The sequence below is a fragment of the Pistacia vera genome, unplaced genomic scaffold (assembly GCF_008641045.1).
Source record: "Pistacia vera cultivar Batoury unplaced genomic scaffold, PisVer_v2 Contig398, whole genome shotgun sequence".
Classification (NCBI taxonomy): domain Eukaryota; kingdom Viridiplantae; phylum Streptophyta; class Magnoliopsida; order Sapindales; family Anacardiaceae; genus Pistacia; species Pistacia vera.
Window position 1 is genome coordinate 296137 of NW_022196221.1, and position 72089 is coordinate 368225.

Here is a 72089-nt window from a genome sequence, read left to right on the forward strand (position 1 = left end):
TTAGCTAATGGGTCTACTACACCGATTATGGGTTGTGGCACTGCTAATCCCACCAAATCTATGTCTCTCTCCTCTGTTGTGTGTCTTCTTCACTTCCCCTTTAATCTTTTATCTGTTAATTAAATTACTACTACGTTTAATTGTGGTGTTTATTTTTTTCCTACTCATTATATCTTTCAAGATCTTGGGACGAAACAAATTATTGGTAGGGGTCGTGTCTCAGGTGACTTGTACATGCTTAATGACATCTCTACTCCAATGCCACCACATGTTGCATGTACCGGTGATTTGTCCTCCTCTCTCTTACATGGTTGTTTTGGTCATCCCCGCTTCCAATCCTAAAGAAGTTATGTCCAATTTATAGTCAATGTCACAACTTAATTGTAAAGCTTGTCAATTTAGGAAACATCATCGAGTGTATTTTAGTCCTAGAAAAAATAAACGAGCTATTGCTTCTTTTGATGTTATACATTCTGACATTTGGGGTCCTTGTCCTATTTTATCTAAATCTAGTTATAAATATTTTGTTACTTTTGGTGGATGATGTTTCATGTGTTACGTGACTATATTTTATGAAAAATCATTCTAAATTATTCTTTATATATTTTGTCTTTTATGTTGAGATACAAAACCAATTTGCTTCATCTATCAAAATTTTGCGAAATGATAATGCCAAAGAATATTTTTATGCTTCTCTCTCTTTTTTTTTTGTCCACCAGGGGTATTATTCATTAGTCGTCTTATATGTATATGCCTCAGCAAAATGGAGTTGCTGAATGAAAAAATCGTCATTTGTTAGAGGTCGCTTGTGTTTTGGGCAGATGTTTCTGCTGCCCATTACTTAATTAATCGTATGCCTTCATCTATTCTGTCTGGCCAAATACCTTACTCCATTCTTTTTCCATTTCAACCTTTGTTCCCTCTTGCTCCCAAAATCTTTGGGTGTACTTGCTTTATTCAAGACGTTCGCCCTCATCTTTCCAAATTAGACCCTAGATCCCTCAAGCACATATTCTTGGGTTACCCATGGTAAAAAAAGAGCTATCGTTGTTTTTCTCCTACTTTGGGTAAGAATATTGTCTTCGCTGATGTGTCATTCTTCGAAACTACTCCGTATGTTAACGATTTCATTCTATCTTCTTCTCTGGTCACTGATGATTTTCTTATTTATACCATTACTCACTATAGTTCTCCACCCCTACTCGTCCTTCTGTCACTCAGATATATTCTCGACGCCCTCCACCACAGCAAGTGGCACCAACACTAGCACCAGTATCAACATCTAAGACACTTGAGACTTGCCCCTATTGCCTGCCTTGCCCCCAGATTCGAATCCTCTTCCTTTTGACCTAGATCTTCCCATTGCTCTACATAAAGGTAAGTGTAAAACCCCCCTCCAATCAGGTATCCTCTGAATATCCCTCAATGAGAATCCCGAGGATACATGTCTGGAGAACGAGTTGTATTTGGAAAAAATCTGTATAAGGATAATAATAATAATATCCAAAACATGCATATAAAATGTCACGCAGGATCCAAACTTATAATTTACAAACTTTAAGAAATTACACAATCAAAACATATTTATAGGGTGGAAGCTTCCAAAGGTATTTCACAAATATTTATCATTTACATTATTTACATCAAGATAAAAACATCGAGATGACAATAAATCATCTCCCCTCACGTGTAGTCCCGCTGTCTCTAGCATCCCTCGCTTCTAGTCTACCTGCAAAGCAATCAACAATGAAAGGGTGAGCGCTAATCGCTCAGTAAGGAATGATCCGTTTCATTCTAAATGTACTATTTGATCTTTATTTAAACATATCTGTTAACACATCACTTATCTTTTACATCTAGGGATACTTCCCCTTTTATTACTAATTCATATGCTTTTCATCATTTTATCCCATGGCTAGATAAACATCAATGTGTACACATACAAATAAGTATGTAAACATAGTACACACACATCACATATCATGACATAACATCTAAAATCATCTAACATGAGTATAAATCATCTCATGATGTAAATAACATCATAACTCATGTAATGCAACTAAATGCATATGAAACATTTAACGTCTAGCCGATCGGACCTTTCTTAGCATCTTAAGCACTTCATATCATCTAGCCTCAAATTTCATCTAGAGCTCATATCATCGGGAGGCGTGCTTACGCGTTATTTAGCATCTAAAGCATATATTCATCTTTCCTCAACCGATATACGAGGATATGCTTACGCGTTTTCCATCATGTCTATATGCATCTCTATCATGTCTATTTGCATCTCTAACATCTTATGGCATGTAAATACATATTTTGGTGAGCTTAATACTTTTAATTCATCTATGGATTATCAACCCATTTACATTACCTCTTGCTCACATACATCATCTTAAAACATGTATTACATTGCATCTTCATGCCATTTCATAACATTAATCATGCATTGACATCATGACCATGTATATCTTTCAAAGATCATCTAACTAATGGGTAAACATTAGTACATGGCATACTTACAATAATACATTAATAATCAATTCATAATCATAAGAATTGATTATGTTAAATCTTAAACTTTAATAACCAGTTTATGCTTCAGGCCATTTTCCATCCTTTTCTCAAACGAATTGGCTCTTGGCATAAACATAAAAGTTATAGGTCTGTGTCTTAGCTTTCTAATGCTTCAAGAATCATCTCATTTCGATTTTTATAACTCAAGTTATGGTCGAAATACTGAAGCAGGGTTAACAAAACCCCTAAGCTCACTAAATCCGAATTTTCATATTAACTATGCCACATCAATTCCTATTGACATTAACCAATAGGTTAACTTATGGATCAAATAAACCTCCCCTTAATAGTCTTTAACATCTTAAAGGAAGTGTAAAATCTCATTCCCATAATCATCCATTATTGCTATAACATTGTAAGCTAATGCAAACAACACATCAACACTTCTAATAGCAACCATTCAACACCATGTGGCCTCCAATACTACAATTTTTGCCACAATCAGTATCCACACTTCATTTTCTTCAATCAAACATAACAACTCATAAAACATAAATAGCAATAACTTCATGTATAATGAATTCAAGGCAATAAGTAGAATAAATGAGTTCAACTACACTTGCCATCAACTAATTCTATGCCTTAAAGCTTTAATTTAAGGTTTCATAAAAATCTACAAACCCTAGCATAAACCCTAAAGTCATGGGAGGTTCTTCCTTACCTTTTTAAAGACTTCCTCCAACAAATCCTTTGCCTTTGACTTCTTTTACACCTTAATCCTACATATATAACATTATACCTCAACATCTACTTCAAATCTTCAAATCACATCAAAACTAAAGTTTTTAATCCTTACCTTAAACCCTTCAAATTGAAGATCCAAGGCTCCTATCTTGTTCTCCTTGAAAAATTATGCAAAACTCCTTGAAAACCTAGAGAAAGAAAGCTTGTTTCATGGAAGATTTGAGAGAAAATGGAAGAAATGTTGAAGAAAGGCTCTCTCCTTTGGCTTGAACGAATTTCATCTCATTTATAGGAAAATATTTCATTTATTTTCCAAAATTATGCAATTGGCCCAATTATTTTAATTGTATAACTCATAAGTCCTTAATTCTTCATATAAGGGCATTTTGGTCATTTCACACTAGACATAATTATTACTTAATTAATGCCATTAAATGCAATGAAGCCTACTCATCCTTGACTTTTTCAATGCTTATCCATAGGCAAAATAACCATTTTGTCCCTAAGCCTCTCTATGGATAATTGATTCATACCGTTCCAAATGAATTGACTATTTTGCCCTTAATTAGATTTTATGCTTTTTAACATAAAATTAACATCTAAAGGACTATTTTGAGTTAGGAACATACCTTTGATATCTTGGGTATTACAGTAAGCGCTCTTGTACGTATCCTATTTCATCTTTTGTTTCTTATAACTCATTGTCTCTATCTTCCGAGTCATTTGTTGCCTCTTTAGATTTTGTGTCTGTTCCCTATTCAGTGTCTGAAGCAGTTGCTCATGATGGATGGCGAAGACCTATGGAAGAAGAGATGTTGGCTCTTGAGCATAATAGTACATGGGATCTCGTTGATTTACCTAGTGACAAAAATGTCATTTGGCGTAAATGGGTTTTCACGAGGAAGGTTAATCTTGATGCATATGTGGCTCGATTGAAAGCTTGGTTGGTTGCTAAGGGTTATGCTCAGACATATGGTATTAATTATTCAGAGACATTTTCTCCTATTGCTAAGATGACCTCTGTTCGGTTATTTATTTCTCTTGTAGCTTCCTATTGTTAACCCTTTCACCAACTTAATGTCAATAATGAATTTCTTTCTGGTGATCTTCTTAAGGAGGTTTACATGGAGCAACCACCAGGGTTTGTTGCTTAAGGGGAGTCTAGAAAGGTATGCAAGCTGAGGAAGTCTTTATATGGTTTGAAACAATCTCCAAGTGCTTGGTTTGAGAGATTTAGTAATATAGTGACTAAATTTGGTTTGCATAGAATTGTTTATGATCATTCTGTCTTCTATAGACAATCTAGTTTTGGTATTCTCTTCCTTGATGTTTATGTTGATGGCATTGTAATCATTAGTAGTGATATTGTTGGTATTCATAATTTGAAAAAAAAAAATTTGGCTTCCAAATTTCTCATGAAAGACTTAGGCTCTTTAAAGTATTTTTTGGGAGTTGAAGTTTCTCGAAGTAGGAGAGGGGTTGTCTTGTCTCAACACAAGTATGTGTTAGATTTGTTGGTTGAAACAGGTCTAACTGGAGCCAAGCCTTGTGATACTTCTATGGTTCCTAAAGTAAAATTGAATGATGAGGATGGAGAGGTGTTTAATGATCCTGAGCAATACAGATAAATAGTTGGGAAGTTGAATTATCTTACAGTAACTGGTCCAGATATTGCTTTCTCAGTGAGTGTGATAAGTCAGTTTATGTCATCTCTTAGGATACCTCATTGGGATGCGATTCTTCATATTTTGAAATATCTCAAAAGGGCTCCTAGACGTGAGATCCTTTATAATAATCATGACCACAATATAGTAAAAGGATTTTCAGATGCAGATTAAGCAAGATTATCTATAGACAGGCGTTCTGTGACTGGATTTTGTATTTTTGTTAGAAAGAATCTTATTTCTTGGAAAAGTAGGAGACAACCTGTTGTAGCTAGATCAAGTACAGAATCTGAGTACCGAGCTATGGCATAAGTAACTTGTGAGCTTATATAGACAAGATATCTCTTTAGATAAGTCGGAATTAGTGATTCAAGGATTATGGACTTGTGGTGTGATAACCAAGAAGCCATACATATAGCCAACAATCTAGTTTCTCATGAGCGGACAAAGCATATAGAAGTCGATTGTCATTTTGTGCGAGAGAAACTTGAACAAAAATTAATTTCCACTAAGCATGTTAGAACAAGGGAACAATTAGCTGATTTCTTTACTAGATCTCTAGTTGGAAAAAAGGTAACTTATATTTGTAACAAGTTGGGCATGATGGACATATATGCTCCAGCTTGAGGAGGAGTGATAGAAGTTATGTGTATAAAGTTAGGGTTATATGCATGAATATAAGTGAAAATATATATAAGGTGTAATATTATTTTATTATTTTATTGAATAAACTACAGTGGAATATTATATCACAAAAACAAACCTAATAAGGGTGAGTGCAACTCTGATACACTAATACGAGTTGTATCAAACTTTGATAACTCAATTTCCTAAGATTGGTAGAGTTTCATCAAACTTTTATAACACAATTTTCTCTAAGTTTGGTAAAGCAAGTTCAGCTATTTCCTTCATAGAGACGCCCAAACTCATTCCAACACGAACTAAAGTCTCAAGTGATCTACCACTGTTTGCTAGGAGGTCCTCATCTATCTTTATTGCATCCTGCATTACACTCAATGGTTAAGCTAAATAGCTCAAAAGTGACAACAAAACTCATTAACAATTGCAAATTTCAGTAGAAATGATAGCATACATTACACCAGAAAATGGTTTTCCTAGTGCATACAAGTCACAAAACTAAAGTACACACCCAAAAATGATTATCATATTTGATGGGAAAATAGATTCAAGCATTTAAAGTGTACATAAAAGAAAATGGTTAATTATATTTTAGCATGTTTTACAAATGCCTCTCTGCCTCCTGAAACTGAAGTTTTAATTTAGAATAAGAAATATTATAGAACTGAGAACAATTTATGAAGTACTAAGTATGTATCTCCAAAATGAGAATAGAAGAAAACCTATACAAGTCATACTTCTACACCAACCAACTGTATGTTTAATACCAACCTTTTCAAAGACGCAAATTACTGTACTTCCACCAAAAGAGAAATATCCAAACTGAAAGTTGAATGAATCAAACACCTGATTAGAACCAAAGACAAACTAGAGACAAGCAATGATTACAACATCAAAATATGAACTTCTAACCTCATCTCCTTTCTTGACAAAATCACCTTCCTTTTTCAAAAAAGTGATACTACCAACCATGGTTGCTCCAATTGCAATGAAAGCTACCTGCAGCCAAACGTCAAGGATGAAAAAGAAATTACAAATAAATTGATCATGTTTCTATTAACTGTAACAAAGGAATATCTAAAAAGGTTAAACATATGTAATTGATACAAAGGACAGCTACTTGATTTTCATAGAAAAAGTAGTGCAAAACATGAGAAATAGTTATCCCTTCGAATCTAGGAAGAAAATTGTTATCATGTGCACACAGCATTAATGGGTATCCAAGAGAAAAGTCTAGGGCGTCAAGGCGGTTGAGACAACAGGATCCTTTATCTCCTTTTTCATTTGTTTTAGTGGTTGACGGCTTAAGTAGAATGATTGATAGAGCTTTGGAAGTTAATCTGTTTTGAGGGTATTTCAGTTTGGAGGGATCAAGTTAGGGTGTCACATTTCCAACTTGCAGATGACACCAGATGACTTACTGTTCTAAAATAGAAGTCTTCTTATGTTTATATCATTAGAAGTAGAAGACTCCTAGTTACTCAAATGTGAATACATTTCCAATTCGTAAAACTTTTGACTTTACAATCATCAAAAGTTTTAGTATTTATCTCTCTAGTAATGGTTGTTAATATTGATGGGAACTGAGAAGGGAAATTATTGAAGTTAGTTGATTATTGATGTAGTTGATGCGTTATCTCTTGCTAATTGTTTTAAAGATTGTGGTACAGGCACACAGGACTTACTTTTTTACTGTATTGCTTTGGTTATGCCTCTCTAAAGGTATGGTCATATCTACATCCTTCAAATCAGATTTGTCTAAGTGTCTCACTACAAGTCAGAGATATTTTTCACGGTAATAAAAACGGGGTTAAAAGGTCAGCATATGGTGATTGAGAGAGGTAAAGATATTTTTAGAATTGTTAATGATAGCAAAATCCTCAAACAAGTAACCTTCAAGACGTGGACATAGGCTGGTTGGTGAACATACAATGATATATTATTTGTGTTTGCTTTCTTGGTCCCTCACTCATCTATTTGTAGTTGTTTATTTTGCAATTTCACACTCACTTTACCATAAACTTGATTTAATTTGCAAAAATTAGTGAAATTGACATAAATAGCATCCTCACTCAATACAAGCATCTCGTGGGTTAGTTTAGCATCTAAAACATGAAGACTATGGGTTTTTCTCCATACTTGTAATGGTTGTGTTCAGTTTGTAAGAATGAACAAGTAAATCAATAAATAATGCAAGTATTACATAAATAACAATCAATGGCATGGATATTAAGGAAAAACTTAGGTCGAAAGGAAAAAAGCCTATGTTTTACCCCTTTGACGACAAACTTTAATGAAGGACATTCAAAACATCATACTGTACCCATGCAATAACTGGCATTATTGATAATTTTACATTTGGGGAGAGGTTTAGAGGAAAATGGACATCTATTATTTCACAAAATGTTTGTGTTCATATATAATTATACCAAATCACTAATGATAGTAAAGCGGGAAATTTAATTATAATACATACTTTCCACTGCAACTCTTACACATGGAAATATGCATTTAAGCTGCTTAAAGACAAAGAAAGGAACTGGCTAAAAAAAGGTTATGTGCCAATGCCTTAGTCTTGCATGCAGTAAAAGCCTTATATCACCAATTATTTTGAAGACAAGCATCTAAATAATCTAAAAAGAGGAAAAAAAAAATCATATAAAAAAATGTCAAATGAGGTTAATGACAAACCTTTCCAAAATGTTTAGTAGAAATGATTGACACAACTCGCTTGTTCTCCGTGAAAACATTACAATACTTGCTATTAACAGCAATGGGATTAACCTAGGCAATAAAAGATGCAGAGATTAAGATAGCATCTCAATATAAATATAAAGAAGCAGATCCAAGGTATATTTTCAATTAAATAAGAAAATATTGTTATTGTTATTTTTGTTAATTTATTACTACTTAAAATATAAGGGTAGTTATGGAATATAAAGTTTTAAACAACCATTAAGACCTTTATATTCAAGTCAAAATTTTAAACTTTATAGATTAAAACATGGATATCCTAAAACAAGTATCAAGTTGGAGAGAAAAAGGGTCTTAAATGTTAAGAAGATTGAGTTTTTGAGTGGAAAAAACAAACATGGCTTTAGTGACATACCGTGTACAGGCATCCAGGTATATCAACTATTCGTTCAATGATTCCAGAGACTGGAAAATGGAAACGATGATAATCCTAGCACAAAAAAGATAGTAAAGTTAGTCTCTGACATTTGAATCAAATCATATTCAATAATAATATGATACAAATTCCTCAAGGGAACTTATACTGTATACCTGTGGTGCCAACCGAAATATCACCAAACTTCCATCAACAAAAGCATCAGAAACAATTTCTTTCCCCAAGAGGCCTTGAATTGAAAATTTTCGACCCTTGAGAAACCAACAACAATCCCCAAAAGAAAAAAAGAAGTATTATTATTACTTTGCATCTGAAACATATAGTGGAAAGTGAGAAAAAGTAAATCTATGATTCAGATGAGTTATGCTCCACTGATCTCTCACGATTTTGGATAACTTTGCTAATCACTAACATTGTTATTCTAAGTCTCTGCCGTAAAGTCAGAACTAAGTTGATTTCATGTTAAATTTGACCCTAAAGCTGACCTTTTTTTTTTTTTTTTTTTTTTTTTTTTTCAAAAGCATAAAAATACCATTTATGGTAATAATTACAAAAGAGTGAACAAGATGTCCACAAAAGTTAAAGATCCATTTGACAGATCACAAAACTATTTACAGTAAAAAATGGCTCAATAAACAGAACTATGAAAACTCAAAATGTGTAAACCAATGCACTAGTGTGCCATTAACCCAAAATTGCTTCCCAATCTAAGAATGAAGAGAAAAGAAGTATCTTGGAAAACTTTAGACACTGATCTGATGCCCTAAGAGAAGAAAGTAAACGACTTCCGTCAAAATATATAATTAGTCTCAACCAGAAAAAATTTCAAACGGTTCTCAGAATATTGTACAATTTAAGACATTTTACTTATATTCTCACTATAAAAGCATTAAGTAATTCCAAATTCATTACCCACTTCCCCATGCAAACTACAGTAATCATAAACCTTGAAATTATAAGAAAAATAGATGGAAAAATAAATGACATGATAAGGAGCACACATTTGGTGCACGCCGTGGTTCTAGTTTATCACTAATGATTAACATAAATCATGAATAGCAAAGATAACAACAATATATTACTTTTGGGAGATGAAAAAAATAAACCGCAGAAGGCCTAGAAATCAAAATAGCCACAATTTTATTACATCAAACTATATAATACAAAAATATTCTACAAATAAGGCAAATAACAAATGATGCTTGTAGCCTCAGTAAAGATTGATGCTGACAATTGTTCTGCAAAAACTGAAGCCCATGACGACAACTGCAACCATTCATTCAGTCTGTCTCATGTGGCAACATCAAAATAGTTCGTTCTTTATAACTTACTACAAAAAGGCAATCTGAAAGAGCTCATATGATCTTGACAAAGGGCATCATTCCCAAAGACTATTAAATTACATCTTCTCTGTTGAGATTGTAGAGTCAAATTCAATCCAGATTTGTATTGGACTAGGACATGGGTTTTCCTAATATGTGTTTATATAGAATTATTTTCTTTTAAAAATACAATTAGGAATAGGAATATAATTGTATTAGGAATTAAAATAAAATTTCTATTAGGATATGGGATTTGAGCCTTATTAGGAATAGTGTCTCATGTATTACCTATAAAAATGGATTAAGTTTGAATGTTAGATATCACAAATTGAACAGAAGGTAAAACCACAATTAAAGAGTGAGAGTCACCAAAGAGGGTTTAGTGAATAAGCCAATTTGTGAGGCTTGAGAGATTTTTGTAATTTTTCTTCTTCTTCATAGTGAAATTCCACAACGGCAAAGTGAACGTAACTCTCATACGGAGAGTGAACCACTATAAATCTTGTGTTTGTGTGTGTGATTATTATTATTATTATTATTATTATTATTGTCCTTTGTTCGCATTATTTTAGCTTTTAGGGATTTAGAATTTGTTAGTATCTAATTAAATCCCCACAACATTCTCCATTTCTAAGAACTTGCTCTACAGATTAACAAATCATCACAGTGTTTACATGAATGAGAAGAGAAAATAAATGTATAGGTGATGGGATGTCATTAAATAGATGTATGGATGATGTGGTATGCTTGTCTAACTCAAGACTTTTCCACTGCCACAAATCATGTAAAGACTCTAATCAGAACTTAGGAGGGACTCAAAAAGAACTTAGAATGGGCTACAGTGCAAATCCGATCAAGGGTAGTCTATATGTTGTCGCAAAAGCACTTTATAATCTGTGATACATGAGTTAAGTTAGATAAAAATATAATTGAATAATTGGTGCACCATACAATGTTGAAAAGAAAAAACGATTTTCTTCTTACAGATACTTAAAGTTCAAGTGGTATACCTTGATCCAAACTCGTAAACTATCTTCTGCTGATTTAAAAGCCATTAGACGACTATCAGCTGCGCATACAGCAACTTCATCATTTTCCAGAGAGGCAATTGGTCTTGCACCTAGCTTTAACTCTCTTATGAAGAAATCATTAAATGTCTGTACACAGAGGAAGTACAAAATGCATTTTGTTATGAGCTGTCACATACCAAGAACTCGTCTAAAATTCTAGTGATGTAAGAAAATATTGCCATTAAAAATCCCACATATAGTAAACAAGAAGAAATAGAAAATTGCAAGTTACTTGTCCAGTATGACTGTGTTCAAGTTAAAGATTAATAACTTATCATACTTAGATAAAGGCCAATCTCAAGTTGTTTGGTAAATGAATTGAACCAAAGAAAATCTTTTTATCAAACAGAGATGATTAAAGTTTGACTCATTTGCATCCTTAGTAATACACTGATACAGAAGAAACCACACTTTTCAATGAGGAAGAGTGTAATAAGTAATGGAATATCAACCGAAAAGCAGTTGACTCGCCAACAAAAAAGAACTATAGAGTGAAAGTTCAAACAAGAATGACAACTAAAGTGTTATGGCAAGCAAGCTAACTCAAGATATCTAAAAACTGAGGCTGGGCCTGTGGTTTAAATGATTTTGCAGAAAAATACAAAAATCAATGTTTATTTAAATGGGTGGTGTTGGGTTCAGAAGAAAACAATTACAGTGGTAACTCCCTTAAGAGATATTGAGAAGAATAATTGTTAAGGAGATGAAGAAAGGCATGGCAGTTTCTCTCCTACAGTGATGCCCAGGGCTTAAAAGTTTCAACTTATTGTTCAGCCCCACAGGAAATATGATTATAACCTTTACCTGCTAAAAAAGCTAACTTATTATAAATCCAAATTCTTCGATTAACCTAACCATGACCATAAAAAGAAATGCAAAACAAAATTTGAAGGGTCACAAGGCCCTGACTTATTCACCACTGCAAAATGACTATGATAACCTTCTACAACAGTTTAAGATTTTATCTATTTGATGGACCCAAAATATCCAGCTGGTACTCACGCAAGACAGGCAAGGGGAAGCAAGGGCAAAAGGGGTAAATCACCCGAGGACAGGTGTCTTGTTAGTTGTTATGATCCGGTGTCAGAATAAAGGGGTAGTGGTACCACAGAGAGGGGATATCTTTGTTTTTGTGCATGAATTGAATCTGGGAGGTGCTGGCCCTCGAAGACCAGCTGGAGCTACTGTTTTATTGTTATTTCTTAAAACTCATTGTTCTTCTTATTTCTCATTTGATTAATATACCATTTCTCACTATTTTGATCTATTGTGCTGGGTTAATGCTTGAGTATTGTTGTTATTACATTGTGGCGAATATTAACTGTCATTGCGCTGGGTTGTTGCGTGTGAGCTGTGAGTAGAGTCTGATAAGGTTCTGGTTTTCATCAAACTATTTTCTGGGTTTCATCAAACTGGTATCAAAGCACACGGTGCTGGGTTATGGTTGGTACTAGAATGGAGGGCAGGATTGAAGGTGTTGAAAAGGAGTTAATGATGGTTCAGAGGGATGTATCCAAGGTGACAGAAACTGTGAATTCGATGAGAGAAATTCTGATGAACATGTAAAATTGGATGAGAAGAAAAGATGAAGAAGATGAAGAACGACGAAGGAACTCATCTGAAGAAATTAACCAAGACAGGGGGGCCGTAATGAACAAGAACCTCGCGGAGGACAGGGAGGCCAAACGGAGGGTCATGACGGGGAAGGATCGAACCAAGGCAGGGAAGGGTGGGGCCACCGGGACTGATGTCGCTAGAAATTGGAACTACCTCTCTTTTCCGGTGGGGATCCTTACGGGTGGATCTTCCGGGTGGAACGTTACTTCTTGATAATCAAATCCACAACGAACACAAGGTTTCGTTAACACCCTTGTGCATGGAAGGAGAAGCACTCCACTGGTACCCGTGGACAGATTCACGAACGGCGGCGATGACTTGGCTAGCCTTTAAAGTGGCGTTGCTGTAGCGTTTTAGCTGAGCGCAGGAGGTCAGTCCATTGGAGATGCTGATGTCGTTACGTCAGAAAGGAACAGTGCTGGAGTTTCGCCGGAGATTCGAAGAAGTTGCGACATTAACTCACGACAAGAGAGAAGAGATACTAACGGCAGCATACCTCAACGAGTTGAAACCAGAGATTCAGGCTGAGATAAAGTTACAGCAACCGGATCTTCTGACCTGACCCGATTCCCTGACCCAGGTTACATTATTGGCCCAACGCGTTGAAGAGAGAAACTGGGCCTCAGAAGAAGCCCAAGCAGGCCTAGCCCGAACAGGAAAATATGGCCACATCAATTATTTACCCAAGCCCAATTCCCACTTACCCAAACCCAATTCTAACTCACTTAAGGCTGACGAGAATGGGAAATCTCAAAATTCAAATTAATTTTATTCATCACCCAGATCTGCCAACCAAACCCATGTGTTTTCCCAAACCTCAACCATCAACCGAAAACTTCCATCTGAGATCTACGCCAACTCTGGGCCAACGTCTTCAAACAACAGTAGAAACAACACCTTCCGGCGAGATTTTCCGTTCAAACAGTTGACTGAAACTGAGATACAAAGGAAGAGAGAACGGGGCTTGTGCTACCGATGTGATGCAAGGTATTCTCCAGGGCATAGATGTGGAGAGAAGCAGTTCCAAGTACTACTTGTTGATGAAGAGGAAAATAAAGAGGAGGAAACAACTAATGACGAAGAAATGGTGGAAGAAGAAGTTCCCCAGGAAGCTGAGTTATCAATCAGTTCAGTGGTTGGAATTCATACGCCTAAAACGATGAAGTTGAGTGGAGAAATTAAAGGTGGGGAGGTTATAATTTTAATTGACAGCGGGGCATCGCATAACTTCATAAACAGGGGCTTGGTGGAGGAACTTCAGATTCCGGTAACAGCAGCTAAAACATTCGGAGTGAGGGTTGGTGATGGCTATAACGTCAGGTGTCAAGGAGAGTGTAAGGGGGTATGTTTGAGCTTTCAGGATGTTGACATAATACAGAATTTTTTCCCATTTGAGATAAGCAGTGCTGATGTTATTTTGGGTACAGCTTGGCTGGAAACGTTGGGTGAAACAACCACATATTGGAAGAAGCTGGTAATGAAGTTTCATTATTCGGGCACCACGGTCACACTTAAGGGAGATCCAGCTTTGTGCAGAACTATGGTGTCACTTAAGGGGATGCTGAAAACGTTACAAACCGAAGAATCGGGATACTACATTGACTTTGGGCATATGCAGATACAGTCAACACAAGAACCAGGCCATTCGGAGTTGATTAAGAGTTTATTACAACAGCATCAAGAATTGTTTGAACCTCCACCTGGGCTGCACCGATCAGGATACATGACCATGCCATCAGACTGAAAGAGGGGAGCCAATCTCCCAATATCAGACCCTACAGGTACCTCTACTATTTAAAGAATGAGATTGAGAGTATTGTCCTAGACATGTTGGTATCCGGAATTATAAAGCCAAGCAAAAGCCCGTTCTCGAGTCCTGTGTTACTGGTGAAGAAAAAGGATGGTGGCTAGCGATTTTGTGTGGACTATAGAGCCTTGAACAGGATTACAGTGCCCGACAAATTCCCAATACCAACGGTTGACGAATTACTCAATGAGTTAGGAGGAGCTTCGGTGTTCACTAAATTGGATCTTAAATCGGGTTACCACCAGATTCGAGTCAAAGAAGAAGACAACTACAAGACCGCTTTTCGCACCCATGAGGGCCACTACGAGTTTCTGGTAATGCCCTTTGGATTATCCAATGCCCTTTCTACCTTTCAAGCTCTCATGAATGATATATTGAAGCCGTATCTGCAGCGATTCCTGCTGATTTTCTTCGACAACATCTTGATTTATAGTCCTAGTATCACAACCCACGAAGGCCACTTGAGTCTCACTTTTCAAACCTTAAAGCAGCATCAGTTGGTAGTGAACCGAAAGAAGTGCACATTCGCCCAATCACAATTGGAATATTTGGGCCACATAATTTCCTCAAAGGGAGTGGCGGTGGACCCAGCGAAGATTGAATGTATTTTGGAATGGCCGACACCTAAGGACATTAAGGCCTTAAAGGGATTTCTCGGATTGACTAGGTATTACCGGAAGTTTGTTAAAGGATACGGTACATTAGCCACCCTCTCACCGCACTACTTTGCAAAAATTCCTTCAGTTGGACCGACTCCCCACAGACTGCATTCAATGAATTAAAAAGGGTAATGACTACGGTATCGGTTCTTGCTATGCCTGATTTTACTAAAACTTTTGTGTTGAAACAGATGCTTCAGGGTTAGGTTTGGGAGCAATTCTGATGCAAGAAGGTCGACCACTAGCCTTCATCAGGCAAGGCCTATCGCTAAGGTCCCAAGCCAAATCCGTTTATGAGCAGGAGCTAATGGCAATTGTTTTCGCAGTCCAGAAGTGGAAACACTGCCTTTTGGGTAGACATGTCATCATCCGAACGGACCAGTGCAGCCTCCGTTACTTAAATGACCAAAGACTACACGGGAAAGAACAACAGAAATGGATAATCAAACTATTGGGACTAGACTATGAGATACAATATAAACCGGGGTTAGAAAATAGAGCCGCAGATGCCTTATCCAGGCGTACTGATGGGGTGGAATGCAATTCTCTCTCTACTTGTTACTTTGGCAGCCGTAAGGAATGGGAAGAGGCTATTCAGCAAGATCCTAAGCTGAACAAAATCTGCCGAGACCTGATTACGGATCCCAAAAGCCATCCACATTCACTTGGTGGGCCACCAGCTTTTCTATGATAACCGATTAGTGTTACCTCGCACCAGCCCGCAAGTTCAACTTCTCCTTCAGAAATTTCAATCGTCTCCCATGGGTGGCCACTCGGGAATTTTTAGGACCTACAAACGGTTGTCTCAGGTTATCTATTGGGAAGGTATGAAGAGTGACATCCAGACCTTTGTTCGCAACTGTGTTACATGCCAACAGAATAAGTATGACAACCTCTAACCAACCAGACTGCTGCAACCATTACCACTACCAACCCAAGTTTGGGAGGAACTTTCTATGGATTTCATCGTCGGCCTACCAAAAACTCAATGGGTCGATACAATACTAGTTGTGGTCGACCGGCTAACCAAGTTTAGCCACTTCATCCGTCTCTAACACCCTTACACGGCACAACAGGTGGCTGATCTTTTCATCCAAAACATTGTTAAACTGCATGGGTTTCCACGAACAATTGTGTCAGATCGGGACCGACTCTTCATGAGCATCTTTCGGGGCGAGATGTTTAGACAATCAGGTACAAAACTACACATGAGCACAGCATATCACCCTCAATCAGATGGCCAGTCAGAAGTGATTAACCGTTGTGTTGAGACCTACCTACGTTGCTTTGCGGGACAACAACCAAAACAGTGGCCTAAGTGGCCAAATTGGGCAGAATACTAGTTTAATACTACTTTCAATCGGTCCTCAGGCATGTCTCCTTTTCGAGCCTTATACGACAGGGACCCACCAGTCCTCCTTAGATATTCCAAGCATGCATCAATGGTGGCAACAGTTGATGAGCAAATGATCGAAAGGAATCACATTTTGGACAAGTTAAAGCTCAATTTATCTCAAGCTCAAGGAGCCATGAAGGCCTATGCGGATGGTAAGAGAAGGGTTGTTCAATTTCAATCAAGTGACTTAGTTTACTTAAGACTCCAACCTTATCATCTTAAATCACTAGCTCGAAGACCCAGCGAAAAACTCAACCCCCGATTTTATGGACCCTATAAAGTGATCGAAAATGTTGGTCATGTGGCTTACCGTTTGCAACTTCCCACTACAGCCTACATCCACAATGTGTTCCACGTTTCCCAACTAAAAAAGGTTACCTCTCAGCCAATCACCTCACTTCCACTTCCTTCCTTTCTTGATGGAGATATGGAACTCCAAGTGGAGCCCGAGCAAGTCTTACGGAGACAAAGGTTGATAAATGGGGACTATGAGGTCTTAATCAAGTGGAAAGGCCTACCGACTTGTGATAATACCTGGGAGCCCTATACAACCATCTGCCACCAATTTCCTTCTTTCCACTTTGAGGACAAGGTGGCACTCCCTGGGGGGGGGGGGGTTGGGGGGGGGGGGGTGGTTAATGATGGACCCAAAATATCACGCAAGACAGGCAAGGGGAAGCAAGGGCAAAAGGGGTAAATCACCCGAGGACAGGTGTCTTGTTAGTTGTTAGGATTCGGTGTCAGAATAAAGGGGTAGTGGTACCACAGAGAGGGGATATCTTTGTTTTTGTGCATGAATTGAATCTGGGAGGTGCTGGCCCTCGAAGACCAGCTGGAGCTACTGTTTTATTGTTATTTCTTAAAACTCATTGTTCTTCTTATTTCTCATTTGATTAATATACCATTTCTCACTATTTTGATCTATTGTGTTGGGTTAATGCTTGAGTATTGTTGTTATTACGTTGTGGTGAATTTTAACTGTCATTGAGTTGGGTTGTTGTGTGTTAGCTGTGAGTAGAGTCTGATAAGGTTCTGGTTTTCATCAAACTATTTTCTGGGTTTCATCACTATTCTAAATAAGAATATAGAGCATTACAAAGCTACTGAAACTTTGGCTTGACAAATAACATGCTAGTATTTTTCTGGACATGAATACCCCCTTTAACCATGCTGTCTTGGTCAGCATAACTAAGAAAAGTCAAATTTGACCAGTCATCTCCTAGAAAAGTGCCCTTCCAGGCCCTCCCAAGTTGGTCACCTTCAAGACAAATATGGAAGCCAAGAGCGATCTCATCTCTCCATCAAGGCCACCTCGGCCTAATTGGATTAGGACTTGCAACGAGATTGCCTCTTAGAGTTACTTACCTCGGCCATAGACATGTCATATGAAAATTTCCCTAAGAAAAAGTCTCGCTCATGATGAGACAAGACAAGCTTATGCACTCAATATGGTCTTCTAGGCCCTAGCCAATTCTCAAAGTGCAAATGGCATTTTCACATAACACAAAAAGGGCACCTCAAGCCAAGGCGAGACTGCTACCATTGCAAGCCTGGTCCACCATATAATACCCTGAGCATGTGTTAGGCTTAGAAAAAATCCATGCCATCAAACAGAAACATGACAACAGTGTTTCTCCATAATTTCACAACCGTTTTTAAGTATCATTGAGAAGTGCCTGTTCCAACTACTACCTTGGTTGCATGTCCACCACATTTCACCATCCACCTGTTGCTAACTGTAGCGCTGATATTGAGGCTTTCATTTAACAAGTAAGAGGTTCCAATCTTCTCCAAGTAAACACCATATATTCATTTCCTCCCTCAACACTTTCAGACTTTTTGCTCTAAACTTCATACATTTCTTTAACTTGGTCATCATAATATTGATTTCTAACTCCTGACCCTCACTGGTGCTTTGCAATAAAGTTGAGACCTGCAAAGCTAAGACTGACCAGACACCCAAGGAAATCTATTCTGATACAAGTCTTAACACTTCCGTTTGGGAAGGCCCATTTTAAAATTCCTGACTCAAGTCAATTTTCCAGTTCATACCATTCAATGTCACCCAAATAAACAAATTTGCTGCTAAGCTTGGGATCAAAATCCTTTTATCAACCAAAGACATTTATGTAGTCATAAAAATAACTTAGTTTCTTTCAATTTCTTGTTCAATCTTTCAATTCGTCCTTACTAGTCCCCCTTTCCCACCTCTCCCTTTTTCTCTCTCATGACAGGATTACAATATATCAAATTGGGTCACAGTATTTCATACATGAAACTAGTATTTTCTTATGGTGATCAATAAAGCATGCAACATGAAATGAAATAAAAAGGAAATCAGGGATGGAGATTTCAATCAGCATTCACAACAACTACAGGCAGTGAACTCTCAAAGAGGAAAGGATAAAGATTGATAATTCAAAGGGATCAGAAACTTTTCATTTCAAATTACACGTGAACTCTTAGTTAACTTATTAAGTAAAAAGGGTTATAGAGTAGTAATTTTGTCAAAAAAAAATAAAAAATAAAAGCATCAATGAAATAACCAAAGAGCAAGTAGATTAGAGTGCCCATAATTATAGAAGTCATAGGTACATAAAATCCGACATTTATGCTTCACAACTACAATAGGCACACTTCCCTTGAAGGGTAGTCCAAAAATTTAACAGTGTCTAATTCATATAAACATTGTTAGATCATAATAGCAGAAAGACCAAGTATGCTACAGAATCAAAAAGAAATTCAGCACTGTGACTTCCTTAAAGTTGCAATTCAAATTAGTTAGGAAGTTGACATACCTTAAAATGTTCCAAAGGGTACTTTACTTCAGCCAAATTAATTTGATCCTGCAAAACCAAAGTAATTATTCTTTTTAATTTACCATTTGATCTAAAAGCTTAAACTCATAGGTAATAACCCAACAATATTGTCTAACCATGCATCCATTTTTATGTCTTACATCATCATCCAGTTTATAACTGTTGAAATTTTGAAAATTCACGTAAACAAATATTGAGTGATAGATAACATTTCAATCAAGTCCAAACAATAATAGCATAGCTTCAATGCTGCATCACCAACAAGAAGCATCATACCTTGAAAAATTCAATAAACTTCGGTATATCTTTAGAAGATTCAACTGAATTCATTTTTTTCCCCTGCTTTTCAGATATGCTCTTTAACAGTTCTTTTGTTCCTGTATCCACATGCCCATTAACCAACTACAAATTATAGCAACAAAGCAAAGACAACTATCTGCAAGATGAAAACAACTAATTACAATCTTTAACTTAATTGTACATCATAACAAGAAGATATATCTAGTAAATATAGGATGGTTTTATATATTTAAAATACTTATCTTCTAAATAGACACAAAATTCATTACTCACAATATCTTCTCTTTTTCTCTTTTTTTTTTTAATTTATTTATTTCTTTTTATCCTAGATGGTATAAGCAAATCTACTAAAAAAGACAAAATAATAAAAATAGTAAGATAATTTTAAATCAGAGAGACATAGGGAACCTTACCTCTCAAAGAACTCTCTCTACACAATAAGTCACGAAAATTCACAAATGCATTGAAAAGAAACCAGAAAGTGAGAGACTACAAATTTTGAGAAATACAAAACTAGCTATGATCTAATCTTAATTAATGTAGGATACAAATCAACTATTAACTGAGGACAAAGATTATAGAAGAACACGGAATGAGAATATATGAAACACACTATCTTTCATTTTTAACATGATCAAAGATTTTCTTTTGCATGTACGGTAGAACAAAAACAAACTTGAATAGGTCAGATATGCCAAACAGCCCATTCAAATAAAATGTTGAATAATCTCAATAGACGTTCACCAAAAAGAAAAAAAGACAGACAGAGAATTACAACATTGACAACATAGCTATCACTGAATTAAGGAGGGAAGAGGAGAAAGACAAAGAGAATGAGTTACAACAATGACAACATAGCTACTAGTTGAATGTGAGAGAAGAGGAGAAACATAAGAAAAGATAGAGAGGGAGAAAGAGAGAGAATGAAACAATGACAATTGATAAAAGAATCCTAGTAAGCAATCTAGACTAGATGCACTAGAGGATCCCCATTTAACACCATAGATTTAATATCATCAGTTATGGGAATAAATAAGGCACAAAGCCAGAAGTTGAATGCATGGAAGGAGAAGAGCAAAGCTAGAAAGAAAAATATAAGAAAAAAAATATTAACAGTTAGAAAAAAAGAAGATAAGAAAAATGGCTTATGGTTTCTATTTCAGAGAAATATCAATGATTGTGTTACAAGAAAAACAGTAAGGGGAAAAAGTAAAAACAGTAGATGGGCCAAAATCTTAATTAAGAAAGAAAAGGTAGACTAATGCTCAGTTTTAATCCCATACAATTCAGGTTCATAATAATATCACATAGCAATAGGATGCAAGGTAGGATAAATAAAAACCTTCATTAACTTTGAGATTGCCCAAGATAATTTAAAAGTTAAGAGGAAAAAAAATGTGCATTGTTGATTCTTAGGATCACTAAGACAATGAGAAAAAAATATATATAATTCAAAGATGTTTATGCTTCAAATAACCAAGAAAATGAATTAAAAAAAAAAAAAAAAAAAAAAAAAAAAAGAAGAAAGTAAATTACTTATTAATTATGAGAAGTAATTCAAAGAATGCCAATGATATAGGAATATGAGTAGAAGACATCAGTCTTTATAAATTCATTATTCGAAGTAATACAAGACTCAGCTTCAAGAGGCTACGAGGAACCTTATTTATACAAGTCAATGGGCCAGAGATGAACTAGGGAATGAAATTAAACTAACCCTAAAGCAGTGATAAAGCAATAAAACAGATAAATATAAAACAAACATTATAAAGATAAACTGCATACATTTGGTCAAATATTCAAAAATCTTGTTGTTTATGTGTCCACAATCATAAATCAAACTCACTCTTCAGCAAAATACTGAGCTAATAAATAAATCATTGAAGTTTAGTGAGAGAGATAGGGGGAGGGGGAGAAACAAAGATTCTCTCAACAAAAGGAAAACATAATGCTTAACTAAAGCAAACCCTTACCTATGTCCAAAAGGCCAAGCCCTACTTTTGATTGATAAATTGCTCTCATTGACAAAACAATCTTTCCATCAATTAATTCTTCTACTAGCCTCTTTGTCCTCCGATCAAATACCTAAACGAATAACATATCAACTTAAAATTATTGTGAATGAAATCTAATTTCTAAATATGAAATATCGCTATCCAATGATATCAACAATGTTGACAGTTTTCTGCCAACAGAAGTATGTATAGGGTAAACTTTATATTTTATCATGAAATTACAAGGATGTGAACTAGTGGTCCACTACGTAAACCAAAAATTCAAATCTAATGAATAATGAAAACCATTCAACAGAAATTTTGGAGATACCTGATCATTTAGTGGGTACCTAATCTATTTTTTTTTATCTATATTATATATCGGTTTAATTGCACTTACCACCCCTGAGATTTTTTAAATTGAACCTTGGATGCTGAGTTCAGGTGTATTATAAAAACCATCCTTGATCTATAGAAATTAACTAAATATCACCCTTATGTTAACTGATGTACAATTTCCAGACGTTTTTATCCTTGAGATATTTGTCTTAGTCTCATCTTTTACCAAATTAAAAAAATTAAAATTAAATCATTTTTATTTGTTTTCAATTTAATTCCTCAACGACATCCAACCTCGACCACCATTTCTGGCAACTTCCCCTAGGGAGGTGTGACAAGCTCTTGATAATGGGTGGAGGGCAAGTGACAGGTTGGTGGTGTGCACAACAAAGTAGATTAGCTGTGGAGATGGGGTGGGGTGGGGTGGGGAGGGGAGCTGCGGGAAAGTGGGTGGGTTAGGGTTTTTTTTTTTTTCTTTTAAAAGACAAAACTGTCCTAGCTAGGGTTACTTAATCTCAAATATTTATTTTCATTTTATAAATTAAGTAAAATGAGAAAGCTGCCCTTTTTCAATGACAGAAAATGTAACATCATTAGCCATAAGGATGGTATTTGCATAATGTTTAAAACATTAGGGGTAGTATTTGTACAATAACCTCAAACTCAACATCTAAGTTTCAGTTTCTGAAATCTAAAGGGTGGTAAGTGCAATTAACCCATTATATCTCACATTGATGATAAAATTTTATGTTTTAAATTACAATAAAATAACAATAATAATAGATATGCAAACTTTGCAGAAAAATTGATGTAGCACAAACTTAATGAAAAAGTAAAAGTAAAAAAGTCAATTCCATCAGAAGTGTACAATTGAATTTTGTTAACATTATAAGAATCCCTAAGGTTTAAACCCTAGGAGATAGGGTGGGGGGGGAACATGTTGAAACAGAACATACCAGAATATGTGAAGCACTTGACCCAGAGTTTAAACCAACATCATAAGATGAAAAATGCCCCCATTCACTTAGCTTAAACATCCACCTGCAAAGTAATTGGAATGTAGATTTTTGACCATGAAATAAAAATATAAGAACCATGCTTAGTGAAATTGTGTATGCTGGAATGTATTCCAAAGGGAAACACTGAAATTGTTTCTCCCTTATTCTTTTACAGGAAATAGTGTAAACTGTATTTAATAATGATTATAAATAAGTGAATTAAAAAGAATTCATTCTGTTTGTAACCATACAGCAACAAGATATTTTTATTTCTTTTTGGAAACTCATACAAATTAATAATCTTAAGTGTGTGGAATGATGAATTTTGTTGGGAAGGTAGCTATAACATGGTTGTTTAAAATTAAAAAAAAAAAAAAAAAAAAAAAAGGTATATTCAGTACAGTTTTATTATAAAGTAAAGATAAAAAGGGTGTGGCGCAAATTATAAATTAACATGAAGGTAGTTTTGATAGTCTAAAGTTATTTAAAGAAATCAAATCAAATCAAAAAAGAGCTTTTCAGAGAATTTTAAATAATAGATGCAAATCAGTATCAAGTTTGCCTAAGCTCTACCTTCAATTACAACTGAACTACCTAAAACAATCAAAAAGAGATTTTAACATTAAGAAAGCTCTTCCACAATAAATATTAAATAACATACATGCACTATCACAGAAATGTGGAAACAAAAGCAGAAAAAGGGTTTTCTGAACTATAATGTTGAGTTACAAACAAAATGTTGTCCAAGGAAAGTATCCCAACCCAACAAATGTTAAAAATGTTCTCACCCATATGAAGCTTGTTTATCTGTCAAGAATCCTCCGGTCATAACTTGGTTTCCAGTTCCTTCATCAAAGCATAGAGTCAAATGAATCATTGTGTTCAGCTTATCAGCAACTTCAAGAACCTCACCACAAACAGGGCAGCAATTCATAAGTGGTTCCCTGCAATATGTAAGGATGGAACACAGATAGAATAGTGATTCTTACATTTAACTGGAATGAAAATAAAAATAAACAAGGGATGTGAACTCTATATACAAGAGGAACACCACAAATTAAGATAAGAAAAAAATTAAGCAGCTTGAGCCTATGATTATCAAGCTCCACCCTTTCACAAGTATGGTTCTTTCTTTCTCGTAAGATCATATGAAATACAATGGCACAAGGATTCAATCTCAATGAATCTTATTGTTGCCAAATGATCCTTCTCAAGGATCTTCAAACATTGTTTCCAGCATCATCCAAAACTAGAGAAAGGGGAAAAACCTAATTTTATATATTCCCACATAATTTGACAATGGATACAGATGTTATGAGAAAGGGCTTATAAAGAAAACTAAGAAGTCTGCTAAAGGTCTACAAACAACAGAAAAATGGACAAAATAAACATGGATTTAATCGAAATTTCTCCCTAACAAGAACTCAAAAAATAAATAAATAAGAGTTATTACGCTTTTTTTCATGCTTGAATCAGGTTGCAACTGCTGGTTTTATAGTGTAACAAATATTAGGTTATATGGACCATATAGACATCAACAAACAAGTCCTCGTGAAAGATAAAATATTGAAAGGGCCAATTGGCCTAAATTGCTGATCTTCAAGAAGTTTAATGTTTGGGAGAATGAATACCTGAATTAGCATCCTAGATATGATTGAAAATATAAAGGACACAAGTATGAAAGTCAAAGGGTCATCAACATCTCTCTATCACACAATAAAAGAAAATGTTTTGCTCAAATCTATTATGAGCATTTATAGAAGGTAAGAATGCAAACATAGGTAACTATGAATAAAGATGATCAATAGATATATGAATTGACCTTTAAGTTGTACCACAACCTGCAAAGTGCTTAGTAAAATGTAACTAAGCCTTAACCCAATCGCCAAGGTCACCTCATGTGAGAGGCAGGGTAAATTGATTGATAAAGAAGGACAAGATGCCTTGAACAGTCTAAAAGATTTAAGTTAGAGGATCTAACATAAGGCATCCACAGAAGAAAAAATGGTTAACCTCACAACTTCCATGCACAACATAACTCAAACATCGCATTCCACCAGGACATTTGCATGATTCCCTATTAACATAAATTTCATAAGCATGACTAGTAACATGAATTCATAATTCAAAAAAGCTGATAAATTAAAAGGATTAATACTTTTCTTGTTGCAGAGCAAGAAGGGCAGCCAACTCATCCATGCTCACAAGACCATCCCCATTCACGTCAGCAGTTTTAAAAAGCTCCTCTTTCTATTAAAAGAAAAAGTTAACTTAAGACTATGTAATACTCTACAAACCAAATTCTGAATGGAGTTATTAGATTAGAGAATTAAGAGCATTCAAATTGATGTTTGAACCATAGTATATCACGGCATTGGAATATATTTTCAAGAATAGGAATTACAAAAAGGATCCCTCCTTACTTTATCTTCTCATGATAATACTAATGAAATTTTCACTAAATACGACTAACATATAGTATACCCCAATTTATGTGATTTTACACGAGATGCAGTGCAGAAACCTATAATCCCAACATTTTTGACAATGCACCCTACAAGCCCAAAAGGTATTCATAGAAACCAGATAGTATAATGAGTGAATATCCGTTATACATTGCAAAACCATATTCAAGGAATGAAAGTGAAAATAAAAAAAAAAAAACAATGTTCAAACCTTGTTAACAGCCACTTGATTGCCAAAAGCACTAATTAAGTCAGAGAACTCCAAGAATGAAAGCTTTCCATCTTCATCATAATCCTATAAAGAGGACATGGGCTCAGATAAGTTAAAAAGTCACAGTAGGGCTGCAGGTGCCACAAAATTTCTAGAATTTTATTCCTTTCTTTTTTTTTTTTTGAAAATTTAAGAGCATTTATTATTATAAAGGTTAATTTTACCTGCCCCATCAGAGATTGATAAGTCCCAAGCATCCCAACAGTTTGAATCTCAAGAAACTTTTAATAATTCTAGGGAGGTATTTTATAGTTTTCAAAATCACTGAAACACTTAAGACTTATCGATTTCTCAAGGGGGATTGATAAATTAACCNAAAAAAAAAAAAAAAAAAAATGTTCAAACCTTGTTAACAGCCACTTGATTGCCAAAAGCACTAATTAAGTCAGAGAACTCCAAGAATGAAAGCTTTCCATCTTCATCATAATCCTATAAAGAGGACATGGGCTCAGATAAGTTAAAAAGTCACAGTAGGGCTGCTGGACTATTAAGAAAGAGCTCAGTCAATGACATTTTGTGACCATGGGAAGTTATTAGGACTCTTAAGAAGACATGAAAATTTATTATGGACACTGAAGAGATATGCTTGTATATAAGGATAAACTTAGACATAATTACCCTTCTAATATTGAGCAATAACATAATCTAAATTTGCATAATTCTATCTCAAGGCAAATTGTTTTGTCAACTATGACTAAAATGCTAATTTAGAGTTCCAATTGACCCTAGTTTGAATTTTAAGAATAATGGGTGTGTAAACTGCAGACCTAGCAACAACAAAGCATGCAATCAATTCTAACAGTCAATCAAATATTTTCTTTTTGTATAGTTTCTGAAATTTTTTGGGTCTCAGGACAGCTTGTCCTTTGTTAGTCAGCTTGTCCATTATTTTGTATCTTCTTTTCACTTAATACAAAACTTTTGCTTTCCTAGCAACAACAATTAAAAAAAAAAAAAGTCAATCAAATATAACATAATTGACTTCTAGCAAATAAATATAATGAAACTTAATTAAATCATAATCTAGAAATTTATCTTAAAGGCCTAATATCAGTGGGTTTGAATGATATGTCATTAGAAAGAAATTACAGTAGTGCTGCAAAAGCAGTACTCAGTCTGCAGGTAATAGATAAGCAATAAGACAGCTTATTAAAATGTTTGAGCCTTCTTGTATATCTATGAAGCAATAGACAGTACTAGATATAAAAGGGAAACTTACACGAAAATGAGCAATAAGTTTCCAGCAAGAAGAGCAAGCAGAAACAAAAGCAATGTAGAAACGAGAAACCAAGGGAAAGAAGATAAGGAAAGAGGCAATCAACCACTTTTCCCATAATAATTGTACTTGTACGAATAACCACGAAAACTAACAAAACTAAGGTGATGTTGCATATGATAATGTTTCTGAAAACAAAGGACTAAAAAAAAAAAAAAAAGGCCATTTGGTCAGTGTTTATGAATGAGTATCCAGATAAAATCCCGAAAACAACACAAAATCCATAAGATAAACAATAAAGCTGTTCTTGATGCTGATCAGTGATACCCTAGATCTAAAGTTACAACAAAAATGTTTTCAGATAGATACCAAACATATTTTCACAAGTTCTAATATTTGAAGAAGCTTATGTATAAAACATCCCATACTTTGGAATTTATCCTAGTTCTTTTGAATAAGAAAGATTGCATTCTAGTCTTAACTTTCATTTCCAGAACATGAATCAAAAAGTCACTAATATTCTACATCATTGCCCACCCTTGCCACATAAGGTTTTTCTTTTCCCCCTGTATAAGAAACAGAACTAAGATAATATTAATAAAAAATTAGCACATCTAGTTAGTGAACTAAAACCCATTATCAGATGAAAGAGAAAATAAAGAAAAAGAAAATTCTAGCTCAACAGAAAATAATCAAGATACTATAGCAGCCCAACCCTTTGTAGAAATTCAAAATTAAATATAGTGCCCTGAAGTTGTTTTGTAATTGAAGTCCACTAAGAAGAAAAAGCGGGACCTGTATCCCAAAGCACAACCACATCATCTATCATAGAATGCTCAAAATTCCCCTTATTCCTTTTATTCCAAATAACTCAAAGCAGTCCAGAAAAAATCCATAAAACTTAAACTTTCTCTCCTCCAAATACACAATGATGTTTAGAAACCATAAATCACAAGACTCCAAAAGCAATTGTACTATCTTTGAAATGCTTGAACCACAAGTTTAAAAGCAAATAAGACGAAAGAGAAATAAATGGCTGAAAGGCTGATAATTACTTATTTTTCATATTATGCAGAGAAAGGCATACACTAGAGCAGCTACTCCATGTGGCGTCAAAAGAATTGACCTTTCCATGAGCCACCAACCACGAAAGAAACATAATTTTGGAGATACTTTAGTCATCATTACCATCACTACAGGTTTCAAATGTTTGCAAGAAGTGTCATCCATAAAACAGTTTAAGAAAGATATACAAGAAAATTAGCTTGATGATTTAAAGTCAAATTTGGGACATATAACCCGACCCTACAAGTGCACAACTTCTAAACTAATCTAAACTATATACACAACCTTATAGTAATTTCTTAACTGCTAACCTAATCATATGACAACAAGATAGAACTTTATAATAATATTGAACCCAACATTTACTCCTAGGTAACCATCTAATCAATAGCAGACAACATAAAAGATTTACTATACTGAGATACAGATGATGATAGTGACGACCATGAGCAGGCAACTAGGAATAAAATATATGAACATTTGAAACATACCACTATAGATAAGATGCGTCTTGCAAAATTTTTCTCTGTTTCAATTGGATCCTGCCAATAGTTTCAAGATGTTAGGAATCATTAATATAGTTTGCATCAACCAACAGAATAATATTTTACACACCTCAACTGAGCATGAAAGAGAAATGTTGCCAACAACTATGTCAGGTGATGACGGATTGAACAGGTCAAATACCTCAAAGTCAGAATCCGAATCCTATAACACAGCGTTATTCATAACAAACATGATTAATAAAGATATAAATAAATACATCAACTAGCAACAATTTTACAAAAAGTAAAGAATCATCAAATGAACACCATCCGTAATCAATAAGATCAGCCAGACATAGCGAGAAGCTAAGTATTTAATGATATTAATGATGCCAAAAGAAACAAGGACAATTTTTATTTTCTTGCAAATAATATTGTATCAAAATGTCAAGTTAAAAATAAAATAAAAGAAGCAACAACTTATAAAGGGTGTGTAGAGTGTTCCAGATAAAAAATAAACAGAGAAATTGAATCCAGACGGGCCCAATTTTAATAGATTTTGATGAGTTGATGGATTGGACTGGATCCAGAACTTCAAAAATCACTCTAGGCTGTTCATTTTGTGAATTTCCCCAATGAAAACCACAAATATCAGATTGAACCAACCACTCCAAGAAACGTATGTTTTCAAATTACAGTAGAAAAAAAATAATAATAATTTAGTATATACTTAATAGCATCAGAAAAAAATAATTTGAATGGATTAGATTAGATTGAATCCCAGTCCTTTTGATATTGAATTTGATCACTTTGGTTTAGATCTTACTTGTAACCAGTTTGGTTTGATTTGGATTGGATTTCAATCCATAATCAGTTAGGTTTAGATTTAAAGTCCTCCAGCAGATTAATACTTGACTACTTTGGTTATTTACAAACTTATTTACAAACTGCACCAGATTCAAACCAATCAAAACTCTTATACAACAGCTGCATCAAAGAGATAGGATGAAAGGGAAAAAAATTATTACTATAGTAAAAATGACGAAAGGTTCAATAAATTATAAAAAATAAAATAAAACAAGAAAGAGCCAGTGTGTGCAAATGTAAATTTGATAACCAGTATATAAGTCCTCAAAAATATTAATTTTACATATCATATGCTCAATTTCTTTATAATGGCCTTCCGTTTAACAATACCTTAAGCAGCAAGTACATTCCATGCAATGCACCTATTGCTTCCAAAAAAACTCACATTTCAAACTCTTAAAACTCCTATTATTAACATCACATACACACACACACACACACGAAGGGGTAACACTTCCATTATCCTACTTCTCTATTGCAGGCACACACATATACAAACATGGGACTTTAATTGTTGTATTAATTAGAACTCCAAGTTTAAGGCAAACAATATTTGGAAAAAGTACTTTGAGATCTGAATAACAAAATCACTCACCCGCGTAAGAAATTCAAGTAGATCAATCTCACAATATCCAATGAGATTGTTCTTTAACACTCTATTAGTCTGCACATTTAGAAAATTTGATGAAGTGATCAGAATGACTTAGAAATTATTTCACAACGATCATAAAATTCCTGCAATTTAATAATGAAGAACAAAAAAATAATTTGAAACATAAACTTTCATCAAAACCATTCAACAATCAATAAATTCAATTTTATTAAGCATTTTATTTGTCGTAGAAATTTGTTTACTCAAAGTTCTTCATGCAATTTTAGATTTCTTATGGATTAATCAATCTCATACTTGAACCAGGTGAACCAAGTTATATTATCTCAGGGATTTAATATTTATAGGTCCAACACATCACCTATCAACTTTTTTACATTTTTATTACAAGAAACAAAAGATTTTATTCATAATAAAAAGAAATAGAAATACAATAGATACAACAGTGAACCAAGTCTCCACATTCAAAGAAACCACTCTTGATTTATTATCAAGAAACTTGAAAAGGAAATACTGATAAGAAAGGAGATACGATTGAGGACCAGATGTCACCTAGAAACAAAAGCCCCCTACATTCGTATCAATCCATACAAAAAAGAAATGAAAAGGGGAAAAAGATTATAATTTTATCTTATAAATCCCTGGTTTTGATATTTATCCAACATCAGTCAGTCACCAATAAAATTTTCTGGTATACTTTCTTATACCAAGAAATATGATTCCTACTCCAATCTCTTTTGCACCAAACAAGACAGGAGAATTTCTAGAAAGCAATGGAATAGTTTTCATATAAGAGAAAGTACATCAGAAAAAGAAAAGACTGACAATTGAACCTCCTAATTTGCCTAACACTCAGATCATTAAATACAAGGGAATGCATAAAAATTAAATATCAAAGCATTCTGGGAAAAACAACTTAAAACTTATTTGATACCTCAAATACTGATATCCTGGCAACGTGAGGCCCTTTTTTTTCCAGAAGAAGTTTCTTTTCCTGTGGATGGTCAAAAAGAAAGGGGTCAAATAATGGTCACAGTTGCAACTAGTAGAAAAATAAGACAAGACATTAAGAAACAAATAAAAATAAGATTCAAAACTCAATAACATGCCTTCTAAAGAGAAAAATAAGTTTCAAAGGAAACATAAAGATTTCCAAACAAATGATATTAGACCAACAAGTATAGTATCGATATAATGACACAAGATTAAAAGCAGTTCCGTAGCTGCTAGTTCGTAAGCTCACAACAGAAGCAGAAGAGCCTAAAGCAAGTTGTTGAGAAATGAATAGTAAAGAATGTTAAAGCTACATACAAAAGGGACTTCATTCAAACGGTACTTACAATACAGTTCTCCAAGAAAGAAATTCAAGTCAGCAAAGTGTCACAAGTAATTATGTTTTGATCATCATGAGGTACCTATGAAAGGTTGCCACATAAATTAACTAGACAAAAGTGATCCAAATTTTTTTATTATATAGCCCATTATAAGATGAGTTTGGTGCAAAGTAGAAGAAAATTAGCAAATGAATTACCCCAACTATGACATCAATGAAATTCAAAAGCATTTTATTAAAACAAAGTTAACATCAATTACGTAGAAAAGGTATAATGGATTTTCTATATGTTTTGCCACTAGCCACTTTTGATACTAAACTTTATCCTAAAAGTTAAATGTTAAGACTCCTATTGCCACTCCTCATGCCCCTTTATTCTTTTTACCAAGAACTTGCACATTTACAAAAGCAATCCATCCCATACACGCCTATCCCAACCTGCCCATCTCAGAGACTCAGACACTCCAGCTCAAATATGACATAAAGCACTCCATCCCGAGCTCCTGGCCCAGGAATCTAAAATTAAACAGTTGCATGCATCACAGCAGGCGCCTCAATTTCTAGAATGTTTGTACAAAATACTTGATTATTAAGTTAAGAATGCTTTGGGCGAAAAAAAGATCTGCCTCAGCCATCTTAAACTTCCTCTAAATTCCTATATCAATAAGTACAAAATTCAATAGCACCATTGTAAGAAAATGCAATTAAGAAACAAATAGCTAATTTTCAAAAAGGAAAAGTTCATGTAATTGATATAGTGACTGGAGTTCTAAAATTGGAAAGCAAAATCAAAGTCGTTAAGGAAAATAATTAGGCGACATGATGAGATAGAGAGAACTCACAGAATTCCAGATGGGTTTATCCGTGCTGCACAAAAAATAAAAAATAAAAATCAACAAAAACCTAATAAAAAAAATAAGCACAAAAATAGAAAGAGGTATTTGAGGATGCAGGTGCGCAACTTATCAGATTTCTCAGTGCGAAACGTCTGCTCTCCAAGAGAAACACATGCAAGCCACTTGTCCTCGAACTTCATTTCAGCCTAATTTATTTAAGAAGAAAAATAAAAATAAGCATCTCCTTCAAAATAAAAATAAAAATATTCAATAGAAATTAATAATTACACCAATGAGAGTGAGGAGAGCAATTCCAGCGAAATCGTCTGCAGTGAACAACTTCTGATGAGATAAAGAAGTGGAGCCATTGTTACGTGGACGACGGAAGTGAAGCTTCTGCTTGAATCGAGACAAGCGCGAGGGCTTTTCATTTGTAGAAGAATCAGAAGAAGAAGAGTCTTTGGAGCTTTCATTCCCCATTCTGTGACGTTCAGAGAACTGAAATTTGCTGAATATGTTTCTGTTTATTATTATATTTATGGGTTTTATCGACTTATAAATGTCTCGATTATATTTGCCTTGTGTTAATCATTGAATTTATAATAAGATAGGTTAATAAATATTCATCAAATAACTTTTTTGTTATTTATTTTTATACTTAAAAAAATTAATAATAAGAAAAATTTTGTTATTTTTATAATAATATAGGTATATTTGTAATTTAATTATACTTAAAAATAATAATTGTTATTAACCAATTTCTTACATTTAAATATGAAAAGAGGATCAGCAAGTATATACGTTGACATTCGTCTTAATCTTTTTTGTTATTTTTCACCTTTAATCCAATATTCCAACGGGCTCCTTCTGTCTGTAGGCTGTGATTGGTGCTAACTATAAAGTGCTCTCTCCACTAAAACTTTGAACTTCTAATTCCTAATTATTTTCAGCTGACCCTTTCATGAGCCATCGGATTAGTTTAATCCAATCCAGCCCTTCAAAGTTGAATAGACAGCAACATTTTGTGTGCCGCCATAACGCGTAAGTTCACGCGTAGCATTTTACTGTACAATCTTAAGATAAAAGAAAGAAGTTCCTTTCCTTTGCCCTTTGGGTTACGGCTCTACTGTCGAATTATTTTTTATTTTCAAATTAGTCCTTAAAATTGACATACATTAATAAATTTGAGTTTAATTAAATGAAATATTGGGTAGAAAAAAACTCCCCCTGTTAAAAACAATTATTTTAAAAGTTTGACTAGACTTTTATTATGCATTAAAAATGTGATTGTACTTTTCTTAATGCATAAAAGACATTTTAAAATGAAAAAGTCATTACAAGTTACCAAAGGTGACATGTGGTACGCTCTTGGAAAAGGTAAGGAAAGAACATCTTGCCTTTTCTGACCTCTCTACCTCCCATACTATTACACTATAAAAGAAAAAGATGGACCAGAGAAAAAGAAGAATGCAAAGAAGGAAATGTGAATGTTCTATAGAACTTTTTTTTTTTTTATCACCTGCTTTACAAAGAGCAAAGGTGTTATTTATATGCACAACTAAGATAAATCTTAGCTTTCTAGGACTTATCGAGTAAGGATAATAAAGTCGTTGAAATCATTTAGGGTGCACTTATTTCAGTAAATGTTATATTACTGAGAATGTTATAATAATTGAAAGATAGATTACTGAGAATGTTATAATAACTGAAAGATAGATTACCTTGAAGATTACTAGAAATGTTTAAGGAAATGTGTTTCGTTAGTTTAGAATAAATTAGTAGGGATGTAATATTGATATGTTTGTTTAAGGAAATGTGTTTGGTTAGTTTAGAATAAATTGGTAGGTATGTAATGTTGATATGTTTGGTTAGGATTGGTAGGTATCTTATATAGATTACTAAATTGTCCTCATTTTTAAATAATGATAAGATATTATTTTTATTATTATTATTATTTAAACCATTTTTTTAACCCCATACGTTTGAAATTTTGCTAAAACACCCCAGCCATATAAAACTTTAGTTTATAACAAAATCACCCCTACCCACCTCAAGTCACTATCGACAGCCAGCCACCACCGTCAGAAGTCGCAGAAATGGCACACGATCAATCGAATCTGGCCAGCTGTGCACCGAAAACGTTTGGCCCTTTCACGGCCAAATCACACATCCATGGCCAGAAACGTCATTACTAATGACCAGTCAGAAAGATGTGGCCGGTCATGCGCTATTTCGTCGCCGTTCGACGGCTGGCCACCCTTGGGTAATTTTTTTAAAGTTTAGGAATATTTATGTCCCAAAAAATTTTTATATAAGGATAAAATAGTCCATAAATATATTTGTAAATTATTTTCAAAATAAAGGTATTTTTGTTAAAAAAATTTATTAATAAGGGGTAAAATTGTAACAAAATTAAGATTACCAAGTAATCTTAAAATACCTGATGTTGTGTGTGATTTTTCTATTAAGCTCGGAGAAGTCAAAGTTCCGCGAGGTTATAGTTTGACTCAACACTTGTCTAACCCAACATAAGCTCGTCGAGATATAGCTCGATCCAGCATAAGCTAGTAGTGACCAATCTCAACAGTTGTTCAAACAAATCACAGATAAGATCAGATCTCAGATATTTCAAAGAGATCAAATCAACAACAATAATGGCAAGATCTTAGCACTCAATCACGAGAATATCGAAGTTGCATTTCAATCTTATTTGTGATTCTTTTAATTTCGCTCTTTCCTTTGTAAATAAACCATTTCCAACAATGGAAAAGGGGTTAGCAAATTGTTCTAGGTATTATATTACTTTCTTATAAGCTTTTGAAGCAAATGGGAAAAACAGTGGACATAGGCTTAAGATTCAAACTTGCTGAACCACTTTAAAAACCTTTTTGTGTTCTTTACATTATTATCATTAGATTCATTGCATAACTGGTTATCTGTAATCACACACACATCAGTTTCGATTCCACCAAGGTTAATCGGATCGCTCTAGTTGGTGTAATTCTTGCATCAACATTTTGGCGCTAGAAGGAATGCCTCCGCCTACTTTCAAAATTTTTGACAAGCAATTTTAATTACCCGATCACCTGAAGTGTCAAATGGCCCATACCAGATCAAAAACTACCACCAGAAACCACGACAATGTGGAAATCGCCAATCAGGAAGTGCAATGGACTGCTCTTCTATGTCGACTGCCAAGGTAACAGGCAGCAAATCAGAAGGGGGTAGGGACTTCGAATCCCTAGAATGGCCAGTTGATGGAGATGATAAGGACAATGGTTGCACAAGCAATGCAATAGGACATGGCTGAGCTAGGAAATCAACAACCAACCCACCAGGATCTCGATCAGCCACGCTTGACGGAGGTTACTCCAACGGGCCACAATGGCTCGGCCAACGACCGATCTGGCTCGACAGTACCAAGGAGCGATCGTAAGCCCCGATACCATAGGGCGCATTCCACTAACGAGCGTGAATCCCCATAGCAAGTTAACCTCGGGAGGTGACCAGGCAAACAGCCTATAAGGGAGAATGAAAACCATGGTTGACAAAAGGAAGCTCGCCCAACTCGACGACACAACCAATGCTAGCGTGCCGGTTTTAACCCATGCCAAAGGCGAGCTCAAACCTCACAAGCTAGCAAGATGAGCCACACGCGCCAATCTAGTAATGACCAATGTTTCAATTTTAACCAACGTCATGAGTAGCACACAGACGAGCATGATAGCACTTATCAACCAAGCCTTCATTATTCCACCTCGCACACTAATGCGCACGATAAAGTAAGCTCAAAAGCAATTAATCTTCGAACTCACCTGCTCAAGGTAAGGTTGAACAGAGCCCACAACCAGAATACTCCTCATAATAAGGATTTAGATCAAGTGCAGAGAATGCTCGACGATCTAAGAGTCTGCTAGAATAATTCGATGAAAGAGATAGTGAGTTCTCCATTCATGAAGGAAGTTCATCAAGCCCCGCTTCCCCAAGGATTTAGGGCACCAGGGAGCAATTTCGATGGAAAAGGGGATCCCAAAGATCACATAGACTTTTTCAACGACCTGATGAAGTTATATCAGGTTTCTGACTTGGCAAAGTGCCGTTGTTTCGAGGTTACTCTAGTAGAGGATGCCAACAGGTGGTACAAAAGGCTCAAGACAAACACAATACACCCTTGGCAACAACTGTCCTCACTGTACTTGCAATAATTCCAAGCGAGGAGATAGTTCACAATGTCACTCAACTATCTAAGCAACATTCATTAGGAAAGAGATGAAACCCTGAACTCGTACCTAACGAGGTTCCAAAACGAACAAGCAAAGGTCGCGGATGCACCTGAGGAATCAATCCAAACTTTGCTAAAAGCAGGAATAAGGTCGTAGACAAAGCCGTGGAAAGAACTTCAAAGCAAAGACCATGTGAGCCTAGCCAAGTTCTATCAAATGGTCGTTTAACTATTAGTGTATGACCTAGGAACCAATCGTGTTGTTGGTTTCAGGGCATTATATCTTGTAAATATTCTTTTAAGAATGGAAGAAAAAGTTTTGATTTCATATGTACGTTTACTACTTCATTTGTATTATTTATAATATGTGAAATGTTAGGATGATACGGATCTTTGGAAGATCAAATCTTTGAAGCATTCCCTATGTAAGTAATGTTAATTAGGCAATAACATTGCATAGTAGACATGCTAAATGTTTCCATTGAATATCATGTGATGGTATTAGTGTGGGTGATTATAAGAGTTATGTCACTAAGGCATTAGCATGGACAAACAGTTAGTGAACTATTGGTCAATGATACATTGTAGGGTCGTACTAGGGTACCATTGATCCTTAGACCTGAGACATCATGGTTGGATTCGACATGGGATGCATATGGTTTATATGGTGTATAAACACGAGACTAGCCATGTCTTGTGTAAGAAGTTGGTTTGGTCATATGTTATTCATGTGCGAGAACAAGTGATGGTCAAGATGGGATCTATTGACTAGAAATGGTTTGGTCCCGAGTTCCTAGACGAATGTCAATAAACATTGGAAAAAGGAAATCTCTGGCTAGAGTATGAAAACTGTCATATGAAAAGAGTTTCATGATGACACGTTCCATTGTATTGATTGACGACTCAATTAAAGATTAAGATAAGGGTTTTGACATACCATGAACCCATTCTTAATTGAGATTAGATAACGGAGGGATTTTACTATACAAAACATACAATCGAAGAAAGGTTCATTAGAGTTTATCTTCATTGTGGCTTAGGGGTTATGGAGCATTGTTAGATGCCTACCATGATCGGTGGGAGTTTGATCACAAAGAGTTATGACAAAACATATTAGAATATGATATTGGGCCCACGGCTAGGTTACAGTGAACCTAAATGGTCACACTGAAAAACAAGTATAAGAAGAGAGGGTAATGCATATCGTTAAAGGTTAACGATGTTTGGACATAAACGTGTGCATCTGGATTAATGTATTGGTGAGAAATGATTATCCATGGAAAGCTACCACTTACCAAGGGTAATAAGGTATTTGGTCATTATTGAATTGGATTCAACAATGGGTTGATATATATACATATATTTATTGGATTGGATTAAATTGAAATTGTTTCAAGGACAAACTAGAATAATGAAATTTTATTAAAAATTTAATAACAATTTCAAAATTACAAAATGGTCCAAGTATATAAATATGTTTATAATCTCATTTTAACCTAATTTTTAGAAGAATATATCTCACCCAAAAACCCAATTTTGTTTGGCTCTCTCTTTTCATCTTGTGGTGGATACACTTAGAGGATTCTTCAAGTTATTGAAGATCTTTCATCTCCAATCAAAGCTACAAAGGTTTGAAAAGCTTTAAAGGTACTTTCCACCCTATTTGTTTTAATTTCATGCCATGTGAACCTTAATTCATGTTACACCATATTCCTACCATTTTAGCCATAATAAGCATACAATCTTTCACAAACATCAGCGAGTAGAAAGCTCATTAGTGGCCTTAGCCAAAAACTCACCTAAAAGAGCCCCTAGTAGGCGACAAGATCGCCCAACAAACAAATAGAGAGGCCAAGGCCGTAATGATAGGGACCAAAATAGGTTACAAAAAAGACAGAAAACAGATAACCGCAGGAAAAGGCAGCCTTTTCCATGGTATGCTGAGTACACTTCCCTGACTGAAGATGTAGCTCACATCTATGAAGTCTCTCATAAGGCTAGGAAACTGCTTGTGCCAGAAAAAATATGGGGGTCACTAGGTAGAAAAGACCCCAAAAATACTACTAGTATCACCCAGACATCGAGCACAGCACTAATGAGTATCAGGCTTTGAAAGACGTCATCGAGAATCTGATCAAAAGAGGTCACTTGAAAGAATTTTTCAAAGAGGAGCCATCTTGCGAAAATCTAAACAAGCCGAATAATCAGATCCACCAGACCTAATTGAACAAAGATGTATTGGTGGGTATGATCTACAAGGGACCCGACATTGCAGGAAGCTCCAGGTGCTCGTGCAAGCAATATATGCGGGAGGCCAGGACAGAGTCGGTCCCCCGAGTAATGAGCTGCGAGCAAAAGTCGCTGAAGCGGCCCAGGCAAGAAAAAGAAGTGATAAGATTCACCAAGGAAGAGTGTGAACAATGTCCTCACCATAACCATGATGCGATTGTAATCGCAGCAAGGATCAGCAATGCCCGAGTACTTAGGGTAATGGTCAACAATGGCAACGTAGCGAACATCGTTTTCTTGGGAGTATTCTAAGAAATGAGGTTCACTGAACGAGACTTGAGGACATATCCATCATCATTATACAGATTTATCGAGGATAGTTTAGTCCCCAAGGGAACAATCGAGTTGCCCATTTGGTTGGGGGTAATCCCTCATTACTGAGATAATGTCATCTTATATTACTTGATTACCACGTTTGTTTGTCAAGTAATATAAGATTCCGTTAATCTTTCAAAACCAATAGTAATTATTGTTGGTAATATAAGAGGTAATCTAATTACCTTTATTTTCTTGGGTATTTTAATACAATTTTACCCTTAACTATTAAAATTTTTGGACAATAATGCTCTTATTTCAAAAACAATTCACAAAAATACTGATGGACTATTACATCCTTATATACTAAATTTTTAGGACATAATTACCTTTAGACTTTAAAAAAATTACCCAAGGGTAGTGGCTGAATCTAGCCACCACTACCGACCGCCGGCGTCTTTAGGGCATAAACCTAGAATTATGTGGGTAGATCACAAAAACCTCATCATGGACCTAACTCCCACATTCCTTCATATATGTTTAACTCAACTTGCCACATTCGACGTAGATGTGACTTTGAGAATATTCTTATAAAACATATTATTATGAAACAGTTCCATAGAATATTATTTATATTAAAAGACAACAATCCATTAGTAAATCAATATTCTTACTAGTCCAAAGTGGACACAAAAAAATTATTTCTAGAAATCGAATGAATATCATAACAATCCACAAGTTCCAAGTAACAAGGTCGTAGGCAAAATCAGACAATAAGATCCTACAGCTAATGCAGCATCATGTGCTCCATCTCCAACTAGTAGGTCTACCTCTCTCTTGGCGAGCAATCTACTCTGCCATAGTCCCTGCACATTAGAACAAATGTGAGTACCACATCCTATGTCAATGACCCAAGATGTTGACGAGAGAAGTTAATCTCAATAAAAAACATACTTGATGAAGAAGTAACATTCTTCTTCCTTTTTGCTAGAAGGGTCTTGCAATGTTTCCTTCAGTGACTAGGATTCCCACAATAAGGACAAACGCCCTTTCTATCTATAGCAGTTCCTTCCAACGACTTATGAGCCCTTACCTTCTCACTTGAGTTGGCTTCAAACAACGTCAATGTTTCTAACATTCTCATGCCTAACTCAGTAGCATTCAACATATCCAGAAGCTCAGAAATGGTATTCTTCTTATCATTCTCAATGAAGTCATAGACAAATTGAGAGTAAGAATCTGGCAAAGATTGTAATATTAGGTCTATTGCTAAACCTTCATTAAGTCTGCATCCCAAAATCTCAAGCTTGTTCATATACTCAGTCAACTTGAGTATATGATCGCCAATTTTGGTACCCTCTTCCATCCTACATCTGAATAATGACTGAGACACCATATGCTTCTCATTTCTTTGAAGTAAATGAAGAATAGAAGCCAAGGCCATTCTCTGGCACTACTATCGCAGTAATGGTGTCATTGATGCAAGCATAATATATCTAGTCAATTCTACTTTCGCATCATGTGTATGCTTCACATATCATACCCAGTCTCATGGATAGAACTATCAGCAGGCTCTGGTGACAAAGCCTGGTCAATGGTGTATAATTTATCACTTGACTGAAGTATATCGTTTATACTTCTATACCAGTCAATGAAATTCTCACCATTCCATTTCTCTCCCAGTTCAATGATTTGTCGTAGTGATGTTGGGATCATTTTGCCCAGTTAAGTGAAACTACAAGTGCAGAATAAAGCAAAATTATTATCATGTTTATTTTTATTTAATAAGGCCTTTTATTAAATAATCGCTCCCATTATTTTCCTCAAGCCAATAGCCCTCACTATTAACTCAAGAAAGCCCGTTGGCTTTCCTAGTGCATTGAGATCACATCTAGTCCATTTCAAACCTTCGCTTTGGCGAACAAGCCAAAATGGGTTGATTAGGTAGGCTAACAAACTTAATCCACACCAATTGATAGCTCCTACTACCAACTTCAAATGTGAAGCAAGCCAACAAGCCAATCACACAATCCAACGGCCTGGCCGTCATCCTCAAGTGTGATTCCCAGTATTAGTAGAGTGGACACTACATGTCGCCACGTACACAAAACATTTAGTATGACGTGTTTATCAATCTTTGTTTTGGCGAACAAGCAAAACTGTCATTTTAAGTCGACCCATCACTATTAAGGAAAACTCCAATGAATTTTAACCTCTCACTGGTAGAAGTGTACCCTTCGCTTTGACAAACAAGGTTCTGACGAACAGTGGTTTGATTAAAACCATGGTGATGGAAGGCATATGTGACTTAATATACTTAGGTTGAGGGTTTTTATTTAATGTCTCACCAGATTATTATCTTTGTTAGAATGTCATTGTTTGACATGTTATTGAACATTCAATCTTAGCATGCATTCTAAACAAAAAAAAATGTGCCGGTACATGGCTCACTAAACTGATTTCCTCGATGGGTCAACCTAGGGGTTTAAAAGTAAATCTTGGGTCTTCAAGTTATTCCTCGTCATAGTTCCTTCGTTTCTTCTTCACGATCATTACAAAGTATTTTATAACAAAAACCATATTCTAATTTACATCAATAAAATAGAAACCTCGCGTTACATACGAGGGGAGTGAGATGAGAAGAAGAAATACATGGAGATATAAGAGAGAGAGAGAGAGAGAGAGAGAGAGAGAGAGAGAGAGAGAGAGAGGCAGGACATGCAGGTCCTATTTCTTTATAAAATTACAATCAAACCCAAAATTACAAAAACATACCAAAGGTCTAAGGCTCATGCATCGGGCACCATGCAATTTCAAACAAGAACATTGCATACATCCAAAATTATCATTTTGAATTTGGGTGGGTGGAATTATTAAATTACCCTTTTTATAGGTGCAAAATTATTATTGGCTTTATAGGTTCAAAAACTGCAATTTTGGCCCCCTGTGCGAAAAACGGAACAGTAGCTTTCTTGTCGCGACGAAGTTCATATACACATGGTTGCTGAGGTGAAGTTTTATTTCACTGCGGCAAACGCCATAAACTTCCAGAAAACACAAAATGTTCCAAAGAGATTCATGTCGCGGCAAAGTTTTATTTTGCCGCAACTAGATCTACTTTTCCGAAAGTTTGCCGCGGCGAAGTGTTATTTCGCCGCAGCTAATGCCGCAAAACAGTGAATCACACGATAACCCTTTTGTAGTTTTTTCACGTAACGATATGAATCCAAATCAAATCGAATACACTAGCATTCGACCAGGACATCAACACACCAATAAGTCACTCATCAACACATCATTAGTCAATTGATCAATTAAACAAAATTTTAAAGATTTAAAAACAATCAATTTATGCATCAACATGTTATCAATCAAATATACATGTTATCAATCAACGATTAAACATTATAATCAGGTAACCTGGCTCTGATACCACCGTAAGTAACTGACCGGATATGCGCAGTGGAAAAACATAATATTTAAACGAATCGATCAATTACACGAACCAAGATGCAAGTACAGATTATAACGTTTTCATGCATAAACTAAAATGTAAAATAAGACTGTATAAAAACAAATCCATACAAGGATTTAGTTCATACCGACGTTTGGAGGCTCCTCCGAATATCTTTGACTTCAGACACGAACACTGTCCACCGTCTACTGTTCACGTGATTCTTCACTAATCGATCCAATGTAGGATCGCGCTCACGACAGTTTACACAAAGATAATCCACAGAACCCTTCATTATTTTGCTAGAACAATCAAGGGCTTCAAGAATTAAGAAAGAAGAACAAGAAAAAGTTTGTTCTTCACACAAGAGTGTGACGTAAGAGAGAGAGAGAGAGAGAGATAGGGTGGCTAGGGTTTTGATTATTGAATAATTCCTTTTTTTTTTTTTTTTTTTGTTTTAATTTTAAGTTGCACTTATATAGTGCAACAATTAAAACCCTATTCCACTTAGGATTAGACATAGGCTCTAACCCTAACTCACCCTTGCAACCAAACTCACCCTTTATGGTATTTTAATTAATTAATTATTATTATAATTAAAATCAATTAATATATAATAATACATTAACATTTAATTAATAATAATAATTCATTTAAATATATACAAAGATATATTTAAATATAATCTCAGTAATTTAATTTTAATATTAAAATTAAATACAAGCAACAACCTCAGAAAATTTAATTGCACTGTGAGATTACCAAAATACCCTTTCATCCTAAAAGACGAAAATACCCTCCTCACAAATTGATTCTTAAATTATCTTCTAAGTGTGTGACCCGCGGGCTCCTCAACATATCTGTAGTGTGTAGCATCGCGATTAACACCAATTAATCATCTCACTACACACAGACCAAGATTGGCCCCTAGCAAGGCATCATGGCCACCCGATAGATTCAGATTCAGCATAACCGTAGCATGTCAACGATATGGTTTCCGTGCAATCAAATCCTTTCATCATTTGTTATCTCATCGAGACTGAGGTACAGAAATAATGTCAACCTCATATATCCTTGACATGTTCGTATTCAGTTAAGAGACCAATGACCGAAATAATAAATTGGATTGAGCATCAACTCAATCCTACTGTGGCCATAGATTTAGTGTCATTGCCATTTACTGAATTATCCAGTGAGATAACTTCTCCCGTACCCAGGAGTGATGAATCATTTGTCGATCCACCATAGTCTCGGTACACTTCTCAATATGGCCAATGACTACCGTATTGATAGCTCTGAATAAAACTACGTTAGGCTAGTGTCAAACTACACCAATTGGTGCACAAGGCACTCCGGTGATCTCAAGTCTAAGGATCACATGTACCACCATCCATTAGAGGATTTATTCCATAGACACTGGGGTTACCATCCATATGGAATCCTCTGGTGGGTCTGTCTAGTGAACTTGCCTCTAGCAAGCACCAATGCATTGCACCAGGTTGTCGGCAAACATCCTTGACAAGTGAGATCAGTCACTGCCTTTTGACAGGGTCGTTCAACACTATGATAACCTTACCGTATTATCTGTGTCCTTGGTCAGAATAATATTAGGGCTATGGACGTTTCTAGAATGGCCACCATATGTGATCATAGGGTTCTCACTATCAAGATTTGAAACACTTGATACCCTCATTACGATTCTACCATCCTAAGGACATATATCATTACATATAACTATGATTTACAAGATATAGAAGAATATGCTTTTTATTGATAAATAAACATTTATTATAGAGTCAATTTTTACAATAATAGATTGGCTCTAGGGCACCTACTCCAACAACCATAAAGGGGTTCTGTAAACATGAGAAAGGTGTTGGCTGTTGATGGTTGCTTTTAACGGGAAAGTATGGAGGTACATTGTTGGTGGCCACTACACAAAACAGCGAGAATCACACATATCTCGTTGCATGGTATGTGGTTGACTCTAAGAACGACAAGTCGTGGACTTGGTTTTTCTAGAAATTACTTACGATAATGCTTGACAATGACGAGTTTTGCATAATATTTTATGGGCACAACTCTATAAAGAAGGGGATTGCCACTATTTACCTCAAGCACATCACGAATTCTATAAGAAGCACCTTGCTGAGAACATAAAACAAAAGTTTAAGTGTGCTGGCCTCCTTTAAACATATACATGGCAGCAAAAGCTTATCGAGTTGATGAGTTTAAGGAGCACTTTCGACAAATCCGAATCAAGGATGATGGAATTGCCAAGTATCTTGAGCATGATGTTGGTTTCAAGCGATGGACTAGAGCTTACTTTCCTAGAAGAAGGTTCGATGTCATCCCTACGAACATAGTCGAGTCCATAAATTTGAAGTTGTTAATAGAAAGAAAGTTTCCAATTGTTGCCCTTTTTGATGCAATCCAGAGTACATCGTCACGGTGGTTCCAAGAGCGTCGTACGGAGTCAGATAATTTTACCACAACCCTTGTTTTGTCAGTTAGAAAATTATTGCAAGAACGTATGGAACTGTCAAATACACTGTTTGCCTATCCTCTCAATGCTCAAGAGTTTACCGTGCGCGGCTATGGTCCGGATGCCTTAGTTAACCTTCATAGAAAAATTGCATTTGTAAAGTGCTTGACATTCAACGTTTACCTTGTTCTTATGCACTAACAGCACTGAAACACCAATGGAAACTAGATTTTAGTTCAAGAATTTACATAAAACTTTGCTTATTCTCTATATGGCAAACCATTACATGCTGGCTTATTTGGAAACGATATATCCAGTCCTCTAGAAGAGCAATGGATGATGCTGCTAGATTTGGTTGACATTATCATCCATCCACCATTCAAGAAGACAGAAAATGGGAGAAAAAGAGTTAAGTGTATTCCATCAGCCTATGAGGTTCTGTGAAGGATGAATAAGTGCTCAATTTGCAAGCAACCTAGCCACAAGAGAAGCAGTTGCCAAAATCGATCACATACAGATCCAGAAAATTAGGTTCTAATAGATTAGAAGCAAGAAAGCAAGCAACCTGCTGTAAGATCTACAGATAAAATCAGATCGCTTAAGCGATAGAAGATCACTTAAGCGATTGGCTGTTATCTGCAGACTAAACAGCAGATCGTTTAAGCGATCTGCTATTCAGATATCCTGGTAAGAGCAAATCGCTTAAGCGATCCTTGGTTGCTTAAGTGATATGCTCTTATCTGTAGCTCTGAATAGTAGATCGCTTAAGCGACTTAAGATTTCTTAAACGATCTACTGCTTAGATCAAATCATGTTAACAACAGATCACTTAAGCGATCTGCTTCTAAGATCAAATTTGGTGAACACTAGATCGCTTAAGCGACAAAAGCTCGCATAAGCAATCTGCTTTTATATGTAGATCTGACCAGCAGATCACTTAAACAACCTGATGAAGTTATTATGTTTCTCTTTTGTGGTGCATTAAACCAATTTTATGTCCTTGTATTTCCAGCTATGTCATCAAGAAGAATGATGAAATCGAGAGAGTTGCCAAGGCCAACTGTTGAAGACTTGTTGTTTTCAATTTTTTATGTTTTTAATTTAATTGTTACCTTGAATAAATTATCCTTTATATCGTATTAATTCAAATTAATTATTTTTCATTTTCATCCATTTTAAAAAGGGTTTAAGTAAGTAAAATTTCGCATATTACCTCTGTACAGCACTAATTGCTACCTAAAGAAGTAAGACAGACAAAATAAATATTATCAATATAATTGTCGTGTCAAGTCAATCAATCAATCAATCAATTTACTGAATTAGTCACGAGTGTGACATGTTAGTAGAAACGTATCTCATTTCACAAATATGGATGGTTATGATTGAATATAGAGCTAACCCACAATACGGAATATAATTTCTCACTCAAACGTGCACAATATCAAAAGATCAAGGAGATAAGAAGCAAAATGGCCTTAGTCACTAAAGCAATTCATAATTGCTTAAGCGACTATGGGTAAAAATGAAGAATCGCTTAAGTGATCTTGATTCTGCCTTGGACTTGATTGCTTAAGTGACCAAGGGTAAAAGTGGAGAATCGTTTAAGCGAGACCTTAAATCGCTTAAGTGATTGTGCACCTGAGGTGACTTGATTCTGCCTTGGATTGATCACCTAAGCGAGCATGATCGCTTAAGCAACCAAGGGTAAAAGTGAAGAATCGCTTAAGTGATCTTGATTCTAGCTTGTACGTGATTGCTTAAGCGACTAAGGATAAATATACTGGATTGCTTAAGCGAGACCTGAAATCGCTTAAGCGATCCAGTATATTCGTATGATCTTTATTCTGCCTTTAACAAGATCGCTTAAGTGATAACATACATCACTTAAGCGACCAAGGCTAAATATACAAGATCGCTTAAGTGAAATCATACATCTCTTAAGGAATCAAGGCTAATTTACTTTGGTACTTTAAAAACATTAAATTTTGTATTATATAGAATCATTCTATCCTTTAATATTTATTTTCCATGTTTATCTAGACAAGTAAAAAAATTAGTTTAATTAAAATATAATTAAAGAAAATCGATTAAGTGATATAAATAATAATATCAATTAATACAAGACATATCATGGTCCACATAACTAATCATACAGTCAAAATTTAAGCTTATTTCAATCTAGTCCCCCCACATCGTACAAGATTTGACTGCATTTTGGTCAGTAAAAATAGCACAATAATCATTCTCAAATACACCATCCATATTTGTGAAATGAGGTACGTTTCTACTAACGTGTCACACTAGTACGCTATGACATTCATCCATATATAATACGGTTGTAAATAATCTTCTTACATGGCCTTAATATGTGTTGATGGAGTTAGGTTTCAAATAATCCTTCTTAATTGGCCTTAATATATGTCAATAACTGATGTCGCCTAACATTAACGTTAACAATCATGTGATGTTGTGAACATTAACTTAATATGGGGTTAACAACCTATTCCAGAAAAAAGGGGTGGGGGTGTTAGGAAACGGTCCAAATACACAGCGGAAAACAAAATCATAATAACAAGGATTGTTCCCATTGAGCCAAGATCAAAGGTACAATTTTATAGTTTATGTTAAAATAAAATCTGCAAAAATTAATCATGAGTTTAGAAACCATACGCACGTTTGGAGGCTCCTCCAAAATTGTCTTTGAATTGTTTTGCTACCGACCCAAGTGTAGGATCGAACCGACGTAGTCCACACGAAGACAATCACAAAGAACTAAGGAGGGATTTGCTAGATCCTCATTAGCTTTAAGATCAAAGAAGAAAAATCAAATGAATTGATTTTGGGCAAAATGAATTCTATCGTGCGAGTGTAAATGGGGCTGTGTGTTTTTGCTTTTCAAAGAGAAAATGAACTAATGAATATCACTTCCATTTTACAAATGACATTTTTCTTTTATAATAATTTTAATGGCCTATTCCCATATGGAATAGGCTTGGGCTTCAACCCAAACACCCCATGTTACCAAATACTCCCAATTAGATATTTTATTTTTATTTCATCATTATCTCAATTAAAATCAATTAATATATATTTAATCTATATATATTAACATTTAATAATAATGATGATTTAATTAAATATATGCGAACACATATTTAAACATAATTTCACTTATTTAATTTTTTAATAAATTAAATAAAGGCTACGACCTCAACAAATTTAATTGCACTATGAAATTACCAAAATACCCTTTCACCTAAAAAGATGAAAACGCCCTTCTTTCTTCCTGAGTCTTAAATTATCTTCTATGTGTGTGACTCATAGGCTCCTCATCATATCGACAGTGTATAGTATCGCGATTAACACCAATTCATCGTCTCACTAATACACAGACTAAGATTGGCCCCTAGTAAGGCATCATGGCCACCTGATAGATTCGGATTCAGCAAAGTAGCTACCTGTCAATGATATGGTTACCGTACAATTCAATCATTTTCATCATTCATTATCTCGACGAGATGAAGGCATAGAAATAGTGTCAACCTTCGGTTACTCTCGATATTATGTATTCAGTTTCTAGACCAATGACCTGTATTATAAATTGGATAGAGCAACAACTCAATCCCACTGTGGCCACAGTTTTAGTGTTATTGTCATATACTGAATTGCGCCATGAGATAACTTCTCCCGTACTCGGGAGTGATGAATCCTCTGTCGATCCACCATAGTCTTGATACACTCCTTGATGCAGCCAATCACCACCGTATTGACAGTTCTGAAAAGAATTGCGTTAGGCTAGTGTCAAACTACACCAATCGGTGCACAAAGCGCTCTAGTGATCTCAAGTCTAAGGATCACATGTACCACCATTCGTTAGAGGATTTGTTCCATAGACACTAGGTTTACCATCCATATGGAATCCTCTTATGGGTCAGTCCAGTGAACTTGCTGTGGTGTATTCGCCTACAACAAGCACCCATGTGTTACACCAGGTTGTCACTAAACAACCTTGACAAGTGAGATCAGTCACTACTTTTCGACATGGTCGTTCAACACTATGATAGCGTTGCCGTATTATCTGTGCCCTTACTTCAGAATACTACTGGGGCTACGGACGTTTCTAGAATGGCCACCATATGTGCTCATAGGGTTCTCACTATCAAGATTTGAAACACTTGATACCCTCGTCACGGTTCTACCATTCTAAGGACATATATCAATATATATTGCAATAATAATGATTTAAGCGATATAGTATAAAATGTCTTTTATTGATTAATGAACATTATTACAAAGAGTCAATTCCACAATAATTGATTGGCTCTAGGGCACCTACTCTAGCAGGGGGGAGGGGATCACTTAAGCGATCCGGTGTTTATAAGCCTTCGTCGCTTAAGCGATAATAAATCGCTTATGCAATCTTGTCAAAAGCATACTAAAAATCTAAATATAATGGATCGCTTAAGTGTCCAATGTATTTAGCCTTAGTCGCTTAAGCGATCACATACAAGCCAAAATCAAGATCACTGAAGCGATTCTTCACTTTTACCCTTGGTCGCTTAAGCGATTCATGATCGCTTAAGCGCTCGAGTCTAAGGCAGAATCATGTCACCCCAGGTGCACGATCACTTAAGCGATTTAAGGTCTCGCTTAAGTGATTCTTCACTTTTACCCTTGGTCGCTTAAGCGATGTTAAATCACTTAAGCGATCAAGTCCAAGGCAGAATCAAGATTATCCCAGATGCATAATCGCCTAAGCGATTTACATATCACTTAAGCAATTCTTTACTTTTACCTTTGGTGGCTTAAGTGATGCTAGATCACTTAAGTGATCAAGTGCAAGGCAGAATCAAGATCATCCTAGATGCACGATCACTTTAGCGATTTAAGTATTGCTTAAGCTTAACCGATCAAGTCCAAGGAAGAATCAAGATCATCCCAAGTGCACGATCGCTTAAGCAATTCAGTTATCGCTTAAACGATTCTTCACTTTTAGCCTTGGTTGCTCAAGCGATGTCTGATTCCTTAAGCGATGAAGTCCAATGCAAAATCAAGATCATCCTAGTTGCACAATCGCTTAAGCGATTCTTCACTTTTAACCTTGGTCACTTAAGCAATGTTGGATCACTTAAGCGATCAAGTCCAAGGCAGAATCAAGATCATCCCTGGTGCACGATCACTTAAGCGAGCAAGTCTTGCTTAAGCGATTCTAGCCTTTTAGCCTTTGTTGCTTAAGCAATGTTGGATCGCTTAAGCGATCAAGTTTAAGGCAGACTCAAGATCACCCCAAGTGCACAATCGCTTAAGCAATTTAAGGTCTAGCTTAAGCGGTCCTGTATAGAAAACCCTTGATCGTTTAAGCGATATATGTAGTCGTTTAAGTGATTATGGGCAACACATATTATTTCCAACTTTTCTTCTCAATTTTGACAAACTAAAATCACAACACATATTAATTCCATCTTTTCTCCTGAATTTGACAACCTAATTGCATCAACACATTAATGCCATTTAACAAGAATACTAAATAAACTCAAAGTCTAAAGAGGGAAAGAAATACTGAATTGCTTTTTAAAAATTTGAAATGTGTCAATTACATTAAATTACAACATTATAAACAACAAATAAATGTCCTATATACACCCAAAATAAAAGCAGTGTCGGCTCCATCCTCCCTCTTCGTCATTCTTTTCAGCCACTTTCCCATCCTCCAAAATTATCTAACACACCTTCAGCATCAGCATCAGCCACTTCGTCTTCTTCTACGGCACCCCTTCCAACATTATCCAGCCTTGGCCTTGGCCACAAAGCATACATAACACCACAACCCAAGTATCAACAGCCTGACACCTAACAACATCAACTAATTCAATTCAAGACAATCCAATTATTCAAGACAACCCAATAAGAAATGCATTTCACATAAACTACAAAACTCTAAGTCCAACTTCCATACCTTTTGATGACAACATCAACAATGACTTGGATTGGGTTTTGGTCAATCAAAAGGGATCCATATGCCCATGGAAGCAATCAATAGCCAATCGCTCCAAAAGTTCATCATTGTTTCATCATTCAACCTATCCATTGGAGTGTTGGTCATGTCGAACTCAATAAATTTTAGTACATATGCCCTCTGCAATCAGCACTACAATAGGAGGAAGACATTAGCATTAGAATTAGTTTATAGAACAATTGTATTATGTAAGTTTTATACCAAATTTACTTCGACTCATTTATCGGGACGGGAAGGCGATTGAGTGGCCACTTTCCCATCAGTAGTTCATCACCCAAGTGCTTAAACATCCTATTGTCGCGCAATAGCTACGGGAATAATACACACAGCGGCTGCAACTCCGTCTCCAACTACCTCTCTTGACAAATACTCGGGTTGCAATCAAGGATCTGCAGCAAGCCCTCCTCCAATAGCCAAACGACGGTTATCCAATGCATATCCTTGATGTTCACGATGTAGTATACTTTTTTAACGTTTGCCCAATTGTTGTCATATTTGGGCCTTTCCCCCCGTACATATTGCATCATCCTCTCATCAAACCAAAAATCATCAAGGACACCGTCAAAGTCATCTATGGCCATTCTTTTCTGTTTACCTCTGCTTGTTGCACTCCACCATTGGCCTTTTTCATTAACGTGTCATATGTAGTTACTAGGCTTTGGCCAAAGGCCACATCAGTGATGGCACAGTGCGGATACAGAATATCACCATTACTGCTCTACCGTAGCCTCATAAGTGCCAATACCTCATCAATGTGCTACATCAAATAAAAACGACATGATAAGTATACAATACCTCATGGAAAACATAAGCAAAAATAAGGAAAAATAACTCACCGAGTTGTCGAGCCATCTGCCTATTGTCAAGATCTTTTCAAACCACTCCCGGGGATAATCCCTAGTCTTGCTCTTCACACGTGCATCACTTCCAGAATCATTGTAATAGGCATAGAAGAGTTTTTTCTTTTCCTCATCTATTGGCCTATACAAATCGACCTTTAACTCCTCCGTTTTTACTTGCCCACTTCCTCTGCCTTCCGCCTCACCCTCCTCCATTTTCACTTCCCCACTTCCTTCGCGTCCCGCCTCACCCTCCTTAATTTTCACTTCCCCACTTCCTTCGCCTTCCTCCTTACCCTCCTCCATTTATACTTCTCTACTTTAATGGACTTCCTCATTTTTTTTCTTTGTTTTTTTTTTTTCCATACGTTACTGCCGTGTAAGGAGATTTTACATGTTTACTCTTTTGGATCTCTCTTTTATGCTCAGGTTGCACTTCAACCACTTTCAATATCCCACCAACTTCTTCCTCCATCCTATCAACTTTCTCCTCCACCTTTTTCATACACTCTTTCATCTTCTCAAACCTCTCATAAACAGTTGTTGTAAAACTATCAAGCAGACCATTTATGAGGTCAACCACCTCATTCTCCCAACCCTAACGCCTCAACAAAGCGATACTTGTTGTACTGGTTTGCCAGTTGGGTGGAGGCGTACGAACTTCTTCATCGTCTTCCTCCTTCTCCCTCCTGCCGATTGGAGCTTCATCATCCTCAGCCTCAACAACATTCTCAAGTAGTGGCCTTGTAGCTGCACTCACATGCGTGACCCCTTCTAGGTCCTGCATTAGGTAGTATATCCCTTCATATGCTACATTGTCCAATGCTCTAAATGATGTAACATACTCCTCTCCCGCTTCACCCCTAGTAGGGGTGAGGAAGGGACGGTCGACTCCCTTTAATAAGAAAAAAAATCCATCAAATTTAAGCCACATTTAAAAGCAAGTGCATATTCAAAAGATTAATCCTTTAATCTTACTCGAGCTGCTTGAATTTTCATTTCCATTTTGTTGTAATCCCAATGGGCACACTTCTTGGTGTGCCACCTCAACATCCTAGGAAATTACGGTCGCTCATTCGAAGTCTTTTTCCACCCCCAGCCCCTCCTCCCCCCCCCGCCCCCCCCCCCCTCCTCGGGCCTTAGCCAGGACAGGGATGACCTCATACATCCAAGCCTACATTGTAAAAAAACAGTCCATATCATAATTAAAACACATATAATACAAAAAATACAATAAAAAGCTATTAATATTTACCTACATTGCCCATGGGAAGCCAAACAAATTATACATGCTCGGTTTATCCTTCTCGACAGCTTGGCGATGCTTTATCGCCATGTCTTTTCCACGCAAGGACTCAATGGTTAGTTGAAATGATAACCGTCCCCACGGATAAGCATTAAAGAAGTCCATGTTGCTTGCTTCACCCAATCCATATTAATGACTTTTGTTGAGTTAGAAGCCATTAGGATAGAATGCACGAACCATACTAGGCACATCTTTAACTTCTCTGAAGAGGTATACCCATCTTCTCCTAACCTCTCCTCTAAATCGCATCCCGTAATAGATGCCTTTCCCCCCAAAACCTTTCTAGCCAAGTTATCGGCTGCCCTATTCTTTGTTATTCTCTCTTGCTCTTTTGCATCTGGAAATGTCCCACATCTTAAGCCTGTCATTAGGGCATATTCCATCATCCCAAAACGTAATGGCTTCCCATCCACCACGAACCACATTTCATTTTTTTTTTTTTTTGGTTTTTAACTGAGTGTAGCAACATATATTGCACTCCTTGCCTCCAGAACACCTTCTTCCAATTTTCTTCCATGTTCGCAAAATGACCAAAACAACTATCTTTGAATCGGTCCATACCCTTCCTTTGTTCCTCTAAAATCAATCTCCTTTATTCTCATAAAAAAACTTGCCAACTCGACCTAACTGTCAACCTTTACAGGGAAGTACGATGTCGCTTACAACCTCCAGCCCATAGTCTTTATAATTTATGCTTCGAAAAATCTGCACAATTGATATAAACTAAATATCAGCAAAAAAAAGAAACCAAAACAACCAATAGGCTACAATTTGGGGGATATGGGCTTCGACGGCATCGGGGAGTGGGTGTTTTTGGCTTCGAGAGGACTTGGGAAGCCAATATAGGCCCTACAGAGGCTGTTGTGGCAAGTTTCATGACTGGAGATGGTTGAGGATGGCAAGAGGTGGTGGAATTGGGGGGTTGGAGGGTTGCGCTGCATATTGCACATAGTTGTGCATGGCCAGCCCTGCAATATGCAAGACAGCCCTCCAGCCTCCCTACTCTGCCACCTCCTGCCATCCCCAGCCCTCCAACCTCCCACAAACAACCTCCCTATGACCTCTCTTACCTTCCCCCATCCTTTGGAACCCAAACAAAGCCACTACCTCGATGCCCGCCAACTGCTTGACAAAACGCCACAACCACTATAACAAATAAAACCAACTACATATCCCCCAAATTTGCACAAACCAATCAATTTTTTCATCAAATTCAAAACAACCAGTAAAAAACATACCTTTTCTGCACTAGCGTCCTCCTCCTCGTTTGAATTCTCGCCAGCATCCTCCTCTTCAGAACCATTTTTCGATTCTCCTCTCTGTTCTTGTGCTGCCGTTGTCTCCTCTGCCGCTAGACCACCTTCACTCATCGGATGATCCGCCGGAGTGTCTTCTTCAACAACATTTGAACAGCTGCTGCCACCGGAGTCTAGGATTTAGAGTAGAGTTTGGTTTTCCTCCTCTTTATGAATATCAGCCATGATTTTGTATAACAAAGCTTTATGATCGAATATTGGCCAGAAATAGGGAAATTTTATCGTCGAAAATTGCAGGGAAATGGAAGGCGTTTTGTCGGTCTTTTTCAGGTACACTACTCCATTAAGCGATTTTGAAGGGAGGGGGTCGTTTTTTAATTTTCAAAATTTAAACAAATTTCCATTAATTATACTATTATCCATACATGTTTCAATCTTTTCACTCTAGCCCCTTTTTGCATGTTTAGTTACAATTAAGTGTGCCACGTCAGATTTCTAAATTTAAAAAAAAAATGCCTCCGATTTTCAGGGTTAATTTTTTTAATCCAAACTTGGGATGTCTGGGGGGTTAAATTTTCTCCATGTTTCCCACCCAAGGTTTCACGAATCTACAAGTTCTCAGCCCTGGTTTAATAAATTCCTTATTCTCACCCTTACATTAACAAAAAATCGTTTAATGTAAAGGTTAAAGGGTAAAGTGGTCATTTGCAATGTTTTAAATCTTAAATGAAAATAAAAATTTTAAAATAACCCTCCAAAACTCAAATTTCTCTCACAAACACACATCTCAAATTTCTTTTACTTTTCCTCTCTCTTTTGAACCTTTCTTTCCCATCAAATCCTTTCTTTCTGCTCCTCTTTCCTTTCTTTTTTCTTCTCCTCTCCTTCGTTTCTTTCTTCTCTCCCCACGATTTGAAGAAAATCCTTGGAATTGGAACAGTTCCTCTTGGACAAGATGTGCCTCTTAGTTCCTCTTCAAGAAGTTGGGATGTTGACAACGGAGTTCCTTGACTTTCAACTCTTCAGGAAAAGAAGTAGACTCCATCTTATTAAAGAAATAGTGTAAAAACTCACACTATCACTTAAAAGAATCACAAAACTCTTTTTCATGACGTCAATAACATCACTTAAAAGAGTTCCTTGTTGTTTGATTGTAGTGATAATGGAGATTGAATGAAGTTTTTTATTGGAGTGTTTGTTTGTTGTGTTTGTTAGGACTCTTTGTCAGCCGCCCACTTCTGGGCAACCCCAAGATCTCCCCAACTACACTGCCCACAAGAGTTATAACTCCCAAACCAACCACCCCAACTATTTGTGCAACAACTGCATGGATCGTGCAAGGATGTGTAGTAGCCTTTTGCGATGGCTGGGAGAGTGTTTGGATTGCTTATTTTCCTAATCTATTAATTTGGGGGTTAAAAAAATTTAAATTATTTGTCAAAGGTAATTTGATAATAATACTTTATGCTCGATCAAAATTAAATAAACACTAATGTTGATTTAGGATAGAAATCTAGAATTTATGAAATCAAGGGTGAGAATTGTAGATTCACCATACCTTGGGTGGGATATGTCTTTCTTTTTTATATTTTAAGTTATGTGAAGCAGCGTCTAAATAGGCCGATGACTGCAATCCCCATAGTTTGCCAAAAAGATAATTTGGTACCCAAAGGTTTGAAAATGACAATTACCCACTTTCTGTCCAAATCGTATATACATCGTTTTAACGTAAACTTGCTATTCTGAAAAATACTGAGAATAATAAAATAAATGGCCAAAAATTGTGTCTTGTATATATTACATCCTTCTTTGTACAAAGATATCATTTACGAATGTCTCTAAAACGGGGACGTGGCTATGTTCTCCTCACTCGTGCCGTGTCCACCCACTGCACATGCACGTCTAGATCCGCAACTACAAAGGAAAATACCGGTTGATCACAAAATATCTCATTTACGTAAGTCCTCTACTTGTCTATCCCTATACTATTCTCTTAGTTCTTTCCTTACACTAGTTTCTGTGTTCTGTTTCTCCTTGCACCAGTTTGTCTTTTTGATTAACCTCTGCTATAGGCATGCCTCATCTTCAGAGGACCGGCGGTGGTGTCCCCATAAGCCCACCATTCTGCGGCTTCTTTGAGATCACCAACCACACATCGTTTCATAATCTGGTGAGATCACAAAGCCTCAACCCGTTTTCTCATAACTACGATGAAGGTGGAGGTCGGACAAGGAGCAAAGCCAACCCTTTTTCATAACTATCGGTGAGCTCACAAAGCACCTACCCCTATCACTTCTTGTTCTTCTACTCTTAAGTAGTTCTTTCACCAAGTTTCTACCTCTTCTTAAGTCACACCTCAATGCACAATAAGGCATGATAGTCATCTTCACAATGCACTTATAGATGCCACACATGCAATATGGAAGTATTTAGGCTTATTATTCATACCAACCTCTCAGGCATTTCATCAACACCTCAAGTGCATATAAAGACATACTATAAATACTCTATTTCTTTCTCTACCATCCCAATGTGAGAAACACTCCCTCATATAGCTTAAATCCTGCCTGGAATAACACTTCTAAAAGGTTTACTCAAACCTTCCAAACCTCATCTCACTCATCTTCTCACAACCTCTCACACACTTCTCTCAATGAAGGTATTCAATCAACAACATGGGTAATTATCTCAATTTCATAGCATATAACATGCACTTAACATACATACATATTGCTATTAAATCTCTACTCACAAAGTCTCAAACCTTACTTGGTGGATTTACTCCTGTCAAGGAGAACTCTCCTAGAATTTCTTTCCTCTTGCTAGCTTGACTTTTCTCTACACCTTAACAAATGAAACCATACAACTTTATATACATATACACACAAAACCTCACATACAAAGCAAGAATCCTTACCTTTAGATGCCTTTAGCTTGATTTCTACCCCACCACTCCAAAAAGCCCTCAAAAATCCTTGAACTAATGAAAAGGAATTGAGAGAAGTAGGAAAGGAGAATGGTGTGGAGAAGAAGAATGAAGGGTGGGCAATGACCTAAACCTTTTTAACTCAACTTATGGGCAACATTCCCATTTTGCCCTTACTCTTCCTTTGAAATCCTCTATATCCTTTGATTCATTACAATCACACCCCCATACCACATATTCTCCATGAAATTTCCTTACATTTTACTCCCCACTTTTCCTACTAATTAGGGTAGAATGGTCAAATTGCCCTTAGGAAGAAAATGTCTAAAACTTAAAAATGAAACTCAGCCGACTCTTCTTACACCAACTACACCTGTGTTGGTTAACACCTCTTCGCCCGGCGACGCCTGCACCATCAAATATCCTCAAATCTTAATCAATTTCAAGGCAAACACTCAAACCAACCCAACATACAAACCGATTAAAGCTGAATCAAGACACTTTAAGCAATACAACAATTCTAACTACGTCCCCAGTGTGGGCATTACCATCAGGCTAGCTAGCCTGATGGTAACTCACCATGCTCCCCAAATGACTATACCCCTTGGTCTTTTTTTTTTTTTTGGGGGGGGGGGGGGGGGGGGGGGTGGGGGTGGGCGGGGGGGGGGGGGGGTGGCTGGGGGATATCTTTGTGAGCACGTGCTGTGTGGCCCTGTTGCACCTCGAGAACTCTTGTGGGCTGCGGTCTTGACATTACCTAAGGACAATATAGTAATTTTATATCCAACCAGAAGATAATACTTATATTCATCATTTTAATTATCCATAAACCTAATTTTTTTTTATCCTATTTTTTTATTTCCTTTTCTCTCTTCTCTCTTATCCTTCTTCTTCATCTTCCCTCTCTTTTTTCCTTTCTTCTACTTCTTTTCCCTCCTCCCCTCCTCTTTTTTCCTTTTCTTCTCCCTCTTTCCCCTTTGGTGCTAGCATACCCCCTAATATTTTTTTTATCCTATTTCTTTATTTCCTTTTTCTCTTCTCTCTTGCATCTCACTCTACGACCCTCTCTCTCTCTTATCCTTCTCTTCATCTCTCCCTTCTCTTTCTTTCCTTTCTCTCGTCTTTTCCCCTCCCTTCCTCTTTTTTTTCCTTTTCTTCTCCCTCTTTTTCCTTTGGTCACTAGCAAGAACCGTCTTTTCCTCTTTAGTTTTTTTAATTTTTATTTCTTTTTTCAAATTTTTAATAATTTTTTACAATTTGGGTTGGAAGTGTTTGAAATTTGTGGTGGTTTGTGGCGGTGGTGATGGTGATGATGATGGTTGTATTTGGTGGTTCTGGTGGCGAGTTTGGAGCTGGAGGAGGTCTCGACCGAGACAAGAACAATTTCATTTTTCTTTTTCATAGGTTTCAGCAATGGGTTTTATGGGTTTGATTTTTGATTTTTTTTTTTTCTTACATGATTGTTTAGTTGAGATGTAAGATGAATTTGATTATGAAGTTGAGATGGAGAATGAATTTTGAATGTGGTGTTAAGATGGGGATGAATTTCAATTCTGTTTATATTTATGGGAGGTGATTTTTTTTGGCGAATCTGGATGAATTTGGGAAAAAAGAGAGAAGAAAAGGAAAAAAGAGAAGGAGAGGAGGGAAAAGACGAAGAAGAAAGGAAAGAAAGAGAAGGGAGAGATGAAGAAGAAGGATAAGAAAGAGAAGAGAAAAAGGAAATAAAGAAATAGGATAAAAAAAAATTAGGGGTTTATGGATTAATTTAAAATTAATGATGAATATTAAAGTTTATTTTTTGGCTGGATATAAAATTACTATATTGTCCTTAGTTAAATGGATTTTACTAACAGATTTGGACAGAAAGTGGGTAATTGTCATTTTCAAACATTTCGGGTACCAAATTGTTTTTATGGCAAACTATGGGTGGGTGCATGTCATTCAGCCTCAAAATTATCCTTCTACCATCTATTTCAAACTAACGACATATTGTTTTAGGAACTAGTTTGTCAAGGAAAAATTAAAGTGTCCTTGATGGTGATAAACCAAAATCATAAAAGACCATAAAGGTCATGGTTTGACTCTTGTGCAGATCAAATTTGTTTTCCTCCTATGCAAACAATAAAATACATATAGGCTTTAACATTTATAAGAAAAATTATGTCAAGATATAAACCAATTACAAATCGATAGTAAATTAATATTACATCATTTGAAACAAAAATTAATGTACAAATAACATTACTAGATTTAAAAGCAAAAGTACAATATTAGAGTTCTAGCAAAGGAATCTTTTACCGTTCAACTGATAATGGTTTGCATAATCATGTCAGTCAATTATGCATCATTTGAACAATTATTTTTATCAGCTGATTCAATACCAATGTTTTAAAACCCAGCCCGGCCGGGCGGTTGAACCGGTTCAATCGGGACCCGGAAGCTTCAACGGGCCGGGTTTAATTTTTTTCCTATTCACCCAATACCCTAGGATTTCCGGTGATGATCGACGAACAATTAACTGTCAGAATGTTGGGGCTTTTGAAGAGCTATTTCCGGTGAATGTAATGGTGGTGAAAGATTTGATTTCCGGTGAGTAAATCGATCGGAAATCGAACAAAACTGGCAGCAGCAACGATAAGATTTTTCTGGCGATTTACGAGGCTAACGGGGGTGGGGTGAGGGGGGTTTTGTTCGGGAAGAAAAGGGGAGTGATTCTGGGGTGATGGGAAGGGTTGTTGTTGCCGGAATCGATGGGATCTGGCCTAGAATACCGACATCAACGTCAGTGAGATCTGGCCGAAATCGAACCTATTTCGGCCAGATCTTGGGTATATTTTAATGGAAATGGGCTCAAGGGACGATTGGGGTTGCATCTAGGGTGTCGCTACAGCTAATCAGTCACCGGTCGATTTGCAGTTGGGGTGTGTTTGATAAATTTCAAACCTATAGGGACTTACCGAAGTTTTAGGGGTATATTTGCTGAATTTTAAAAGTTTTTATCAACCGGTCAACCCGGGACCTAGAAGCTTTGCTGGGTTTCACCACGGGTTGGGTTTTAAAACATTGTCCAATACTTTATTTCTCGTCTGACCCAAAAAAAAAAAAAAAAAACTTTATTTCTGGTTATTATTGCCTTTACACCATCATTAAAATTTAAAAATACAGAAAGCAGAAAATAATAATAAAAAATATAAGAGTTAAACATAAACCTGAAGTATGATATCATATCGAACTCCTAGTAAGGTTTCTGAAATAACAAACGGTGCGTTTGGTTTATTATTTCATATCCTATTCTCAATCTTATTCTAAAAATAACTGTTTGTTTAATTATTTAGGAAATACTATTATATTTTTTTAATTAGTTTTAGGCCCCTTAAGTTTATTAATTTCATTAAACATATCCCAAAAAAAGTTTAAAAATTAACAAAAACACCCCCACCTACCCATAGTTGTCAGATTCCGGAAACCACCGTTGGTGGTAGCCGAAATCTGTCACAACGGCCTACAAAAGACCGAAAATGGCCGGTAATTCACCGATCTAACTTTTTTCGGTCATATCCACAGTGGATCTAGCCGAAAAAGGCTAGATCTGGCCATTAACGACGGCCAAAGATATGGTCGTCTTTGTCGGTCAACGACGGCCAAGAGACGGCCAGATCTGGCCTTTTGCGGCCATTGACTGCCAGATCTGGCCTTTTCCACGGATCTGGCCGGAAAAGGCCAGATCGACGCACGTCCAACCAGATCCGACCGGTCTGCGTCGTAATGTCAAATTTCGACCAGATTCTGAAGATGGTGGCCGGAATCTGGCATTGTGGGTGGGTGGGTGGGGGTGTTTTTGTCATTTTACAAAAGTTTTATATATTGGGGTGTTTAGTTAAATTAGCAAACCTAGGGGGGTTTTTGTTAATTTTTAAATTTTACCTTGTAATAATCACACTATTCAACTATTCAATATTATTTTCAAAATCCTATCCAAAATAACAAACCAAACGAACCCAAAAATCTCTCTTCCATTAATAAACTGTTAAAATTTACATTGTTATCATTTAATAAATATTATTAAATTACCTTCTTATCATCTAAACACCTAAAATTTAACAGTTAAAAGATTTCTAATATTTTCAGAACCTCAGAGATTTTTATTATTTTATAATACGTAGACCTGGCAAACGGGCGAGCCGAGTAACCATCGGTACGGGTTAAACGAGTATGGGTCAAACAGGTAAACATTGTGAACAAGTAAGAAAATGCAACACCCATACCCGGTCAGGTGGGCATAGGTGGACCTGTGGGTCAACTCTTTTCTTTCTATCGCTCTCTCTCTCTCTCTCTCTCTCTCTGTTTTCCTTTGTTCTGTTCTCTACATAATCTTCTTCAAAAAAAAAAAAAAAAAAATTTAAAATCCAAAAAAAAAAAAAAAAATTTAAAATCCGGTCCATCTTCTCAAAAATCGTACTCCAGCACACAAGCCACAGCACCACTACACTTATCGGACTTCAAAGCACTACACTAGAAGTTCCACCACCATAAAAGAAACCAGTCTACAAAAATAAAATAAAATTAAAAAATCAATCCAATTCACCACTGTCACATCAAAATTCATTCACTCATAATATCCAATTTCAAATTAAAAAAAAAAATTCCAAAGAAAGAATAGTCAGTCACCAGGGCAGAATTTTCTTTTTAGTTTGGATTTGAGATGAGCTGGACAGAGGAAAATGCACAATAGAGCAAGAGAGCAGAAAAGGAAACAATGGCGTTGGATAGTGAAGAAAAGGCAAGATATTGTTGGAGAAAAGAATCCAGCAATGGAGCTAAGAGAGAAGGAAAGGAAAAAAAAATTTCAACCCTTTTCTATGAACCTGCCACTTTTCAATGTTTGTGCGGGTACTTGTGGGCTAGTTAGTAAATTCACAAATTTTCGTATTTTATCAGTCTAACTGTATTATTCACGAACTATATGCCTCAAACGTTTTATTCGTAAATTATTCCCGTATCCAATTTTTTGCCAAATTTTTACAAATGTATTTTTCACCATTTGTTGTATCATACCCATAAAATTCTCGTACCCGTATATTTGAAATGATATATTGATTTTAACTAGGTGGTCCATAAAAAGTGCTAAAACCAGAATTGATATTATCGTCTTTTTCAAAACGTATTATTGACAATGTGTCGTATTAAACATGTATATACATGTACCGTATTTTTCTTGTATCAGAACTTTATAGCCAAATTTTTACAAACGTATTTTCACCCCTTTGTCGAATCATACCCATAAAATTCCCATTATCCTTATTTACTAACTGGGCCCGTGGGTATCACCTAGCCCACAATGTGAAAATAACAGATGGGCTAGGTACGAGTAATGATCCCACGAGTCCTAAATATATTAGTCTGTACCCGCAAAAAGTAACCATCGATTCGTAGGTGCGAGTCCCGTGTTTCCAAGTCTAATCATACCCCAAGGATTAATGTCACTAACTCTAATAATAAGAATAATAATAATAATAGTAATAATAAAAAAGAATGAAAATTAATAAGTTGATCCACTAAACTTTTATGTGAACCTTCCCAAGCCTAAGAAATCAATAGCAGTACACAGTTTTAAATATACAATGTTCCTAACTCTGAGATTTTACACCATAGGGAGAAAAGGAAAAAAATAAGTGGAATAATTGAATCAACAAATTTGGATCCACTTCACATCACAGCTTTTAACCAACTTTCAAAAGTAAATTTCCCCCATTGCTCTTCAACTTGATTGATGCTTGCAACTAGACCTAGCAAAAGGGGTCCGCACCCACGGATCGACCCTAAACCTGGGTAAAAAATATAGGGTGTGGGTCTTTAATATTGGACTTGTTTTTTCTCGACCTATACTCGGCCTAGCCTGTTTTGCCAATGGGTGAAGCGGGTACACCCGTGGGTACCTGTTTGTTTTAAAAAAAAAAAAAAAAAAACCCTTTTCCCTTTTCATTTTGCCCCAAATCACGAAATCCCTAACCTAACTCAAATTCACTCTCTCTCATTAGCCTTCTCTCAAACTCATCGTCATCAAAATCCCTAACTCCATTATCGCCACTTCTCCTGTCTCCGCTCTCATCAACCACATCTACAGTCTCCATTGTCGACGCATCAAGGTATGTGTATCACTGTCGCCGATTTGATCTCATCTCCTTTTTCTTCACTCTTCACTCTTTAGCAGCTCCAATTCTTGGAGTCAATTCTCCGGCGTCTTTAGCTTTTCCTCGGCTACAATCTAGTAACATTGAAGGTTGCTCTTCTTGCTTTATTCTTACCGTTCTACAGAGAACAGATGTTAATCAACATGTTTGTTTGTATTCTTTTGGAAACCATTGTAACATGAATCAAACTAAATCTAGAAGTTTTTCTAATTTGTCTTGTCTCCGTTTCCTGTACTTAGTAGCTACTTTCTAGCTTGTGCCGCTGTTGCTTTTCTTGTGCAAGTTTTTTCTTTTTTTCAAATTTTTTATGGGGCTTATTTGGTTGCTGAGGAATGAGAGGACAATCAGTAAAGTTTTTATCTTTTTCTTTGCTAGGTTATAGGTTTCTGTTTGGTTGGTGAGTAAACTTGGGAGAAAATAATGTAAGAGACTTTTTTTTTTTATTGGGCTTTTGTGTGTATATGGTTTTGGTTCGTGATTGACAGCTCAGAAAACTTGGGGAAAAGATTCTAAATTGTGGGGAAAAAGAAAAGAGATCATATTGATTTATTTAAATCTTGTTTTAGCTGAGTTGTTAATTTGCGTACATCAAAATTAATTATTTAGAATTTCAATTATTTTTTTTTATGTTAAAGGATTCATTTTACATCTAAAATTGGGGATTAGAGATTTTTATTTGGTTTAATATGATTCTCCTTATTCTTTCTGATGATAATTTGAATGATAATAGAAATTTGGATATGTTTTTTGTGAACTAAAACTATATTGGGAATAAGAGAATTTTTGTTTGGACCTAAGGAAGACAATTTTTCCTCAAAATTTTAGGAAGATTTGGGGGTGTAACTGCAAAAATTTAAAACTGGAGTGAACAAATAGATACCCGCGAGTCCACCGGTACAATAGACCTGTTTTGGGCCTGCACCCGTTTAGACCCAACCCGTACTCGACCCACCCGCCCGTTTTGTTAGGTCTACTTGCAACTGCCAATTTCCTGGTTATAAATGTAGTTTGTGGCTTTAAAGAATAATTTATCACACAATAAGCTTGAGCTTAAAATTTATCATTCGAGTCATGATATGATATATGATATAAAGCAAAAATTAACAAAATTATAACAGAAAAAAAGGACACATTACATTCTTACAATCTCAAATCATTCAAGCTTCTCAATGTTAGATGGTTTCTCACACTATTATTTATACTATTTCCATAATATGTAGGATACATGATCTTTATCATCACTCTCCATTTCTAGCCTACAAGGACTCTCTCATTTTCTCAGTTTTTGAGATTTTCATTTTTTTAAAGATTTGGCATTCTTGTAGTGGATACTTATCTATCAGTTTAAATATATATTTCATTTCATTACACTATCAAAAGTAAATGCCTTTATTATAGACACTAATTAAAAGAAAAGTAACGTGAATGTAATGCATACTTGCTTTTTTGTGGGCGTCCAACAACTGTGAACACAAAAAACATAAAATTTAATGTTGCAATTGGGAGGATCTCATTAAGAAGGTTGCCAACCAACATAAGAAAAGAACCACCAAAGGAGACTAAAAACAAATTGTAAACCTTAAAAATAATAATAATGACACTCATGTAACTGTGTTTTAAACCTAAATATAAAAGAACCACACCTTTCGATTTTCTGCTGTAAACAGCAACAGACATGCTTCACTGTCTGTAACTGAATCAAGGAAAGCGCCCATCGCAAACCACAACTTTGAATAAAAATAGTTGCCCACTCCCACTTATAACAAACTTCACTTTCTAAAACTTAAAAATCAGTCAACATAATCCCCCTCAGAAAATGCCAATGACCAAAGCAACAACACTAGGCTAAAGATAAGAGACTCCAAAAATGACCCACATCAGCATTGCGGCCTTAAAGATACGAAGCCACAACTTAAAGACTATGGAATAGTCAAGACGAAGATGATTGATGATCTCCCCTTCAATTGTACACATACCACACCAGTGAATACAAGGACCTTAGTCCACCTTTTTTGGACAATGTTATGTGCTATTCTACCCAAAGCTACCCATGATAATATTTAAATCCTGTTTGGAACTTTGGCTTTTCAAATCATTCTTGCTTGAAGAATAAGGGATAGGATGAATTATCAGCCACCAATTAAAATACGATTTATAAGAAAACACACTCTAATCCAACCAAGAGTACAGAAATTTAGCCGCTTCCTCGACATTCAAATTCCTAAAGTATTCTAAAATTCAAACCTCTAGAATAGGGGGAAGAATCCAAGCTGCTTTTAAGAAAAATAAAGTGGGACTTTCTAAGCATATAAAGAGAAGAGTATATACACTAATATATCTCCCCAGTCGCCAATCCTCCAAAAACTTGAATACTTCCTCAGAACTCACCAGAAGCTTCAAGTTTAAGGAAACTAAAGAATGCCTTTGCGAGATAATTTCCAAGATCTTCCGTGAAATGATAATTATAATCTGCCATTTCAAAATAAAGCGTAATATTCAGTCTCAAGACACAGCATTAGTCGAGTACTCTTTAAACATCGTAAAAATTTTGCCCAAAAAGCTTTGAATACAGTTAGTTAGGTGTACAAAATTTTCAATAAACAGCTTCTAATTCAAACAAAAATACATGTTCATAGACAAAGGAGCTATACCATATGAATCAAAATGCATCAAATATAAAATCTGCATCATGAAAACCTGAGAGGTAACACATAAAGCAGAATTTACAATGTATATAATAATGAACAACCATTACATTTATAAAATGCAAGTTAGATTCAACCTTAGTTATCAAGTTGTACATAATAATGAACATCCATAAAATGCCCACCACTCTGCCAATTGACTATGCTTTAAAGCTTTTCAAATTTTAAATAAATTGAACACAGTTTGGGCATTCATTTATTTATCACAATAGTTTCACCAAACTTAAAAATTCAAATCGCTTTCCAACCTACTCATGTAGCATTCATACCAGAATTACCAAGGAAGATCAATATATTTACAAAGGAGCCGTATTTTTACAAATATGCAAACTTATATAACATCCCCTAAAGTATATCCAAAACTTGTTAAACATATCCAACATGAAATAGAGTTTTCAAACATGGAAATGCATCCTCTTTCTAGACATCTATAAAGGATTTAGAGCATTGAACCTACTTGATGGGGGAGAAAGATATTCGTAACTAGGGGTGAAAGTGACTTCAAGAGGACTTGAGAAGGGGACCTACTTTTTCTGTTACTTTTCACTCTAGTGGTGGACGGTATAAGTAAACTTGTTGCTAGAGTAGTGGAGGACAGGTTGTGGAAGGTTTAGAAATTGGTAGAACAAAGTAACTATCCCTCATCTCCAACTAGCTGACACAATTTTCTTCAGCCCGGAGATGATTCCAAATTCCTCTATTCAGGTGGTGCTGTTGTTTTGTGACATTTCTAAGTTTAAAATAAACCACAAAAGAGCGCATTGTTTGGGATTAATATGTTAATAATAGATCTGTTTATTTTGCTTCTACAACGGGTGGTGAGGTGGTGAGATGGGAGATGAAATATTTGGATTTAACTTTGGCAGGCAATTCAAGAGCAGGTGTATTATAGAATCCTGTAATTGAAAAGGTTGAGAAGTGATTACATGGCTGGAGGAAAGGTTGCTTATCTAATGGTGGGCAACTCATCCTCATCTAATTAGTTCTACCTAGCATTCATACCTGTTTCCTTTCTTTATTTAGTTAATCAATGCAGCATTAAAGAGGCTTTAAGAATCTTCTTTGGGAAGAAATGGGTGAAGGCAAAAGACTACTTGGTTAATTGGAAGGTAGCATCTCAACCCCATAGCAAAAGGCTATTAGCGGTAGGTAAGAACATTTTTTATTCATGATCCAAAGACAGTTTTAAAAATAAGGATCCAAACCAAAATTTGAGTTGTATTCTTGATATTTTTAAAATGTAAAAATACATTTGATATAATATTCAAAAACTGTTTTCAACTTTAAAACATTTTTTATATAATATCTTTAAACAATGAAAATCTGAATATTTGTTTGGTTAACATGTTGTTTAAAACACTATTTTTCACCAAATTTTTTATATAAACATAATTATAACATATTTTAATAACGTAAAACATGAACCAGCAGTCAAGCATTTTTTTTTTTATATATATACTGTGCCACATCTATGACTAAAACAAATTTAATAAATAGCTTTACATTCTTAGGGTAAAATCTAAAAATTATTTTAAATCCATAAATAATAGATTAAAGAATTGTTATCAAATACTATATTTCAATTTCAAGTAAACCTCAAGGGTACACAGATAAAAACTTACTAATGATTTGTGCATTGCAATATCGTAAGTGTTGTAAAAATCTATCTAATCATGTAATGATGAAAAGTGAATAAATTTGATAAAGATGAAAATTGAATTCAAGAAATCAAAGATTTGTTGGAGATATGGCAAAGTGGTATATTGGGTTTTAATATTTAATAAAATGTTAGTGATTTAATGGTCAAGAAAATATTTAGGTGTTCTAAAACACAAAAATAAGTTTTTTTGGTTCTTGAATACAATCTAGATAAAATTTGATAGAATACTAAGAAAAGGTACTTTCATAGTTTTCTAAAATTTAACTCTAGAGTTGTATCCAAAAAGAATTTTCAAAAATATTTCAAACAAACACATTTCTAAGATTCTTTGTATTCCTAGAATTTAGAAACAAAGACTTGTATTCGGATTCTATATCATCTATTTTTTTCCAAAGAGATTGGAACCTGCCTGAAAAATGATCACGGAGATTTCCTCTTGAGACAAATTTCCTCGAGCAAATTGTTAAAAAAAGAAAATACAGACTAGAATGGTTGGGGTTCCAAAGAATTTATTAGAGGTTCTTCTTGATGTCCTTGGGCCTAAATGGGGGAAATCTTTTGTGATCTTTCTCCTTGAGTTTACTAACTTTCAATAAAGCATAATGCTTCTATTATTATTATTTTAGGTGCTAGAAAACAATGCTTCTACGTTGTCCCAACCCAAGGAAAACATCAAACCTAAAAACACAAAAACCTCTATTCAAAGTTTTCACAAAAATGGAGAGTTGTCCCAAGAACCCCAAGGCTCAAAAACTAGACACGATGAAAAAACATCTCTTATCCAGATCATCAAAACCAAAAACATCAAAAACCCCTATTCAAAATTTTCACAAAAATCTTCCTCAGCAAGGCATAATGCCTCTATTGCTAGAAAAACAATTGTTGCTCTTCCATTAGGGGTGGGATCTCAAATTTAGAGGTAGTTTGAAAAATTTAACAACTTTATAACGTGCTGACCTTCTAGGCTTTTTTTGATAGAGTTTCCCTCGACAATAAGAGGTAGGATAGGAGACCTTGGATACATAAAAATATCTTTTTTGTTATTCTTTTTAAGGTAAGATTTTTAACTTAAAAACTATTTAACACATTTAAACTTTTGTCAATATCAAGCAAATCCTACTTTAACACATTTTTCAACTCCTCAAGTCTTATTTGGAAGGTAGAAGTCCCTTACCAAGTGAACATTTTGGCTTGGACATAGCACAAAAAGATAACATCAGTTACTTACTTCAAATTAGAAGACCCAAGGCATGCCTATCTTCTAATTGGTACATTATGAGTAAAAGAAGACTAGCAGGAAAAATGAGCCTATCCCCCTATTCGTGTGTTAGGTGCAAAAATGATGCAGAATGCTCTGACCATTTGTTCCTTCATTGTCCATTGGCTTCATGGTTGTGGGCAAAAATTTGTAGTGGAACCAATGTTCCATGGGTTACTCCCTACATCTTGCTCTATTTAAAGTAAGCAATGCAATGTAGATTCATATATCAGAGCTACTTTCATTCATTTTACCAAAACAATTAGTTTAAATATAAAACAATATTGGCTTACAACTGCCAAGAAAATGATATACATTTCTCACACTACAACAAAATACATAACGGTACAGAAAATAATTCATACAAGGACACTGGAGTTGCAACAGATCCAGGTAATTGGCAATGAATAAACTAAAATTACTAGTGAATATTCATTGATCCTTTAAACTATTAGCTATATTTTGAACTGAACTAGGCAAAGCATTGATACTACGATATATGACTGAATATTCTATCAAAACTAAGAAAAGAATATCAATCACGAGGAAAGCAAACAAAAATTAGGGCTACAAACAAAACAAACTAACTGGAAGGCGAAAGTATTAAGTAACTTAGTACCTGTTCCCTCTAAGACTGATCTGGAGACAAACCACTTGCACAGGTAGATGCTTGTAGAGGAAAAGCACATGACTGAAATGAACCATTTGAGAATGTTCTCGATTCCCTTGAACAATTTAAAGATAATCCAGCATCTGGAGGCTGATTTTGATTGGGAATTCTTTCATACAGAATCTTAGGTCTACCATTTGGAACTCGTTTGGAGCTTGGATTCCTCTTTCTATACTTCAACAAATAGCGATCAGGCTTTCCATCACATGTTTCAACCTTGCATTCAGTAGATTCATATTGATTATTATGACAAGATCTAGACTCAAAGTTTGTACTATTTTCATCTCCACTTGACTTTACCAATTTGTTTGAACAGCTCCCCTCTCCCTCCTTCAGTTGCACTCCTATATCCTCATCTTTAACACATAGCAAAGGATCTAAAACATTTCTATCCAGATTCTCATTCATCTTCTTATTAGCACAAACCTCAATCTCACAAGAAACACTAGGATTCCCTGAATCTGAGCATCTAAGAACCAAATTATCATTAAACTCCTGTATCTTGGGAACACTGGAAGAACTCGATTTCACAGCACATAAATTCTTTGAAATCCTCCGCGAGCTATTCATTGCCCGGTGCAGCTTAAACGCCAACTCAGCATCATCAACAACCTTCTTATCATTACAATCATCGCCCTCCCTCTTTACCTCCAAATTCAATGCATTACTTTCCATCTCCATTGGCATCTTTGCCACCTCCATCAGCTTCTTTGCCGCCATCGGTGGAGCCATCAAGGCCAACACAACTGTCCTCTCCAAAGCAAAATTGGGGTCCTTCAAAGATTGGGCGTCATTGAAAACCTTAGAATGGCTACTATAGTTCCTACCAATAAAAAACCCTCTCCTTTTTATCATTGATTCAGGGACCCAACAGTCAACACAAACTGAAAAGTCCATGGAAGAAGAAGAAGAATACGACCAAGGAGAAACAGTTCTGTACTTTAAAAAGCAAGTTCTATGAACACAACGCTTACATTGAGAACAAGAAAACGAATCATTTGTAGTTTCATTAAAGCAATAAGAGCAAATTAGGGAGGATTCAACGCGAGAAAGACATCTATTGCAAAGAAGAACAATTCGCCATTCACTGTATAAAATTTGAATTCTGTTCTTACCGGAACAAGCATCGGTTCGAAAACCACAAGTTTGGCATTCTGATAAATTGGGTAAGTCTCTGGTCTTCTTGTTCTCACAAATTGGTAATGCCAAGTTTGACTTGAGCTTCTTGTTGGTGGATTCTTGATGTTGTTCATAACCATTCTTCATATTCAATGATTGATTTTCCAGATTTCAGGGTTTTGGCTTCTTAATATTGATTATAAGCCTCTTCAATGTTCATGGCTAAATACTGTTTTTTCATGTTTATTTCGGAGTCAACCACTTTTTCCCACCCAAATAATGGCCAAATAACATTTTCCACCCAAAAAGTTTCAAAATACAATTTTATTACCCATAGCAAAGTTTCGTTAGTAAATTTCGTTGTGGAAAAGGGCAGGATAATCAAATGTCTATTATAAGTAAGGGTAGGATGATTAATTAACATTATGCAAAACAACTCAAACCCAAGTCATCAAATTGGTGAAACCCTAGAAGGAGGAGGGCAATGATCAGTGAGCAATTGGTGTTGCGGATGACAGGGGCTTTGGAGCGGAGGTGTCGGCGAAGCTAAAGGTGGTGATGGGGGAATTTTCGGTGTTGGGAATGGCCAAAAAAGCAAGAAAATCGCAAGTCAAACCCTAGAGTTGTGGCCGACGAACAGCGGGATGAACGAGTTGATGGAGATATGGGTTTTGGTGAGGGGGTTGTGGGTAGTAAGGTGGTGGTGACGAGGTTGGTTAATGATGTTGGACACCGGGCCAATTTGGCCTAGCTCGACGATCATGAGTGGTGGGAGTTTTCATGCAAATTGGCGCAAAAATCAGCCACATTTATTTAGAGGATAGTGACGTTGATTGTATCTTGTTAGAAGAAATTCATCCACAATTCTTTTAGGGTACTAATTAATTTTCGAAAATATTTTTCTTGGTGGATAGGCATCGGGTGGGTGGCTATGATATGTATGGCAGCATAATAGGGTTTTCCTTCTCCATGCCTAAATATTATTCCTTAAGTATTCACTGCAATTCAATCCAGCATCAAAATCATATGTTTTTGTTTTTCAGTTGTTTTCTTTGATGGGTTCCTATTAGATTTTTGAAAGTTTTGATTATTTTTTTCATCTTTTGGGTTCTGGGTATGTGAAAGCTCATTTTTTTTTTTTTTTTTTTTTGGTGGGGGGTGGTGTAATTTTCTTTTTTGTATAGTTAATTGAGTTTAGAGTTAACCTAATTGTGAGAATTGATTCGATGAGCAGAAAGGTAAATGGTGGTGGTGGTAGTGGCTAGA

At 35.8% G+C, this 72089-nt stretch overlaps 2 protein-coding genes across 3 annotated transcripts; both read right to left on the reverse strand.

The window, feature by feature from the left end:
- Positions 1 to 5625: 5625 nt before the first annotated feature.
- Positions 5626 to 32716, reverse strand: LOC116141363 (phosphatidylserine decarboxylase proenzyme 3-like). Of its 2 annotated transcripts, XM_031426870.1 has the most exons (22): positions 32458 to 32716; positions 32296 to 32375; positions 32176 to 32200; positions 30935 to 30994; positions 29986 to 30054; positions 28654 to 28746; positions 28530 to 28580; positions 26103 to 26186; positions 25180 to 25271; positions 23934 to 23965; positions 23810 to 23867; positions 22980 to 23064; positions 21664 to 21775; positions 19667 to 19767; positions 19370 to 19417; positions 11033 to 11179; positions 8856 to 8951; positions 8680 to 8754; positions 8262 to 8354; positions 6483 to 6569; positions 6342 to 6392; positions 5626 to 5933 (listed from the first exon to the last, which is right to left on the reverse strand). In XM_031426870.1, exons 1-22 carry the CDS (start codon positions 32647 to 32649, stop codon positions 5790 to 5792), a joined length of 1875 nt encoding a protein of 624 aa, XP_031282730.1. In that variant the 5' UTR covers positions 32650 to 32716; the 3' UTR covers positions 5626 to 5789. The 2 variants fall into 2 exon arrangements, with proteins under 2 accessions (XP_031282730.1, XP_031282729.1); XM_031426869.1 differs by having other exon boundaries at positions 23810 to 23965; positions 32458 to 32715.
- Positions 32717 to 64971: 32255 nt separating this feature from the next.
- LOC116141330 lies at positions 64972 to 71023 on the reverse strand. The gene is made up of 2 exons (XM_031426851.1): positions 69654 to 71023; positions 64972 to 65880 (listed from the first exon to the last, which is right to left on the reverse strand). The coding sequence occupies exon 1, from the start codon at positions 70968 to 70970 to the stop codon at positions 69663 to 69665; it is 1308 nt and encodes a 435-aa protein (XP_031282711.1). The 5' UTR covers positions 70971 to 71023; the 3' UTR covers positions 64972 to 65880; positions 69654 to 69662.
- Positions 71024 to 72089: the final 1066 nt, after the last annotated feature.

What these genes read in the sequence shown, in the direction of transcription:
- LOC116141363 (XM_031426869.1), bottom strand. Translation starts at nt 32,649, where the DNA reads ATGGGGAATGAAAGCTCCAAAGACTCTTCTTCTTCTGATTCTTCTACA. An exon ending in ATCAAGTGGCTGTTAACAAG is followed by an intron (nt 25,272 to 26,102) that starts GTTTGAACATTT and finishes TTCTTTTAATAG; the next exon opens with AAAGAGGAGCTTTTTAAAAC. An exon ending in TATTTCGGTTGGCACCACAG is followed by an intron (nt 8,755 to 8,855) that starts GTATACAGTATA and finishes TTTTTGTGCTAG; the next exon opens with GATTATCATCGTTTCCATTT.
- LOC116141330 (XM_031426851.1), bottom strand. Translation starts at nt 70,970, where the DNA reads ATGAAGAATGGTTATGAACAACATCAAGAATCCACCAACAAGAAGCTC.